Source organism: Rhipicephalus microplus, unplaced genomic scaffold (assembly GCF_043290135.1).
Source record: "Rhipicephalus microplus isolate Deutch F79 unplaced genomic scaffold, USDA_Rmic scaffold_251, whole genome shotgun sequence".
Taxonomy (NCBI): Eukaryota; Metazoa; Arthropoda; class Arachnida; order Ixodida; family Ixodidae; genus Rhipicephalus; species Rhipicephalus microplus.
Window position 1 is genome coordinate 150,929 of NW_027464822.1, and position 70,542 is coordinate 221,470.

Below are 70,542 nucleotides of genomic sequence, written 5' to 3' on the forward strand. Positions count from 1 at the left end.
GCGGCACACCAACGCTCCTGCTAGCGGTGTTCAACAGAGAGAAGAGGATGGATTCGGAGCCGAATCTCTCAGCACAACCCCTATGCCGACGCAGACAATTTGGGTGGCTCTGAGAAGAGCCGTTGATTTGTCGTTGCTCGCTGTGGCCCACGACGCACGCCTACTTGGAGCTGGTGTACTTGGTGACGGCTTTTGTACCCTCGGACACCGCGTGCTTGGCCAGCTCTCCGGGCAGCAGCAGGCGCACCGCGGTCTGGATCTCCCGGCTCGTGATGGTCGAGCGCTTGTTGTAGTGAGCAAGGCGTGACGACTCGGCGGCGATACGCTCGAAGATGTCGTTCACGAAGCTGTTCATGATGGACATGGCCTTGCTGGAGACACCAGTGTCGGGGTGCACCTGCTTCAGCACCTTATAGATGTAGATGGAGAAGCTCTCCTTCCTGCGGCGCTTCTTCTTCTTCTTGTCCGTGGCGCGCACATTCTTCTGCGCCTTGCCGGCCTTCTTGACGGCTTTGCCAGACGGTTGGGGAGGCATGATTTCACACAACACGCACGCGAGACCAGAGTCGAATGCGCGTGTCCCCCCGTCTCGCCGCGCTTAAATATGAGCGAGGGGTGTTGACGAGATCAGCACAACGCGCGCGCCCCATTGGTTCGCACGGCTTCTCTCTCTCACACTCTCATCCGTTCCCCGCGAGCGGCGGCGCGCGATGGTGGCAACGGAAACCATTCGAGCACGGCTCTCATCTCAGAAGGCAGCAGCTTTCTTGTTTTCGGCAACCGGCGTCGTACCAAGCGAAAAGCAACACCATGTCCGGACGTGGCAAGGGCGGCAAGGCGAAAGGCAAGAGCAAGACCCGTTCTAGCCGCGCGGGGCTTCAGTTCCCCGTGGGCCGTATTCACCGCCTCCTACGCAAGGGAAACTACGCCGAGCGCGTCGGAGCTGGCGCTCCGGTCTACCTGGCTGCCGTACTCGAGTACCTGGCCGCCGAGGTGCTCGAGCTGGCGGGCAACGCCGCTCGTGACAACAAGAAGACCCGGATCATCCCCCGTCACTTGCAGCTCGCCATCCGCAACGACGAGGAGCTGAACAAACTGCTTTCCGGCGTCACCATCGCGCAGGGCGGTGTGTTGCCCAACATTCAAGCCGTGCTTCTTCCAAAGAAGACGGAGAAGAAGGCGTAAGCGAGCACCCCTTCCGCGCGCTCGCCGCATTCCCCAAACGGTCCTTCTAAGGACCACCCAAACAGGTGACGCGGCCGTGTTTCGCTTCGCAGTCACGATGGCTCTGTTCGTACCCTCAAGCGTGTTTGTTTTTCTATACTTTATATATATTTCCTCGCGACATCAGTTAGCCACAAGTGCGCGACGCCAAATGCTGCAAAGAGACAACCAAATCACGCAGCTCGGCACCGAAAAAGACAGAAAAGAGCATGTAAGCGTTGTCATTTCTCATTAAAAAAAAAAAAAAAAAAAGCTCCACACGTAACCGTCTATCCTTACGATGACACCTGAACGGGTCAGCACAGGGACAGAGTAAATTTAATACCTTTGAATAGAAAAACAAACGTAAGGTAAAAAAAAAAAAGAGAGAGAGAGAGAGAGAACCCGCCGTTAGCGCATTCCATTTGGTGCTTCTAACACAATTTATTTCGTCTATCTTGCTAGGCAGCGCAGCCACTATTACACAGAACACACAACACAAGCGCTTAACTTCAACTAAACGTTTATTGCAAAAAAAAAAAAAAAAATTGTCCAGAATATGGCACAAAAACTTGTTCAGCTTCAAAAGAAATGAAAGGAAATGACACGCGATGATTTCGAGTGTGTTAGTGCACTCTCTATCGCGCTCACGCGGAAAGAACTGTTTTTTGGATGGGGTGATAGAGAATAACAGACAGTAATGTGCGGGACTGGCACGTGTGCTTTTTGTTGTCTACCTTTTACTATTCTTTTTCTCTGTTCACCCCCTTTATAAACTCTGACGTTTGCAATGAAAGTTCAGTTGAAGTTAAGCGCTTGTGTTGTGAGGTCTGTGTAATAGTGGCTGCGCTTCCTAGCGAGATGGATCCTTACCAACTGGCCCGATACAATTGTTTATTTCGTCTCTCGGTAAAACTTCATCACCTCCTACGAGTGCACCCAAAAGTTGCGCCGGGGTCCAGCAGCCCAAGTCACCATGGCGTTACGCAAACAGAAGCCCTCAAAAACACCTTACAAGCGGCGGGCAAAAAGGTAAACACATAAATGAAATTGACACACCACAGGGTCGCAGCACGGCTGCTGCACACACACCGACTGAAGCTAGCCTACCTTTTCTCTGTCTACTCATAATGATACACACTTTTACCTTGAATTTGTCAAAGCTGAGCCATTTCTTCGTAATAACGACGCGCCGACGTTCCGTTCTTCCGCGCGCTAGACAACGGCAGCCACGTACGTACAAAACATGACAGCAAAAGAGGGTGCGGCCGGAGTACGTGGCCTGGAGTGGTCTCGTAGCCAAAGCAGACACGTTGGTGGTCCTGAGAAGGACCGTTTGTTGTTGCTTGCCTGTCGACCGAAGCGCAGGGAGCAGCCCAACTTAGGCGCGCTCACCGCGAATGCGCCGAGCCAGCTGGATGTCCTTTGGCATGATGGTGACGCGCTTAGCGTGGATGGCGCACAGGTTGGTGTCTTCGAAAAGACCAACGAGGTAGGCCTCGCTAGCTTCCTGTAGGGCCATCACGGCAGAACTCTGGAAACGGAGGTCCGTCTTGAAGTCCTGAGCGATTTCCCGCACCAGGCGCTGAAAGGGAAGCTTGCGGATCAGCAGTTCGGTCGACTTCTGGTATCGGCGAATTTCACGCAGGGCCACGGTTCCAGGCCTGTAACGGTGAGGTTTCTTCACCCCGCCTGTGGCAGGGGCACTCTTGCGAGCAGCCTTGGTAGCAAGCTGCTTACGCGGAGCCTTGCCTCCAGTACTCTTGCGCGCGGTTTGTTTAGTTCGGGCCATGCTGCGTGCGTCCGATCACCTCGACTGACGGAGCGAAACTGCGCTCCTGCCGGAGATCGGCAAAAGCGGCTTCGCCGCACGACCCATCTCTCTCCCTCCCATTGGCCGAAGCGTGAGAACCCGTCCGCGTGCGAGCGCGGAAGCGTACGCCAGGATGCTGGCTGGCGCTCATTTTCGGGCAACCGTGCAGTTCGCGGCTGCAAAGAGGTACACCGAAACGAAACCACTACCGCTGTACAATACAGCCTGCTGCGCATTTCTTTCGCCTTCCAGGCAACACATCAATCGACGCTGTAGCTCGTCGCTTCCCGAAGCGGCGCGACGGAGTGCGAGACGCCACCATTCACGCCAACAGCGCGCATCGCACTAGAGCGCCTCGCATCACCGAGGGCAAATGCGCACTGCCACGCCAAAAAAACTTGCTCCTTGCGTTGTCGCTTATTTGCGACCATTACGTAGATGGGCGAAGACGACGAGAGACCACCGGCAGTGTTGGTATATGCATACACGTCCGCGCAACGACAAGGAGTAAAACGCAACAAAACATTCTAACACAAACACCCCGTACATCCAACTGCCACTGAGCGCGCCTACTTGCTCAATCGCAGACAGTAACGGGACTCAATTTTATCTTCCTTTCCCTCTTAAGAATCACTCATACATACTTGCCAAACTACTAGGTGCGCTCAATGGCGGTTGGATGTACGGGGTGTTTGCGTTCGAATGTTTTGTTTCATTTTTACTCCTATTCCCTCGATATGTCGTCTCACTCTGGCTTCCCTCATGTCTCTTTCTCTACACTTTTATTCCCACCCTTTTAATCCCCCCTCACCCCCCATCCCTTGTGAGCTACCGCTGAGGTGTCGCATCCTGATGCAGACAGTTTCGGGGCTCACTTTCCTCTTCTTTTCCATCTTACACATCAGCAATCCCCCCCCCCCCCCCCCAACCTCTAAGTGCTAAATATGTGGCACAAAAAGCAGGAAATGGACTCAATGAAAGGGTGAAAAATAATAATCATAATAGAAACGAAGATCAACACGCGCCTCAAAAAGCCCCATTCACTCCTCTTTCACATTTTCACGAGAAAATGAAGGTACACACATGGAGAACAATTTTTGTTATAGGTAGGCTTTGCCTGAGCAGAACCACTGTCGTGCGCCTTGGTTACACATTCGACACGCCTCGTCCTGTGCGGAGGTGGGTGGGAAACCAAGGGTGCACTTGAAAATGCAATGCTCGTGGGTTGGTGTCGCCATCTGACGGCAGGCTCACGCGAGCGCGCCTTGCTTTCGAATTTCCCGCGCTCGAACCTCTCGCGTTTACATCATGGGCTAGTCCCCCCCCCCCCCCTCTCGCGTGGGCGGCGAAGCCAGCCTCCCTAGAGTGACCACCTCTGCCGGCGAAATGGAAACACTTGTTGCGTAGCTGTCCGTCCAAGTAAAGCTTTCACAACTGCAGTGTTCGCAGCACCAGTACAGTACATGAGTGCCACTTCTATCAAGTGCAGCTTCCCTCAGCACGCTGCATGGGCAGCGCTTATTGTGTACTTGCTTCTGACTTGCGCAGAAATTCTGTTTAAACATCCCCTTCCACTTTTCTTTCTTTTTTTTTTGTATTTTGCAGCTCGGCAGCGCCAGGTGTGAAAAAAAAAACAAACAAAAATTATTAGGCGTGACAATGTACACAATGTGTTATTGAATGGGGCACTTCTGAGTGCACAGCGGGCGCGGTAAACACGACCAACCTGTCACAATCAATTTTTTCATTTGTAAGTACACATCCCTTCTTCGTCTGGGTGCCCCACGGTAGAACATAGTGCGTTTTTATTTATTTTGACACAACGTGACGCGATCGTGTAGTGGGCATTCCAAAGAAAAAAGCGAGTTCGTGCTTCCTGAGCATAGTCGTGTCTCCAAGAATGCAGTGACCAGGGTAGAACGCTGCGCTCGGCTTCTTCCTTCGCGCGATAAGGTAACTAGGCGACGTTCGCTTGACGGGCCCGTTTTAGCAGCTTGGCTTGCAGGAAGGAGAGGAAGAACTCGCAGATGCGGCGATTGATTCGTGCATGCAGACCCAGGAGAAAGACGACGACGCGAACGAAATGCGGTGAACGTGACAAGTACCCAGCGCGATCAAGCTACTACTACACGAGGTGCTGCTCACCTGAGCGATGACGCAATGATATTGCAAAGAGGGACGGACGGGTATGGCGAACCGCTGGGATCACACTGCCGAAGCATCAAGTGGGTAGCCCTGAAGAGGGCTGTTGTGTTCTCGTTGGCTGGCTGCAGGCGACGCCGCTGGCTTCTTAGCCTCCGAATCCGTACAGGGTGCGGCCCTGACGCTTGAGGGCGTACACGACGTCCATGGCTGTCACGGTCTTCCTTTTGGCGTGCTCGGTGTAAGTGACGGCATCGCGGATCACGTTCTCGAGGAACACCTTGAGAACGCCGCGAGTTTCCTCGTAGATGAGGCCAGAGATGCGCTTGACACCGCCACGGCGCGCCAGACGATGGATGGCCGGCTTGGTTATGCCCTGGATGTTGTCACGCAACACCTTTCGATGACGCTTGGCGCCACCCTTCCCCAGCCCTTTGCCACCTTTGCCACGGCCAGACATGACGGCTTCCGAAGTTTCTGCTTCTGCTTCGAAACGCGCCCGGAAAGCGAATGCTCGACACGATCGAGTCGCGGTGTCGGCGCCGGCCCGCGAGACTGAGGAGGAAGGCGAACGGCGCACGCCGGTTGGTCGGCGGCCAGCTCGTCTCTCTCTCCCTCTTTTCTTCGCGAGGAGCGCGTTGGCCGCGCAGGTTGCTGCACTGACTATTTTTCTGCACTACAAGATTGAATATACACGGCAAACATGCTTTCGTTTGTTTGTTTGTTTTTAATTCTTTTCTCGTTACTGTTGCTAAGTTTCTTGCCCATTCATTCACGCACCCTTCACTGCTGCAAAATGGCGTATCAGTCGTATCAGCTGCCCCAGCGGCAAGGAGACATCAAACCGAGTAAGCGACAATTCATGTACGCGTACGTACAAGCCCAGCGGATACAACGCGTTCGCTAAAAAACGTTTCATCGTGTCCACTGAACATGACACACGCAATATTTGTCAAAACTCACAGCTGCAACAGCTCACCTGTGTGCCGCACGTAAATAAACTGCACACTTAACACTTTGCGACTACTCGTCCCCGGCGTGTGCCCCCCCCCCCCTCTTTTTTTTTTTTCTTTTCTATGTTCTCGCTTTCTCTCTAATCACATCAATGCCTCATTTGCACGCACGAAACCCGTTTCACGGCGTCACTTTGACGCCATCCTTGTCGCCAAACCAAGGGACTAACACACGCGGTCCGGGCACGGCCTCATGGCCGGAAATTTCTAAACAAAGCGTGCTCGCGTTGTTGTGGACGCCGGCACGTGAAATTCGGCAAAGTAACAGCACCTTTGGCTGGCTACGCGTGTCTCAAATTTTACTGTGGCAGCTCCACTACATATCGCGATACGGCAGTTTCACCGAAGCCACGCAACGCGACCGCGCTCATTTCAGCATTCACGGGGACGGCAGAGAGTGAGAGCGCACCTCCTCTCGGGCGCGCCTCTCCTCCCGTAAACACGGACTGTCAAGCGGTCCGGTCGCAGCGAAGTTTCCCCATCTCCTTGCGGGGTGGTTCAACACCTGCCCGTTTCAAGTGCACGGTTGCACTGTGAGGAACCCTGCAAGGGTCACGCAATTACAGGCAAAACAGCCCTAACTCTAAAGCGCCTTACATAGGACGAGATTGGAGCGTAAAATGCACCACCCTTTATGCATTCTTTCTTCTTTACAGCGTTGGAAGAGTGTTCGTTCGCTGCATGTTTTACGCATGCGTACTTTCGCTTACATAATACCTTCGGAGGCTGACAACCTGTTAAGTAATCTATCAACGACTATCCGGACGGCATCAGCTGTGCAAAGAAGATTTGCAGTTGGCCTTCCAGAGCCGTCCAGAGCACACAAAGTAGGTCTACACATCGTGGCAACCAATATTTCGAAAAAAGTGAATTGCGTAGTATTATAAAGAATACAACTTTCAGAATGAGCAAAACTGCTTGGTTTGACCAAAGTACAAAGAGGTGCGATTTATACCACATCGATCCATTTATTGAATTAAAAATTACGCTGGCATTAGATAGAATATCGGAAACTCTAATTGACCGATTGAGGCTAGGCACGGCATACACAAAAACATTTGTTTTTTTTTTTTTCTTTGCACAGACACGGCAGAGCTGAAAGTCCCGAATGCGAATGCGGATTGATAGATGAAGACGTATGTCACCTTCTCGTAGACTGTCCACATCACGAGACGCCGTCTTAAGTCCGAACAGTTGGCATTAGACCGCAGACCGTTTAACATGAAGAAACTTCTGGGTCCGTGGCCTACTCGAGTTTTACAGTCGCACGCTTTAAAAGCATCAACACGTTCTTTACAAGACAGCGGGATTGCTGATAAGTATTAAGAAATAACGAACTTTCATTTGTAACAAATGTACTTATTATGTACAGTATCACGTGACTCTCATCATGTGTGTGTTGTGAAATGAATGACGTGTCGACAATTATGTACACACGAGCGAATGCATCTTTATACGGACCAGACGTGTGCTCTACTGTTTTGTGCTGGTGGACCGAATATTATCGAGGGACATTATATCAGAGACTTCATTCATTGACTTTCGAACATTTACTTACCATTGTGTTCTGATATGTGCGTATAAGTGTAAGTGTGTCTTTGCATATCTCTGCCCGAGTTTTCTACTTTCCATGCACTGCTTTGTACGTTTTGCTTCAAGATACGTGTTCAAGTTTAACTCAACGGCCAAGGAGTAGCCGGCGCCATAATGGTGCGCCGACATCTCCTTACATATCATATCAATAAGAAAAAAAGATGCGCGCCAATGCCCATCTATTGTATTCCCTTCTCACGTGCCCCAATACCAAACTGCGCGTGCCATTTCTGTGGTGCAAGTGTGTTTAAGTAGTCGCAGTTTCATCTTTCACAATCATGAGGGTTCCCATATTGAAAGTATTCCTTCCCCGAACTTGTGGCAGGGACGCACGATGCGAAATTACAAAATGATCGCGCTTGAAAGCTTCATACAAATGCACTGTCGACCCGCCGAACATAGTCAGTAATCTAAAACAAAGCGGAAATAAACGGTGCGTCCGCTCATTCATTTAAGGTAAGTTTCCCACCACATTCCGAATGGAACGTACCACTCATTTGTGCCTAGCACAGGCGCATTTGTTCTTTCGAAGAGAACACAGTGTTCCGCTACACCGTGTGATTATGTAAACGTCAAGCCGAGCAGTGTCGTTTGCTGGCCGGCCTGGCTATGTTTCTTTCGGCGACGCGCAAACGGAGCACTCGGTGCGAAAACGGGAAATGCCCATACCTCGTGTCGACCGCCTTTCTTTACTGGATTTCGTACTTCTTTGTGCACTATATAAATCACCTGCGTGGTACCCCTGTCATGCGTACGCACAGTTTTGTTTTTTCCTTCACTCGGGCTGTCGATACTTTGCTTTCGGACAATAATTAGCATGCAGTCCGCCGCCACGCTTTTCTGCTTCTACAGCTATTGTCACATGCGTCTATATATTTCTCCCCTATCTTTTCTTGCATCAATGCTTCCGCACATTTTTCACCGCGCCACGCACTTTAAGCTACATTCACTCCTCCTACAGTCTCGAAACGGGCCTGCCCTGCGCTCTCAAGAAATAAATGCCCCAATTTCGTAAACAAATGAATGGCGTGGCAGAGAAGGAACTCTGCGCTGTCTGATGAATGTGGCTGTACCCTTCACATCGGGCGGCAGCTATCACCACCTAGCCATAATGCTGACCTAACAAACAGCTACATTTATCTTGTTTTTTTTCTCTCTTTAAATAGTGAAGTATAGGACCGCGGTGCTTTGCAGTGAATGGTTTAGTTTTCACTCTTGCCTTGACTTTAGCCACCAATAAGATAACCACCTTCTAGTTAATTCTACCCGCCTAAAGTCTATTTTGCCCTCCCCCGTCTCTAAACCCCGGTGCTTTTGAAAAACTCTGCGCCATCATTCTAAACTATAAGGTGAAGCCCTTTACATAGCATTATCAAGTGTTCGGCAGTTTCCTTCTCTCCGCATGCACTGCATACCGTGTATACCCCTTCATATTTGGCCCGACATGTCGGAGTTGCTCGGGCAAGCGCTGACGCGAGTTTCCTATTCTATCATTTCCCAAGAGCTGAACACACTCGAGTTCATGTTACCTTTTTTTGAGAGAAGCGGCCACCTTCCCCCTGTTTTTTTTTTTTTTTTTAATTGCCACGCTCCTGGTTTTGTTTTCCCTCCATTACCGTACTTGTGGCACTTTTCTCCGCGCACTCGGTCTTCTCTAATTTACCTGTTCAACCTCCCCGAGCACACACGTCGAGCGCGGCACACCAACGCTCCTGCTAGCGGTGTTCAACAGAGAGAAGAGGATGGATTCGGAGCCGAATCTCTCAGCACAACCCCTATGCCGACGCAGACAATTTGGGTGGCTCTGAGAAGAGCCGTTGATTTGTCGTTGCTCGCTGTGGCCCACGACGCACGCCTACTTGGAGCTGGTGTACTTGGTGACGGCTTTTGTACCCTCGGACACCGCGTGCTTGGCCAGCTCTCCGGGCAGCAGCAGGCGCACCGCGGTCTGGATCTCCCGGCTCGTGATGGTCGAGCGCTTGTTGTAGTGAGCAAGGCGTGACGACTCGGCGGCGATACGCTCGAAGATGTCGTTCACGAAGCTGTTCATGATGGACATGGCCTTGCTGGAGACACCAGTGTCGGGGTGCACCTGCTTCAGCACCTTATAGATGTAGATGGAGAAGCTCTCCTTCCTGCGGCGCTTCTTCTTCTTCTTGTCCGTGGCGCGCACATTCTTCTGCGCCTTGCCGGCCTTCTTGACGGCTTTGCCAGACGGTTGGGGAGGCATGATTTCACACAACACGCACGCGAGACCAGAGTCGAATGCGCGTGTCCCCCCGTCTCGCCGCGCTTAAATATGAGCGAGGGGTGTTGACGAGATCAGCACAACGCGCGCGCCCCATTGGTTCGCACGGCTTCTCTCTCTCACACTCTCATCCGTTCCCCGCGAGCGGCGGCGCGCGATGGTGGCAACGGAAACCATTCGAGGAAGGAGATAGGAAAGTGGGGATCCGGTCGAAGCAGTCCAAGGGCGGGGTGCCACAATCTCCTTCCTTTTTCCTCTCGTTGGCTGTCTTCTTCTGCTTCTACTTTCCTTCTATTCTTTTTATCCCTCCTTCCCCCCACCCCTATAAGGCACTGCGCCGTGTCGCCTGAAGGCAGACAGAAATTAGGTGCCTTTTTCCTCTTCATTCTAATCACTACCACCACCACCATTCGAGCACGGCTCTCATCTCAGAAGGCAGCAGCTTTCTTGTTTTCGGCAACCGGCGTCGTACCAAGCGAAAAGCAACACCATGTCCGGACGTGGCAAGGGCGGCAAGGCGAAAGGCAAGAGCAAGACCCGTTCTAGCCGCGCGGGGCTTCAGTTCCCCGTGGGCCGTATTCACCGCCTCCTACGCAAGGGAAACTACGCCGAGCGCGTCGGAGCTGGCGCTCCGGTCTACCTGGCTGCCGTACTCGAGTACCTGGCCGCCGAGGTGCTCGAGCTGGCGGGCAACGCCGCTCGTGACAACAAGAAGACCCGGATCATCCCCCGTCACTTGCAGCTCGCCATCCGCAACGACGAGGAGCTGAACAAACTGCTTTCCGGCGTCACCATCGCGCAGGGCGGTGTGTTGCCCAACATTCAAGCCGTGCTTCTTCCAAAGAAGACGGAGAATAAGGCGTAAGCGAGCACCCCTTCCGCGCGCTCGCCGCATTCCCCAAACGGTCCTTCTAAGGACCACCCAAACAGGTGACGCGGCCGTGTTTCGCTTCGCAGTCACGATGGCTCTGTTCGTACCCTCAAGCGTGTTTGTTTTTCTATACTTTATATATATTTCCTCGCGACATCAGTTAGCCACAAGTGCGCGACGCCAAATGCTGCAAAGAGACAACCAAATCACGCAGCTCGGCACCGAAAAAGACAGAAAAGAGCATGTAAGCGTTGTCATTTCTCATTAAAAAAAAAAAAAAAAAAGCTCCACACGTAACCGTCTATCCTTACGATGACACCTGAACGGGTCAGCACAGGGACAGAGTAAATTTAATACCTTTGAATAGAAAAACAAACGTAAGGTAAAAAAAAAAAGAGAGAGAGAGAGAGAGAGAGAACCCGCCGTTAGCGCATTCCATTTGGTGCTTCTAACACAATTTATTTCGTCTATCTTGCTAGGCAGCGCAGCCACTATTACACAGAACACACAACACAAGCGCTTAACTTCAACTAAACGTTTATTGCAAAAAAAAAAAAAAAATTGTCCAGAATATGGCACAAAAACTTGTTCAGCTTCAAAAGAAATGAAAGGAAATGACACGCGATGATTTCGAGTGTGTTAGTGCACTCTCTATCGCGCTCACGCGGAAAGAACTGTTTTTTGGATGGGGTGATAGAGAATAACAGACAGTAATGTGCGGGACTGGCACGTGTGCTTTTTGTTGTCTACCTTTTACTATTCTTTTTCTCTGTTCACCCCCTTTATAAACTCTGACGTTTGCAATGAAAGTTCAGTTGAAGTTAAGCGCTTGTGTTGTGAGGTCTGTGTAATAGTGGCTGCGCTTCCTAGCGAGATGGATCCTTACCAACTGGCCCGATACAATTGTTTATTTCGTCTCTCGGTAAAACTTCATCACCTCCTACGAGTGCACCCAAAAGTTGCGCCGGGGTCCAGCAGCCCAAGTCACCATGGCGTTACGCAAACAGAAGCCCTCAAAAACACCTTACAAGCGGCGGGCAAAAAGGTAAACACATAAATGAAATTGACACACCACAGGGTCGCAGCACGGCTGCTGCACACACACCGACTGAAGCTAGCCTACCTTTTCTCTGTCTACTCATAATGATACACACTTTTACCTTGAATTTGTCAAAGCTGAGCCATTTCTTCGTAATAACGACGCGCCGACGTTCCGTTCTTCCGCGCGCTAGACAACGGCAGCCACGTACGTACAAAACATGACAGCAAAAGAGGGTGCGGCCGGAGTACGTGGCCTGGAGTGGTCTCGTAGCCAAAGCAGACACGTTGGTGGTCCTGAGAAGGACCGTTTGTTGTTGCTTGCCTGTCGACCGAAGCGCAGGGAGCAGCCCAACTTAGGCGCGCTCACCGCGAATGCGCCGAGCCAGCTGGATGTCCTTTGGCATGATGGTGACGCGCTTAGCGTGGATGGCGCACAGGTTGGTGTCTTCGAAAAGACCAACGAGGTAGGCCTCGCTAGCTTCCTGTAGGGCCATCACGGCAGAACTCTGGAAACGGAGGTCCGTCTTGAAGTCCTGAGCGATTTCCCGCACCAGGCGCTGAAAGGGAAGCTTGCGGATCAGCAGTTCGGTCGACTTCTGGTATCGGCGAATTTCACGCAGGGCCACGGTTCCAGGCCTGTAACGGTGAGGTTTCTTCACCCCGCCTGTGGCAGGGGCACTCTTGCGAGCAGCCTTGGTAGCAAGCTGCTTACGCGGAGCCTTGCCTCCAGTACTCTTGCGCGCGGTTTGTTTAGTTCGGGCCATGCTGCGTGCGTCCGATCACCTCGACTGACGGAGCGAAACTGCGCTCCTGCCGGAGATCGGCAAAAGCGGCTTCGCCGCACGACCCATCTCTCTCCCTCCCATTGGCCGAAGCGTGAGAACCCGTCCGCGTGCGAGCGCGGAAGCGTACGCCAGGATGCTGGCTGGCGCTCATTTTCGGGCAACCGTGCAGTTCGCGGCTGCAAAGAGGTACACCGAAACGAAACCACTACCGCTGTACAATACAGCCTGCTGCGCATTTCTTTCGCCTTCCAGGCAACACATCAATCGACGCTGTAGCTCGTCGCTTCCCGAAGCGGCGCGACGGAGTGCGAGACGCCACCATTCACGCCAACAGCGCGCATCGCACTAGAGCGCCTCGCATCACCGAGGGCAAATGCGCACTGCCACGCCAAAAAAACTTGCTCCTTGCGTTGTCGCTTATTTGCGACCATTACGTAGATGGGCGAAGACGACGAGAGACCACCGGCAGTGTTGGTATATGCATACACGTCCGCGCAACGACAAGGAGTAAAACGCAACAAAACATTCTAACACAAACACCCCGTACATCCAACTGCCACTGAGCGCGCCTACTTGCTCAATCGCAGACAGTAACGGGACTCAATTTTATCTTCCTTTCCCTCTTAAGAATCACTCATACATACTTGCCAAACTACTAGGTGCGCTCAATGGCGGTTGGATGTACGGGGTGTTTGCGTTCGAATGTTTTGTTTCATTTTTACTCCTATTCCCTCGATATGTCGTCTCACTCTGGCTTCCCTCATGTCTCTTTCTCTACACTTTTATTCCCACCCTTTTAATCCCCCCTCACCCCCCATCCCTTGTGAGCTACCGCTGAGGTGTCGCATCCTGATGCAGACAGTTTCGGGGCTCACTTTCCTCTTCTTTTCCATCTTACACATCAGCAATCCCCCCCCCCCCCAACCTCTAAGTGCTAAATATGTGGCACAAAAAGCAGGAAATGGACTCAATGAAAGGGTGAAAAATAATAATCATAATAGAAACGAAGATCAACACGCGCCTCAAAAAGCCCCATTCACTCCTCTTTCACATTTTCACGAGAAAATGAAGGTACACACATGGAGAACAATTTTTGTTATAGGTAGGCTTTGCCTGAGCAGAACCACTGTCGTGCGCCTTGGTTACACATTCGACACGCCTCGTCCTGTGCGGAGGTGGGTGGGAAACCAAGGGTGCACTTGAAAATGCAATGCTCGTGGGTTGGTGTCGCCATCTGACGGCAGGCTCACGCGAGCGCGCCTTGCTTTCGAATTTCCCGCGCTCGAACCTCTCGCGTTTACATCATGGGCTAGTCCCCCCCCCCCCCCCCCTCTCGCGTGGGCGGCGAAGCCAGCCTCCCTAGAGTGACCACCTCTGCCGGCGAAATGGAAACACTTGTTGCGTAGCTGTCCGTCCAAGTAAAGCTTTCACAACTGCAGTGTTCGCAGCACCAGTACAGTACATGAGTGCCACTTCTATCAAGTGCAGCTTCCCTCAGCACGCTGCATGGGCAGCGCTTATTGTGTACTTGCTTCTGACTTGCGCAGAAATTCTGTTTAAACATCCCCTTCCACTTTTCTTTCTTTTTTTTTGTATTTTGCAGCTCGGCAGCGCCAGGTGTGAAAAAAAAAACAAACAAAAATTATTAGGCGTGACAATGTACACAATGTGTTATTGAATGGGGCACTTCTGAGTGCACAGCGGGCGCGGTAAACACGACCAACCTGTCACAATCAATTTTTTCATTTGTAAGTACACATCCCTTCTTCGTCTGGGTGCCCCACGGTAGAACATAGTGCGTTTTTATTTATTTTGACACAACGTGACGCGATCGTGTAGTGGGCATTCCAAAGAAAAAAGCGAGTTCGTGCTTCCTGAGCATAGTCGTGTCTCCAAGAATGCAGTGACCAGGGTAGAACGCTGCGCTCGGCTTCTTCCTTCGCGCGATAAGGTAACTAGGCGACGTTCGCTTGACGGGCCCGTTTTAGCAGCTTGGCTTGCAGGAAGGAGAGGAAGAACTCGCAGATGCGGCGATCACTTGGCAGCTGGGGCAGCGTACCGAGCGTATCCGTAACGCTTCCACTTGTTTCTTCAGGGCCTTCCGGAGCAAGCGCGACAGTCTGCCTGAAAGTTCGTGGCCAAGCTACGTAACCGCTGCATCTTTCCTGCGTTGCTGCACCGCTCTGGAAAAAGGCCAGCCTGTACAGTACCACGTGGCGTTTACGTCACACCCTGGTATCGGATAAAAGGACGCCGGGCCACTGCGACGGACACTTGGCAGCTGGGGCAGCGTACCGAGCGTATCCGTAACGCTTCCACTTGTTTCTTCAGGGCCTTCCGGAGCAAGCGCGACAGTCTGCCTGAAAGTTCGTGGCCAAGCTACGTAACCGCTGCATCTTTCCTGCGTTGCTGCACCGCTCTGGAAAAAGGCCAGCCTGTACAGTACCACGTGGCGTTTACGTCACACCCTGGTATCGGATAAAAGGACGCCGGGCCACTGCGACGGACACTTGGCAGCTGGGGCAGCGTACCGAGCGTATCCGTAACGCTTCCACTTGTTTCTTCAGGTTGGAACTTTCTCGATTTTTAGTGCACTCCTTCAATTTGTATTTTGCTGTCCCTTGCTGCCACTACAACTGTTGTTGCGTGTTATTTACCAACATTGACGATGTCAGGAGAACTTGATGCCCTGAAGCGTGATTTTCGTAAAGAAATGAGGGAGATGAAAACTAGTATGGATTTCATCAACAAAGAGTTTGAGTCTCTGAAAAATGAATGCACTGAACTAAGAAAGGAAAATGCCACTCTCAGAGCAACGCAGGAAGCGCTCCTGCAAGAAGTTGAAGCATTGAAGAAGAAAGCCCATGAAAATGCATTGAGTATTACAGCGCAGGAACAATACTCTAGAAATAAGAATATCGAAGTCAAAGGGGTTCCGCAGGTAGCAAACGAGAGCCTTGAAGGCATACTCAGCAAAGTGGGCGATCTGATAGGTGAACCAATAAGGAAAGATGACATTGAAGTTTGCCACCGGTTGCCTACGCGGAGTGCCGATTCTGACCCTAACATTTTAGTCGTTTTCAACAACCGTGCTAAGCGAGATGCTATCGTCGAAAGGGCCAGAAAAAGTAGGTTCACTGCAGCAGACATCGGCTACACGAAAAAGCAGCCGGTCTATATTAATGAGCACCTCTGCCCGCGGCTGAAGAAGCTGCTTGGGATGACCATAGCAAAAAAACGGGAACTGAACTGGCGCTTTGCGTGGGCCAAAGGTGGCAAAGTTTTCGCGCGACAAACGGAAACATCACGCATTGTGCGGATTGCATGTGAAATTGACCTAGAAAAAATGGTCGACCAAACGCCTACTAGCTAATTGCACACTTGTGAGTGCCACTTTCTGCATTTTACTTCGTTGTTGTGATAAATTATGCTTTATAAACTGGATATTTCGAACCATGGCGACTATCTGAAATTTTTACACTTAAATGCGCAGTCCGCGAGGAATAAATACGACGAGTTGACTTTGTTTTTTGATGCATTTTCTTTTAACTTCGATGTAATAATGTTATCAGAAACTTGGTACAAATATGCTGACGACGTACTTAGCGTTCCCGGATATCAAACTTTCTTCTTAAACAGACCTACACGTCGTGGTGGAGGCGTGCTGCAGCTGGTATCGAATGAGCTGTCATGCACGATGCTACCAGAATTCTGCCTTATAGCGCCAGACTATGAAGTTTTAAGCGTGCAATGTAAAAAATATGTTTTCGTTGTTTTATACCGCCCGCCAAACGGAAATATCGACGCATGCCTTCTTTTTCTCGAAAGGCTGCTAAGTTTCATCTGCCTAAACGACCTGTACCTCGCGATAGGTGGTGACTTCAACGTTAACCTTTTGCAAAATACCAAATGCGCGCGTGATCTACAACTTATTTTTCAGTCATTTCATTGTAGAAATGTGATAACAACACCTACGCGCCTTAGCAGCACTTCCGATAGCCTCCTTGACCTTTTTATAACAAACTGCACTATCGAAGACACGAAAGCAGGTACTATCGTAGCTGACATGGGTGATCATTTGCCAATCTATATGTTCTGTCCATTCAGTGCATCTTCTGGGGGTGCTCGTCACTCCAAGACTTTTCTTGTCCAGGAAATAAACTATAAAACGCTAAGCATGTTCCGTAACGAAATTGGAAACGTAGATTGGACAACCGTGTTTCACTGTAATGACCCTGATAGAGCATATAGCACGTTCCTACACATTTTGAAAGGTATCTATGAGAAGTGTTTTAAGTTTAGAACCGTACAAAAATGTGCGAAAGGTCGCAAACCTTGGCTTAATAACGAGTGCGCAGTCATGATACGCAAAAAGAACTTACTATATAATAATTTTGTCAAAACAAGGGACCCATGTGAGTTTGCGGCATTTAAGAAATATCGCAACCAGGTAACAAAGTTCTTGAGACATACTAAAAAAGTTTATTTTGAAAACCTTTTCAGTCAAATAAGTAGTCGGAGCGACTTGCTTTGGCGCGAAATTAACCAGTTGTTAAACCGCAACAACCGCCAGATTGCTGAGCTTGAGCTAATACATAATCACAGGGTCATAAAAGGCGTAGAACTTGCAGATCAGTTTAACGATTATTTTACTAGTCTGGAAAAAAGCGATTTTAATATTGCCGCGACTGAATTTTTAGGTCCGCGCAATGCATACACAGCTTTTTTTGCGCCCACAACTTCCGATGAAGTCTTCCAAACTTTTATGTCCTTAAAAAATAGCAAAGCACGTGACATAAACGGGTTACAGATAAGACCGATAAAGTTTGTGGCTGACATCTTATCACCTGCACTTACTCACATTTTTAATCTTTCAATATGTGCCGGAATCTTTCCTCAGGAAATGCAATGCGCGAAAGTTAGCGTCATTTTCAAATCTGGTGACAGAAATGTATTCTCGAATTATCGGCCAGTGTCTGTTCTCCCTGTTATATCAAAAGGATTGGAAAAAATTATTTGCAAAAGAATAACGGCTTTCTGCGATAAACACTCGATTATAACAGCGCAACAGTACGGTTTCCGTGAAGGAATGTCAACAGAACTTGCCCTACTAACACAAAAAGAGTTAATCTTGAACAGTTTTGAAAATAAACAATTTATGTTGGGTATCTTTGTTGACTATTCTAAGGCGTTTGACCGCCTGAATCACCGCACTTTATTTACAAAACTAGAACATTACGGATTTCGTGGCACTCCTCTTGAGTTAATAATTTCGTATCTAAAGCACAGAAGGCAATGCGTTGCCATCATATCAGAACAATCTACACTACAAAAAATAACTCAAGGAGTACCGCAAGGTAGCATACTGGGGCCCATACTATTCAACATTTATATCAATGATATAACAAATATTTCTAATGACGCTGACTTCATAGTTTATGCAGATGACACCAGCATTTTCTTGAGATCAAGTGACATAAGTACTCTCTCGGTCATCTCTAACAGTGCACTGAAATGCTTAGCCGAATGGAGCTTCGTTAATTCATTAAAACTGAATACAGCAAAAACTAAGGCGGTCCTTTTCACCCCGCCGCAACGACATGATCTTAAAGATTTCAGATTGGAGCTTGGATCTGCTCGCATAGAACTTGCATCAAACGTCAAAACCTTGGGAGTTGTTTTTAACAATCATCTCATTTGGAATGATCATGTTGATCACATTGCCACCCGTTTAGCGAAAGCCTGTGGGGTGCTCTGTAGACTGCGCTATACTTTACCGAGGAGCGTTAAACGCATGATTTATAACGCCCTATTTTCCCCTCACTTAACGTATTGTCAGTTAGTATGGGGTGACACTACAAAAGTCAATTTACATAGGTTGAGTGTGCTTCAGAAAAGAGCAGTTCGTCACATAGCAAATGTTCAGTATGATGCCAATACTGGAGAACTATTTTCCACCCTTAAGATCTGCCCCCTCGAAAATTTCTATAACGTTAACCTCGCTTTAAAATGCCAAAAATACTTCCGATGCAACAACCATAGTTTTTTGTTATTATGCAAGCTGACTATACCTAAAGCTATCTCATATAACATAAGGGAGAGAGACAGATGGCTCATACCTTTTTCGCGAACGAAATATGGGATGAGCAGTCTGTCATACCTTGTGCCACGCTTGCTCAACGAATTTGAAAGAAATGGCATTTGCATACAAAGATCTTCAAGAAGTGCAATAAAACGGTATGTGGGTGAGCACTTATCTTCAAAGTAGTAGTGCGCGTTACGTTAAGTTATTTTTTATCAAAAAATTTGCCTGTTATACAAGCTTCTCAGTTTGTTAAGATGTTTACATACATGATGCATAATGGTCTTTATTGCGCATACAAATTTTGTACATCTCATTTGTGCGAAATAACCTGTGTATTCCATTATTCTACATTATTTCCGCTTGCGTTATGCACTGTTTCATGATTTTTCTGCTAGATGTGATAACCGAAAATGTTTAATAGAAATGTGAAATTAGAGATGTTTAAATGCATGGTAGGTTGTTTTTGGCTGTCGAGAATTGGGGCAAGGACCTTTGTCAAGCTGCTGTATAGCAGCTTTTTGTTCTTGTCCTCGTGTTCATTATCTTGCTGTAATGAATGCCAAATAAAATTGATTGATTGATTGATTGATTGATTGATTCGTGCATGCAGACCCAGGAGAAAGACGACGACGCGAACGAAATGCGGTGAACGTGACAAGTACCCAGCGCGATCAAGCTACTACTACACGAGGTGCTGCTCACCTGAGCGATGACGCAATGATATTGCAAAGAGGGACGGACGGGTATGGCGAACCGCTGGGATCACACTGCCGAAGCATCAAGTGGGTAGCCCTGAAGAGGGCTGTTGTGTTCTCGTTGGCTGGCTGCAGGCGACGCCGCTGGCTTCTTAGCCTCCGAATCCGTACAGGGTGCGGCCCTGACGCTTGAGGGCGTACACGACGTCCATGGCTGTCACGGTCTTCCTTTTGGCGTGCTCGGTGTAAGTGACGGCATCGCGGATCACGTTCTCGAGGAACACCTTGAGAACGCCGCGAGTTTCCTCGTAGATGAGGCCAGAGATGCGCTTGACACCGCCACGGCGCGCCAGACGACGGATGGCCGGCTTGGTTATGCCCTGGATGTTGTCACGCAACACCTTTCGATGACGCTTGGCGCCACCCTTCCCCAGCCCTTTGCCACCTTTGCCACGGCCAGACATGACGGCTTCCGAAGTTTCTGCTTCTGCTTCGAAACGCGCCCGGAAAGCGAATGCTCGACACGATCGAGTCGCGGTGTCGGCGCCGGCCCGCGAGACTGAGGAGGAAGGCGAACGGCGCACGCCGGTTGGTCGGCGGCCAGCTCGTCTCTCTCTCCCTCTTTTCTTCGCGAGGAGCGCGTTGGCCGCGCAGGTTGCTGCACTGACTATTTTTCTGCACTACAAGATTGAATATACACGGCAAACATGCTTTCGTTTGTTTGTTTGTTTTTAATTCTTTTCTCGTTACTGTTGCTAAGTTTCTTGCCCATTCATTCACGCACCCTTCACTGCTGCAAAATGGCGTATCAGTCGTATCAGCTGCCCCAGCGGCAAGGAGACATCAAACCGAGTAAGCGACAATTCATGTACGCGTACGTACAAGCCCAGCGGATACAACGCGTTCGCTAAAAAACGTTTCATCGTGTCCACTGAACATGACACACGCAATATTTGTCAAAACTCACAGCTGCAACAGCTCACCTGTGTGCCGCACGTAAATAAACTGCACACTTAACACTTTGCGACTACTCGTCCCCGGCGTGTGCCCCCCCCCCCCTCTTTTTTTTTTTTCTTTTCTATGTTCTCGCTTTCTCTCTAATCACATCAATGCCTCATTTGCACGCACGAAACCCGTTTCACGGCGTCACTTTGACGCCATCCTTGTCGCCAAACCAAGGGACTAACACACGCGGTCCGGGCACGGCCTCATGGCCGGAAATTTCTAAACAAAGCGTGCTCGCGTTGTTGTGGACGCCGGCACGTGAAATTCGGCAAAGTAACAGCACCTTTGGCTGGCTACGCGTGTCTCAAATTTTACTGTGGCAGCTCCACTACATATCGCGATACGGCAGTTTCACCGAAGCCACGCAACGCGACCGCGCTCATTTCAGCATTCACGGGGACGGCAGAGAGAGAGAGCGCACCTCCTCTCGGGCGCGCCTCTCCTCCCGTAAACACGGACTGTCAAGCGGTCCGGTCGCAGCGAAGTTTCCCCATCTCCTTGCGGGGTGGTTCAACACCTGCCCGTTTCAAGTGCACGGTTGCACTGTGAGGAACCCTGCAAGGGTCACGCAATTACAGGCAAAACAGCCCTAACTCTAAAGCGCCTTACATAGGACGAGATTGGAGCGTAAAATGCACCACCCTTTATGCATTCTTTCTTCTTTACAGCGTTGGAAGAGTGTTCGTTCGCTGCATGTTTTACGCATGCGTACTTTCGCTTACATAATACCTTCGGAGGCTGACAACCTGTTAAGTAATCTATCAACGACTATCCGGACGGCATCAGCTGTGCAAAGAAGATTTGCAGTTGGCCTTCCAGAGCCGTCCAGAGCACACAAAGTAGGTCTACACATCGTGGCAACCAATATTTCGAAAAAAGTGAATTGCGTAGTATTATAAAGAATACAACTTTCAGAATGAGCAAAACTGCTTGGTTTGACCAAAGTACAAAGAGGTGCGATTTATACCACATCGATCCATTTATTGAATTAAAAATTACGCTGGCATTAGATAGAATATCGGAAACTCTAATTGACCGATTGAGGCTAGGCACGGCATACACAAAAACATTTGTTTTTTTTTTTCTTTGCACAGACACGGCAGAGCTGAAAGTCCCGAATGCGAATGCGGATTGATAGATGAAGACGTATGTCACCTTCTCGTAGACTGTCCACATCACGAGACGCCGTCTTAAGTCCGAACAGTTGGCATTAGACCGCAGACCGTTTAACATGAAGAAACTTCTGGGTCCGTGGCCTACTCGAGTTTTACAGTCGCACGCTTTAAAAGCATCAACACGTTCTTTACAAGACAGCGGGATTGCTGATAAGTATTAAGAAATAACGAACTTTCATTTGTAACAAATGTACTTATTATGTACAGTATCACGTGACTCTCATCATGTGTGTGTTGTGAAATGAATGACGTGTCGACAATTATGTACACACGAGCGAATGCATCTTTATACGGACCAGACGTGTGCTCTACTGTTTTGTGCTGGTGGACCGAATATTATCGAGGGACATTATATCAGAGACTTCATTCATTGACTTTCGAACATTTACTTACCATTGTGTTCTGATATGTGCGTATAAGTGTAAGTGTGTCTTTGCATATCTCTGCCCGAGTTTTCTACTTTCCATGCACTGCTTTGTACGTTTTGCTTCAAGATACGTGTTCAAGTTTAACTCAACGGCCAAGGAGTAGCCGGCGCCATAATGGTGCGCCGACATCTCCTTACATATCATATCAATAAGAAAAAAAGATGCGCGCCAATGCCCATCTATTGTATTCCCTTCTCACGTGCCCCAATACCAAACTGCGCGTGCCATTTCTGTGGTGCAAGTGTGTTTAAGTAGTCGCAGTTTCATCTTTCACAATCATGAGGGTTCCCATATTGAAAGTATTCCTTCCCCGAACTTGTGGCAGGGACGCACGATGCGAAATTACAAAATGATCGCGCTTGAAAGCTTCATACAAATGCACTGTCGACCCGCCGAACATAGTCAGTAATCTAAAACAAAGCGGAAATAAACGGTGCGTCCGCTCATTCATTTAAGGTAAGTTTCCCACCACATTCCGAATGGAACGTACCACTCATTTGTGCCTAGCACAGGCGCATTTGTTCTTTCGAAGAGAACACAGTGTTCCGCTACACCGTGTGATTATGTAAACGTCAAGCCGAGCAGTGTCGTTTGCTGGCCGGCCTGGCTATGTTTCTTTCGGCGACGCGCAAACGGAGCACTCGGTGCGAAAACGGGAAATGCCCATACCTCGTGTCGACCGCCTTTCTTTACTGGATTTCGTACTTCTTTGTGCACTATATAAATCACCTGCGTGGTACCCCTGTCATGCGTACGCACAGTTTTGTTTTTTCCTTCACTCGGGCTGTCGATACTTTGCTTTCGGACAATAATTAGCATGCAGTCCGCCGCCACGCTTTTCTGCTTCTACAGCTATTGTCACATGCGTCTATATATTTCTCCCCTATCTTTTCTTGCATCAATGCTTCCGCACATTTTTCACCGCGCCACGCACTTTAAGCTACATTCACTCCTCCTACAGTCTCGAAACGGGCCTGCCCTGCGCTCTCAAGAAATAAATGCCCCAATTTCGTAAACAAATGAATGGCGTGGCAGAGAAGGAACTCTGCGCTGTCTGATGAATGTGGCTGTACCCTTCACATCGGGCGGCAGCTATCACCACCTAGCCATAATGCTGACCTAACAAACAGCTACATTTATCTTGTTTTTTTTCTCTCTTTAAATAGTGAAGTATAGGACCGCGGTGCTTTGCAGTGAATGGTTTAGTTTTCACTCTTGCCTTGACTTTAGCCACCAATAAGATAACCACCTTCTAGTTAATTCTACCCGCCTAAAGTCTATTTTGCCCTCCCCCGTCTCTAAACCCCGGTGCTTTTGAAAAACTCTGCGCCATCATTCTAAACTATAAGGTGAAGCCCTTTACATAGCATTATCAAGTGTTCGGCAGTTTCCTTCTCTCCGCATGCACTGCATACCGTGTATACCCCTTCATATTTGGCCCGACATGTCGGAGTTGCTCGGGCAAGCGCTGACGCGAGTTTCCTATTCTATCATTTCCCAAGAGCTGAACACACTCGAGTTCATGTTACCTTTTTTTGAGAGAAGCGGCCACCTTCCCCCTGTTTTTTTTTTTTTTTAATTACCACGCTCCTGGTTTTGTTTTCCCTCCATTACCGTACTTGTGGCACTTTTCTCCGCGCACTCGGTCTTCTCTAATTTACCTGTTCAACCTCCCCGAGCACACACGTCGAGCGCGGCACACCAACGCTCCTGCTAGCGGTGTTCAACAGAGAGAAGAGGATGGATTCGGAGCCGAATCTCTCAGCACAACCCCTATGCCGACGCAGACAATTTGGGTGGCTCTGAGAAGAGCCGTTGATTTGTCGTTGCTCGCTGTGGCCCACGACGCACGCCTACTTGGAGCTGGTGTACTTGGTGACGGCTTTTGTACCCTCGGACACCGCGTGCTTGGCCAGCTCTCCGGGCAGCAGCAGGCGCACCGCGGTCTGGATCTCCCGGCTCGTGATGGTCGAGCGCTTGTTGTAGTGAGCAAGGCGTGACGACTCGGCGGCGATACGCTCGAAGATGTCGTTCACGAAGCTGTTCATGATGGACATGGCCTTGCTGGAGACACCAGTGTCGGGGTGCACCTGCTTCAGCACCTTATAGATGTAGATGGAGAAGCTCTCCTTCCTGCGGCGCTTCTTCTTCTTCTTGTCCGTGGCGCGCACATTCTTCTGCGCCTTGCCGGCCTTCTTGACGGCTTTGCCAGACGGTTGGGGAGGCATGATTTCACACAACACGCACGCGAGACCAGAGTCGAATGCGCGTGTCCCCCCGTCTCGCCGCGCTTAAATATGAGCGAGGGGTGTTGACGAGATCAGCACAACGCGCGCGCCCCATTGGTTCGCACGGCTTCTCTCTCTCACACTCTCATCCGTTCCCCGCGAGCGGCGGCGCGCGATGGTGGCAACGGAAACCATTCGAGCACGGCTCTCATCTCAGAAGGCAGCAGCTTTCTTGTTTTCGGCAACCGGCGTCGTACCAAGCGAAAAGCAACACCATGTCCGGACGTGGCAAGGGCGGCAAGGCGAAAGGCAAGAGCAAGACCCGTTCTAGCCGCGCGGGGCTTCAGTTCCCCGTGGGCCGTATTCACCGCCTCCTACGCAAGGGAAACTACGCCGAGCGCGTCGGAGCTGGCGCTCCGGTCTACCTGGCTGCCGTACTCGAGTACCTGGCCGCCGAGGTGCTCGAGCTGGCGGGCAACGCCGCTCGTGACAACAAGAAGACCCGGATCATCCCCCGTCACTTGCAGCTCGCCATCCGCAACGACGAGGAGCTGAACAAACTGCTTTCCGGCGTCACCATCGCGCAGGGCGGTGTGTTGCCCAACATTCAAGCCGTGCTTCTTCCAAAGAAGACGGAGAAGAAGGCGTAAGCGAGCACCCCTTCCGCGCGCTCGCCGCATTCCCCAAACGGTCCTTCTAAGGACCACCCAAACAGGTGACGCGGCCGTGTTTCGCTTCGCAGTCACGATGGCTCTGTTCGTACCCTCAAGCGTGTTTGTTTTTCTATACTTTATATATATTTCCTCGCGACATCAGTTAGCCACAAGTGCGCGACGCCAAATGCTGCAAAGAGACAACCAAATCACGCAGCTCGGCACCGAAAAAGACAGAAAAGAGCATGTAAGCGTTGTCATTTCTCATTAAAAAAAAAAAAAAAAAAAGCTCCACACGTAACCGTCTATCCTTACGATGACACCTGAACGGGTCAGCACAGGGACAGAGTAAATTTAATACCTTTGAATAGAAAAACAAACGTAAGGTAAAAAAAAAAAGAGAGAGAGAGAGAGAGAACCCGCCGTTAGCGCATTCCATTTGGTGCTTCTAACACAATTTATTTCGTCTATCTTGCTAGGCAGCGCAGCCACTATTACACAGAACACACAACACAAGCGCTTAACTTCAACTAAACGTTTATTGCAAAAAAAAAAAAAAAATTGTCCAGAATATGGCACAAAAACTTGTTCAGCTTCAAAAGAAATGAAAGGAAATGACACGCGATGATTTCGAGTGTGTTAGTGCACTCTCTATCGCGCTCACGCGGAAAGAACTGTTTTTTGGATGGGGTGATAGAGAATAACAGACAGTAATGTGCGGGACTGGCACGTGTGCTTTTTGTTGTCTACCTTTTACTATTCTTTTTCTCTGTTCACCCCCTTTATAAACTCTGACGTTTGCAATGAAAGTTCAGTTGAAGTTAAGCGCTTGTGTTGTGAGGTCTGTGTAATAGTGGCTGCGCTTCCTAGCGAGATGGATCCTTACCAACTGGCCCGATACAATTGTTTATTTCGTCTCTCGGTAAAACTTCATCACCTCCTACGAGTGCACCCAAAAGTTGCGCCGGGGTCCAGCAGCCCAAGTCACCATGGCGTTACGCAAACAGAAGCCCTCAAAAACACCTTACAAGCGGCGGGCAAAAAGGTAAACACATAAATGAAATTGACACACCACAGGGTCGCAGCACGGCTGCTGCACACACACCGACTGAAGCTAGCCTACCTTTTCTCTGTCTACTCATAATGATACACACTTTTACCTTGAATTTGTCAAAGCTGAGCCATTTCTTCGTAATAACGACGCGCCGACGTTCCGTTCTTCCGCGCGCTAGACAACGGCAGCCACGTACGTACAAAACATGACAGCAAAAGAGGGTGCGGCCGGAGTACGTGGCCTGGAGTGGTCTCGTAGCCAAAGCAGACACGTTGGTGGTCCTGAGAAGGACCGTTTGTTGTTGCTTGCCTGTCGACCGAAGCGCAGGGAGCAGCCCAACTTAGGCGCGCTCACCGCGAATGCGCCGAGCCAGCTGGATGTCCTTTGGCATGATGGTGACGCGCTTAGCGTGGATGGCGCACAGGTTGGTGTCTTCGAAAAGACCAACGAGGTAGGCCTCGCTAGCTTCCTGTAGGGCCATCACGGCAGAACTCTGGAAACGGAGGTCCGTCTTGAAGTCCTGAGCGATTTCCCGCACCAGGCGCTGAAAGGGAAGCTTGCGGATCAGCAGTTCGGTCGACTTCTGGTATCGGCGAATTTCACGCAGGGCCACGGTTCCAGGCCTGTAACGGTGAGGTTTCTTCACCCCGCCTGTGGCAGGGGCACTCTTGCGAGCAGCCTTGGTAGCAAGCTGCTTACGCGGAGCCTTGCCTCCAGTACTCTTGCGCGCGGTTTGTTTAGTTCGGGCCATGCTGCGTGCGTCCGATCACCTCGACTGACGGAGCGAAACTGCGCTCCTGCCGGAGATCGGCAAAAGCGGCTTCGCCGCACGACCCATCTCTCTCCCTCCCATTGGCCGAAGCGTGAGAACCCGTCCGCGTGCGAGCGCGGAAGCGTACGCCAGGATGCTGGCTGGCGCTCATTTTCGGGCAACCGTGCAGTTCGCGGCTGCAAAGAGGTACACCGAAACGAAACCACTACCGCTGTACAATACAGCCTGCTGCGCATTTCTTTCGCCTTCCAGGCAACACATCAATCGACGCTGTAGCTCGTCGCTTCCCGAAGCGGCGCGACGGAGTGCGAGACGCCACCATTCACGCCAACAGCGCGCATCGCACTAGAGCGCCTCGCATCACCGAGGGCAAATGCGCACTGCCACGCCAAAAAAACTTGCTCCTTGCGTTGTCGCTTATTTGCGACCATTACGTAGATGGGCGAAGACGACGAGAGACCACCGGCAGTGTTGGTATATGCATACACGTCCGCGCAACGACAAGGAGTAAAACGCAACAAAACATTCTAACACAAACACCCCGTACATCCAACTGCCACTGAGCGCGCCTACTTGCTCAATCGCAGACAGTAACGGGACTCAATTTTATCTTCCTTTCCCTCTTAAGAATCACTCATACATACTTGCCAAACTACTAGGTGCGCTCAATGGCGGTTGGATGTACGGGGTGTTTGCGTTCGAATGTTTTGTTTCATTTTTACTCCTATTCCCTCGATATGTCGTCTCACTCTGGCTTCCCTCATGTCTCTTTCTCTACACTTTTATTCCCACCCTTTTAATCCCCCCTCACCCCCCATCCCTTGTGAGCTACCGCTGAGGTGTCGCATCCTGATGCAGACAGTTTCGGGGCTCACTTTCCTCTTCTTTTCCATCTTACACATCAGCAATCCCCCCCCCCCCCCCCCAACCTCTAAGTGCTAAATATGTGGCACAAAAAGCAGGAAATGGACTCAATGAAAGGGTGAAAAATAATAATCATAATAGAAACGAAGATCAACACGCGCCTCAAAAAGCCCCATTCACTCCTCTTTCACATTTTCACGAGAAAATGAAGGTACACACATGGAGAACAATTTTTGTTATAGGTAGGCTTTGCCTGAGCAGAACCACTGTCGTGCGCCTTGGTTACACATTCGACACGCCTCGTCCTGTGCGGAGGTGGGTGGGAAACCAAGGGTGCACTTGAAAATGCAATGCTCGTGGGTTGGTGTCGCCATCTGACGGCAGGCTCACGCGAGCGCGCCTTGCTTTCGAATTTCCCGCGCTCGAACCTCTCGCGTTTACATCATGGGCTAGTCCCCCCCCCCCCCCCTCTCGCGTGGGCGGCGAAGCCAGCCTCCCTAGAGTGACCACCTCTGCCGGCGAAATGGAAACACTTGTTGCGTAGCTGTCCGTCCAAGTAAAGCTTTCACAACTGCAGTGTTCGCAGCACCAGTACAGTACATGAGTGCCACTTCTATCAAGTGCAGCTTCCCTCAGCACGCTGCATGGGCAGCGCTTATTGTGTACTTGCTTCTGACTTGCGCAGAAATTCTGTTTAAACATCCCCTTCCACTTTTCTTTCTTTTTTTTTTGTATTTTGCAGCTCGGCAGCGCCAGGTGTGAAAAAAAAAACAAACAAAAATTATTAGGCGTGACAATGTACACAATGTGTTATTGAATGGGGCACTTCTGAGTGCACAGCGGGCGCGGTAAACACGACCAACCTGTCACAATCAATTTTTTCATTTGTAAGTACACATCCCTTCTTCGTCTGGGTGCCCCACGGTAGAACATAGTGCGTTTTTATTTATTTTGACACAACGTGACGCGATCGTGTAGTGGGCATTCCAAAGAAAAAAGCGAGTTCGTGCTTCCTGAGCATAGTCGTGTCTCCAAGAATGCAGTGACCAGGGTAGAACGCTGCGCTCGGCTTCTTCCTTCGCGCGATAAGGTAACTAGGCGACGTTCGCTTGACGGGCCCGTTTTAGCAGCTTGGCTTGCAGGAAGGAGAGGAAGAACTCGCAGATGCGGCGATTGATTCGTGCATGCAGACCCAGGAGAAAGACGACGACGCGAACGAAATGCGGTGAACGTGACAAGTACCCAGCGCGATCAAGCTACTACTACACGAGGTGCTGCTCACCTGAGCGATGACGCAATGATATTGCAAAGAGGGACGGACGGGTATGGCGAACCGCTGGGATCACACTGCCGAAGCATCAAGTGGGTAGCCCTGAAGAGGGCTGTTGTGTTCTCGTTGGCTGGCTGCAGGCGACGCCGCTGGCTTCTTAGCCTCCGAATCCGTACAGGGTGCGGCCCTGACGCTTGAGGGCGTACACGACGTCCATGGCTGTCACGGTCTTCCTTTTGGCGTGCTCGGTGTAAGTGACGGCATCGCGGATCACGTTCTCGAGGAACACCTTGAGAACGCCGCGAGTTTCCTCGTAGATGAGGCCAGAGATGCGCTTGACACCGCCACGGCGCGCCAGACGACGGATGGCCGGCTTGGTTATGCCCTGGATGTTGTCACGCAACACCTTTCGATGACGCTTGGCGCCACCCTTCCCCAGCCCTTTGCCACCTTTGCCACGGCCAGACATGACGGCTTCCGAAGTTTCTGCTTCTGCTTCGAAACGCGCCCGGAAAGCGAATGCTCGACACGATCGAGTCGCGGTGTCGGCGCCGGCCCGCGAGACTGAGGAGGAAGGCGAACGGCGCACGCCGGTTGGTCGGCGGCCAGCTCGTCTCTCTCTCCCTCTTTTCTTCGCGAGGAGCGCGTTGGCCGCGCAGGTTGCTGCACTGACTATTTTTCTGCACTACAAGATTGAATATACACGGCAAACATGCTTTCGTTTGTTTGTTTGTTTTTAATTCTTTTCTCGTTACTGTTGCTAAGTTTCTTGCCCATTCATTCACGCACCCTTCACTGCTGCAAAATGGCGTATCAGTCGTATCAGCTGCCCCAGCGGCAAGGAGACATCAAACCGAGTAAGCGACAATTCATGTACGCGTACGTACAAGCCCAGCGGATACAACGCGTTCGCTAAAAAACGTTTCATCGTGTCCACTGAACATGACACACGCAATATTTGTCAAAACTCACAGCTGCAACAGCTCACCTGTGTGCCGCACGTAAATAAACTGCACACTTAACACTTTGCGACTACTCGTCCCCGGCGTGTGCCCCCCCCCCTCTTTTTTTTTTTTTCTTTTCTATGTTCTCGCTTTCTCTCTAATCACATCAATGCCTCATTTGCACGCACGAAACCCGTTTCACGGCGTCACTTTGACGCCATCCTTGTCGCCAAACCAAGGGACTAACACACGCGGTCCGGGCACGGCCTCATGGCCGGAAATTTCTAAACAAAGCGTGCTCGCGTTGTTGTGGACGCCGGCACGTGAAATTCGGCAAAGTAACAGCACCTTTGGCTGGCTACGCGTGTCTCAAATTTTACTGTGGCAGCTCCACTACATATCGCGATACGGCAGTTTCACCGAAGCCACGCAACGCGACCGCGCTCATTTCAGCATTCACGGGGACGGCAGAGAGTGAGAGCGCACCTCCTCTCGGGCGCGCCTCTCCTCCCGTAAACACGGACTGTCAAGCGGTCCGGTCGCAGCGAAGTTTCCCCATCTCCTTGCGGGGTGGTTCAACACCTGCCCGTTTCAAGTGCACGGTTGCACTGTGAGGAACCCTGCAAGGGTCACGCAATTACAGGCAAAACAGCCCTAACTCTAAAGCGCCTTACATAGGACGAGATTGGAGCGTAAAATGCACCACCCTTTATGCATTCTTTCTTCTTTACAGCGTTGGAAGAGTGTTCGTTCGCTGCATGTTTTACGCATGCGTACTTTCGCTTACATAATACCTTCGGAGGCTGACAACCTGTTAAGTAATCTATCAACGACTATCCGGACGGCATCAGCTGTGCAAAGAAGATTTGCAGTTGGCCTTCCAGAGCCGTCCAGAGCACACAAAGTAGGTCTACACATCGTGGCAACCAATATTTCGAAAAAAGTGAATTGCGTAGTATTATAAAGAATACAACTTTCAGAATGAGCAAAACTGCTTGGTTTGACCAAAGTACAAAGAGGTGCGATTTATACCACATCGATCCATTTATTGAATTAAAAATTACGCTGGCATTAGATAGAATATCGGAAACTCTAATTGACCGATTGAGGCTAGGCACGGCATACACAAAAACATTTGTTTTTTTTTTTTCTTTGCACAGACACGGCAGAGCTGAAAGTCCCGAATGCGAATGCGGATTGATAGATGAAGACGTATGTCACCTTCTCGTAGACTGTCCACATCACGAGACGCCGTCTTAAGTCCGAACAGTTGGCATTAGACCGCAGACCGTTTAACATGAAGAAACTTCTGGGTCCGTGGCCTACTCGAGTTTTACAGTCGCACGCTTTAAAAGCATCAACACGTTCTTTACAAGACAGCGGGATTGCTGATAAGTATTAAGAAATAACGAACTTTCATTTGTAACAAATGTACTTATTATGTACAGTATCACGTGACTCTCATCATGTGTGTGTTGTGAAATGAATGACGTGTCGACAATTATGTACACACGAGCGAATGCATCTTTATACGGACCAGACGTGTGCTCTACTGTTTTGTGCTGGTGGACCGAATATTATCGAGGGACATTATATCAGAGACTTCATTCATTGACTTTCGAACATTTACTTACCATTGTGTTCTGATATGTGCGTATAAGTGTAAGTGTGTCTTTGCATATCTCTGCCCGAGTTTTCTACTTTCCATGCACTGCTTTGTACGTTTTGCTTCAAGATACGTGTTCAAGTTTAACTCAACGGCCAAGGAGTAGCCGGCGCCATAATGGTGCGCCGACATCTCCTTACATATCATATCAATAAGAAAAAAAGATGCGCGCCAATGCCCATCTATTGTATTCCCTTCTCACGTGCCCCAATACCAAACTGCGCGTGCCATTTCTGTGGTGCAAGTGTGTTTAAGTAGTCGCAGTTTCATCTTTCACAATCATGAGGGTTCCCATATTGAAAGTATTCCTTCCCCGAACTTGTGGCAGGGACGCACGATGCGAAATTACAAAATGATCGCGCTTGAAAGCTTCATACAAATGCACTGTCGACCCGCCGAACATAGTCAGTAATCTAAAACAAAGCGGAAATAAACGGTGCGTCCGCTCATTCATTTAAGGTAAGTTTCCCACCACATTCCGAATGGAACGTACCACTCATTTGTGCCTAGCACAGGCGCATTTGTTCTTTCGAAGAGAACACAGTGTTCCGCTACACCGTGTGATTATGTAAACGTCAAGCCGAGCAGTGTCGTTTGCTGGCCGGCCTGGCTATGTTTCTTTCGGCGACGCGCAAACGGAGCACTCGGTGCGAAAACGGGAAATGCCCATACCTCGTGTCGACCGCCTTTCTTTACTGGATTTCGTACTTCTTTGTGCACTATATAAATCACCTGCGTGGTACCCCTGTCATGCGTACGCACAGTTTTGTTTTTTCCTTCACTCGGGCTGTCGATACTTTGCTTTCGGACAATAATTAGCATGCAGTCCGCCGCCACGCTTTTCTGCTTCTACAGCTATTGTCACATGCGTCTATATATTTCTCCCCTATCTTTTCTTGCATCAATGCTTCCGCACATTTTTCACCGCGCCACGCACTTTAAGCTACATTCACTCCTCCTACAGTCTCGAAACGGGCCTGCCCTGCGCTCTCAAGAAATAAATGCCCCAATTTCGTAAACAAATGAATGGCGTGGCAGAGAAGGAACTCTGCGCTGTCTGATGAATGTGGCTGTACCCTTCACATCGGGCGGCAGCTATCACCACCTAGCCATAATGCTGACCTAACAAACAGCTACATTTATCTTGTTTTTTTTCTCTCTTTAAATAGTGAAGTATAGGACCGCGGTGCTTTGCAGTGAATGGTTTAGTTTTCACTCTTGCCTTGACTTTAGCCACCAATAAGATAACCACCTTCTAGTTAATTCTACCCGCCTAAAGTCTATTTTGCCCTCCCCCGTCTCTAAACCCCGGTGCTTTTGAAAAACTCTGCGCCATCATTCTAAACTATAAGGTGAAGCCCTTTACATAGCATTATCAAGTGTTCGGCAGTTTCCTTCTCTCCGCATGCACTGCATACCGTGTATACCCCTTCATATTTGGCCCGACATGTCGGAGTTGCTCGGGCAAGCGCTGACGCGAGTTTCCTATTCTATCATTTCCCAAGAGCTGAACACACTCGAGTTCATGTTACCTTTTTTTGAGAGAAGCGGCCACCTTCCCCCTGTTTTTTTTTTTTTTTTTAATTACCACGCTCCTGGTTTTGTTTTCCCTCCATTACCGTACTTGTGGCACTTTTCTCCGCGCACTCGGTCTTCTCTAATTTACCTGTTCAACCTCCCCGAGCACACACGTCGAGCGCGGCACACCAACGCTCCTGCTAGCGGTGTTCAACAGAGAGAAGAGGATGGATTCGGAGCCGAATCTCTCAGCACAACCCCTATGCCGACGCAGACAATTTGGGTGGCTCTGAGAAGAGCCGTTGATTTGTCGTTGCTCGCTGTGGCCCACGACGCACGCCTACTTGGAGCTGGTGTACTTGGTGACGGCTTTTGTACCCTCGGACACCGCGTGCTTGGCCAGCTCTCCGGGCAGCAGCAGGCGCACCGCGGTCTGGATCTCCCGGCTCGTGATGGTCGAGCGCTTGTTGTAGTGAGCAAGGCGTGACGACTCGGCGGCGATACGCTCGAAGATGTCGTTCACGAAGCTGTTCATGATGGACATGGCCTTGCTGGAGACACCAGTGTCGGGGTGCACCTGCTTCAGCACCTTATAGATGTAGATGGAGAAGCTCTCCTTCCTGCGGCGCTTCTTCTTCTTCTTGTCCGTGGCGCGCACATTCTTCTGCGCCTTGCCGGCCTTCTTGACGGCTTTGCCAGACGGTTGGGGAGGCATGATTTCACACAACACGCACGCGAGACCAGAGTCGAATGCGCGTGTCCCCCCGTCTGATTGGCTTTGAAAGAGGAAAAGGAAGAGAAAAGCGCTGTCCCGTTACTGCCTCTCGTAATGAGGGCACCTCCACAGGAAAGCGCAGGGAAGGGGGAATGGGAATGAAAGAGTCAGAAGAGAAGAGGTAAGAATAGAGTGGTGAAATGCATTCGATCACTGGCCCCGCGCACGCGCGCAAGAAACGACGCAGACACCAACCGAGTGAAAGACCGCCGAGAAGCCGGAGACGATGAATGCGCCCAAGTAGTGAGAAAAAAAAAAAAAAGGCACTCACACGCACACACACACCACCGAACAGGCAGGGAGAAGTTTTGGGCGCTCCGCAGTCACGAGGGAAGGGGAGAGAGTGTCTGCTCCGACGGGAGTGGCCTCGTAGGAGAGAAGAAGGCCGTCAGGCAGGTGGGAGTGACTATGTAAACAGTCACGTGGGACTCCGAGGGGGCGTGGCGCGCGGCACAGAAAACAACAACACGTGGGATTGTAACGGGCCTCTTTAGAGGCGCGTGAAAAGGTTCGCGTCGCCAAAGAAATCCAGGAGCGCATAGAACGCCCGGCGAAGTGTTGCCACGTTCGCCGAGGGGAACAGCAAGTGTTCTGCACTCACGTGTGGCAGGCCGAGTTTCCCGTAGTTGTCCCAGAGCCGGCGACGAATGTCTGCGTATCCTGGGCACTGGCACAAAATGTGTTCAACGGTTTCCTCTGCCGGACACTGCACACACGAAGGGCTCCCACTGCCACGCCGTTTAGAGAGCAGTTGCGCTGTTCGGCCGCATCCAGCACGAAGGCGCAGCAGGAGAGCACGAGCACGCCGACCGATTCCCGTTGACGGCAGGCGGGGCACAGGCTTGCCGGCTGCTGTGCGGGGGTCTGGGTGTAGAGCTCGGACGTGGCGTGCGATTATGAGTCGCGCCACATCGTAGTCCCGAACGAAGTTCGTTGTGGGAGTGGAGGGGTCGTGGGCGTCCCTTGCGAGCTCGTCGGCTGCCTCGTTGCCGCGCACTCCGACGTGTGAGGGCACCCACTGAAACGACACATCGCACCCACTGCGCACGATCACGGTGAACTTGCGCGTGAGGCGCTGTGCGATCGAAGAGCCATTTTCGCCCCTCGCAAGGGTGAGGAGGGCCGCCCGAGAATCGCAGAAGATGACGGCCGAAGACGGGAGGAACTCGACCAGCTGATCGGCCGCAAGGTTCAGAGCCGCGAGCTCAGCGGTCGTCGAAGTCGCCGGGAGTGGAAGACGACACTTCCTCTCGTCTCGTAGCACCGGAATGACGCTGGCAGCAGCAGCGGATCCGTCCCCCTTCACCGAGCCGTCCGTGTAGAGATGAAGATGGCCGGAGTAGCGCTGTTCGATCAGTGCGCAGGTCTCCTGTAGAAGGGCAGCCCGTGGTGTGTGCCCCTTGCTGCGTACACCCGGAACCCTGATCGAGATGGGCAGCCGGGAGTCCCAGTGAGGAGGGATAGGCAGGAGACCTGCGAAAGGGGTTCCCGAGATGAGGCTGGCGTACTCCAGTGCGCTGCGGCCCATACCAGTGTCGGGCAGCGATAGCAGACGATGTACGAGTGCCTTTCCCCCTCGCGTCATGTGCAAGCGCTCGACGTGACGCAGAGCACAAGCCTTGGCTCTGAGCGAGAGGGGAAACTGATTCGTTTCTGCATAGGTCACTCCCACTGGAGACGCCCGAGGCATTCCAAAGAGGCGGCGGATGACGCCGCGATGTGCCCTCTCGAGAGTTTCCCACTGTGGCGGTCGCAGGGTGATGCAGGAGAATGCGTAGAGGGCCCTGGCTCCGGCGACGGCGTTGTACATCCTCAGGGCAATGTCTGGTGAACAGCCTTTGCCCCTCGCGAGGAGAGAGGATGCCGCTCCTGCGACTCTGCGACAGCTTGTCCGGTGGCTGGCTACGGCTGGCTTCCAGCTCAAGCGGTGATCGATCGTGATGCCGAGGTATTGGACCGATCGTCGCCACGGCAGAACACGTCCCCGGAACTTGAGGCGGCCGACCTCGTATCGTCCCTTGATGGTTGGGTGAACGAGAAGCGCTTCCGTCTTGGCCGTGGAGAGCTGAAGCCCAATGCTCGTGATGTAATCGTCCACGGCCTCGAGAGAGCGGTTGAGGCTCTGTCGCACCTGCAGCCCGCGCGGAGTGGGTCCACTCGCAAAGAGGGCGATGTCGTCCGCATAGATGGCAATGCGCACCTCGTACTCCAAGTCTCGTGGGATGTAGTCGACGATGCGCGCGAGGGCGAGGTTGAACAGCATGGGGCCCAAGATGCTGCCCTGCGGCACACCGGCAGTGGACGGGCGAGGCGCGCTGAGGTCGCCACCAACGCGGACACGGAACGTTCTGCCCCCCAGGAACTCCTCGACGTACCCGAGAAGCCTGCCACACACACCCATAGCACGAAGAGCGTCCAAAACGGCCGCATGAGGCAGGCGATCGAAGGCACTCTTTATGTCGAGGAGAACCAAATATCCGGCTTCACCGCGGAGCTTTGCATTCTCCAGCGTGGTGACAACGTCGGAGATGCAATCCGCAGTTGACCGGTGACAGCGGAAGCCGCTCTGGACGTCTGCCAGGGAGTTGAGGGCCGCAGCAATCCACTCGAGTCGCTTGAGGGCCATGGCTTCCATCACTTTCCCGGCAGCTGACGTAAGCGAAACCGGCCTGTATGAGGTCGGTTCCGACGCGGGCTTGCCCCTCTTGCACACCGGAACGACGATCGCCTCCTTCCACGTCGCCGGAAACGCACCCGAGCGCCAGACGCTGTTGTATCCCTCGAGCAGGCCAGGAAGTTGGCCCTCGTCGAGGTTTCGCAGCATCTGGTACGTAATGCCGTCGCTGCCAGGCGCAGAACGGCTCCTCCGCGTGGAAAGGACGTGGCGCAGCTCTCCGATGGTGAAATCCTGCGTGCAGAGGGCCTCTATATGTCGCACAATCTCTGCCGTGGGGAAAAACCGCTCGGGAGCGAACAGTTCCGGCCGGTGATGCGCTGGCAGAGGGGGAAGCTGCACTGTGTCAGGGGCGAGGACAGGGGCGTTGAAGGTGTCGGCGAGCAGTTCCGTCAGCTGAGCCGTGGTCAGCTGCAGGGCGATCGCGATGGAGAGGGCCGGATCTTGCGGGACCCGTTGTCGCAACATCGCTCCGAACACCCGCCAGGCGCGCCGGTTGTTGCGCTGCTGTTCGAAGGAGCGGCAGAGGCTGGACCAGCTTTCGGCGTAGCGATGGTGGGCGTGGCGCCTGCACACCGCGTCAATGCGGTTGTAGACGGTCCAGTCCTCCGCCCTCTCAGAGCGCTCAGCCCGGCGCTGAGCACGACGCCGAGCAGCCCGTAAGTTGAGCTGCTTGATGTCCGGCACCGGCGTGTTGGCGGGAACACGGCACTTCACCGTAGCCTCGCGCGCGCACTCGGCTATGTGCGTAAACACGTCACCCGCGACTGGCACTGCAGCACACAGTTCGCGAAAGCGTGAGAAGTTCACCACCGAGTAGGCGCGCGTCTGATCAGGCCGGGCGCAGAGGGGCTCGAGGCAGATGGGGTAGTGATCCGACCCCTCCGTGTCAGGGCTTCGGGACCACCGGTAGCGGCAGTCTTCCGTCACGAAGGAGAGGTCGATCGCACTGGGAGCCGAGCCGCGCCTCAGGAAGGTGTTCCTGCCATCGTTGAGGAGATGGAGACCGGCGGCGAGGGACGCATCCAACACCTTGCGGCCCGGGTTGTTTACTCCCGCACTTCCCCACGCCGTGTGGTGAGAGTTGAAGTCACCGCACACAACTGCCGAAGCGCCGAGACGGTCCACCAGTCGGACGATAAACTGGGGGTCCCAGAGTCGAGGGTAGCGCACATAAACACTCGCTATTGCAGTGTCTACAGCACCAACGCGCACTCTCACAGCAACGCACTCGACACCGGGACACAGAATATCGGCGATGTCAACCGCCGACTGGGGAAGTCGCGCACGCACATAAATGGACGCGCGAGAGCATCCCGGCCGATGCAACAGTTGCGTGCAGTGGGGGCTGACACAGCCGGTGCGTTCACACTCGGTCGAACTGTGATAGGCCACATGTCCGGGGATATTGAGCTCCCCAGCACGAACGTGCGTTTCCTGAAGAGCCAGGACATCAAGTTCGCGCTGGGGAAGTGAGCGCACAAGCTCACGGTGACGGCGGCGGAGAGAACGGACGTTCCACTGGAGTATCCGCGGCCGCGGCTTCTTTGTCGCACTAGCCATGGTGGGCTATGTCTTGATGGGCGCTCAGAGCGGCGAGGCAAAAGTCCCGCGTCGTCGCGCTGCACACCGTGGTTTCGAGGAGTGCGCGAAGAGCCGCGGCCAGTGCCGTCATGACCGCATCCTTTGCGTCTTTTTTTGGGGGGGGAGGGGGGGGACATGTGGGCTGTGTGGCGGCAGAAGCCGGTGCTGCGGTGGGGTTGCTCTTCAGGGCGTCGCGGAATGAGCAGCCCGAGCGCGTGGAAGCTGTTGCCGTCCCTGAGGCCTCCCGTTGTGTTGCAGCTTTGGCTTGTTGGATAGCCTCGCGGCGCGTAAGTTTGCCGCCTGAGGAGGCGAGTAGAAAGGCTGCCTTTCGCTGCAGCTGCCATGACTCGCACCGGGGTTCGTTCGCGGGGTGGCAGCCCTTGCAGTTGATGCAGCGGGGTTTTTCTGACGCGCAGGGACCCTCGGCATGGTTCCTGGCGCATCGGAGGCAGCGCCTGTCGCGCGAGCACGTTGCAGTGGCGTGTCCAAACACACCGCAACGCGCACACTGCAGTGGACGCGGAAGGCGCGCCCGCACCGGCCTCCGTTGTTTGAAGAGCGAGAGCTCCGCTGGCACCACAGTTCCCTCAAACGTAATGACCAGCGTGGCGCCGCGCCGCGCATACGAAAGGGTCTTTACCGCAGTGGTAATGTTCGCGGCAATGATATCCAGGGGAATGTTTTCATCAACCCCGAACACCTCCCCCACACATGAGTTGAGGTCGAGCACCTTTGCCTTTACTCTGACGTCAACGATGGTGGTGATCTCGATGAGAGCACTGACATCAGAGTTGGGGGCGGTGTCGACAGCGACGAGGTTGCGGCGATGGTTAACCCGCACGCGTTGTGTGGCCGGGAACCCGGCGAGATAAGCAGCGATGGCGTCCCTCGACGCAGCCAAAAAGTGCGACTTGCGGCCGAGCGGTCTAAAAATGATAGTCCGGCCGTTGGGGTCAGCGGTGCGCGCCGGTGGTGTCTGCCGAAGAGGGGCGTTGACCTCCGCGACCACCTGAGAGGAGACCGGGCGTGGTGCCCTTTCCTGCTTTCTCTTTGGTTTTCCCTTCTTTCCCCTTGGCTTTGGCAGGGAGGGTTGGAGAGTGGCGCAGAGTGTTTCCTTGCCGGGCGCCTCTGTGGTGGGGTGAGGAGGAAGGCCTGTAGAGCCCGCCTGTGGGGAGGAGGAGACTCCAGCTGTTTGCACAGACCCCGCTCCGCCATTCCCCTCCGAGCGAGAGAGGAGGGGGCCTCCTTGCCCAGCTTGTTGCTCCTCCGCTACGTCACCCGGAGTGGCAGACAGGAGGACAGCAGGAAAACTGGTTCCGCTGAGAGAGGGGGCTTGCTCGTGGGCAAGGGAAACACTGGGAGCAGCCGGGGCGCGGCCTGCCTCTGTCGTTTGACTGCTGGCTGCCTGGCTTTCCCCCCTGACGTCATCCTGGCCAGCCGAGAGTACCACAGTGGGGGTTTCCCTGTTCTCCCGAGAGGCTGAGTCAGCGGAGGGCTGCTTGGGCCTCCGTCCCCTCCTGAGCGAATCGAAGTACTCCCAGTCTATTTGGAAGCCCTGGGTGACGTCATCCTCAATGTCTGCTGTTGGCAAGGAGAGGGCGCTAGGTGGGGAGGCAAGGAGGCGGTGATTCCGCGGTATTGAGGCCGCACGCTTACGGCGGGCTCCTGTTGCTGCCAGCTTTTTCGGCTTAGGCGACCGAGTTTCCTCTGTCTCGCTCTCTGTTCCTGTGGTGGGGGAGGAGGGTGGGGTTTCGTGCTCCCACGAAGACGAGGGAGAGGAGGTGGAGGACGAGGTGGTGCTGCCTTCCTCGCTATCATGGACGTCCCGCTGGGGAGACGACAACATGGCGGCTTTGGAGCACGTGGTCGTGAGGACTACTGGCTTGAGGCCGCTTGGTGTTGGTCCACTCTTCGCAGTACGGCCGGAAGACACTGGGGCGGCTCGGCTGAGGGGCCGTGAAGTGGGAGAAGGGATCCCAGTCTTGCCGGTGGTGTGGGAGCCCTTGGCTGCCTGTAGTTTCCGAGCCCTGGTGAGAGCCGGGCTGGGGCCAGTCTGTCGGGGGGGTTTCTTTACTCCAGCTTCCTTGGATGAGGTGCCATGCATGTTGTTGATGGCCGATCTCGATCACGAGGTCGTGGAGAAGAGAAAAAAGAGGAAAAAAAAGAGAATGACAAAATAAAAAGGGGGACTACATTTTCCTTTATTCTTGAAGCCCTGAAAAGGGCTGCACACTAGGTGCTAGTCAAGAGCGCCAGAAATATAAATGAATTGGCGCACTGGTGTGCGCAAAGCTACAGATTAAAAAAAAACTGTGGAGGCGAAAAAAAACGCGACCTTCCTGCGTGGTGTCCCGCTGCTTTTTTTTGTGTCCCCCCGTCTCGCCGCGCTTAAATATGAGCGAGGGGTGTTGACGAGATCAGCACAACGCGCGCGCCCCATTGGTTCGCACGGCTTCTCTCTCTCACACTCTCATCCGTTCCCCGCGAGCGGCGGCGCGCGATGGTGGCAACGGAAACCATTCGAGCACGGCTCTCATCTCAGAAGGCAGCAGCTTTCTTGCGCGTTGCGACTGAAGTTGCTCCGCCGGAGGGTAGTCCCTTTGTCGGGCCTCCCTGGCTTGTATGCCGGGAGGCAGGCCGCGTCTGTTGGGCGCCTGGCGCCGAACGGTGGCCCCCTTGCCAGGGCATGGCCGTCTGCCCGAAACAAATCTTCCCCCCACACAGCCCTGGGGGGAGGGAGAGCCGGGACAGACGTAGGATGATGATGGGTTGATGAGTTAAGTGTGACTCTGGGACAAAGCGTTTCGGCGCCGCGTCTCCTTCCTATCTGACAACGGCTCTCTTGTTTTCGGCAACCGGCGTCGTACCAAGCGAAAAGCAACACCATGTCCGGACGTGGCAAGGGCGGCAAGGCGAAAGGCAAGAGCAAGACCCGTTCTAGCCGCGCGGGGCTTCAGTTCCCCGTGGGCCGTATTCACCGCCTCCTACGCAAGGGAAACTACGCCGAGCGCGTCGGAGCTGGCGCTCCGGTCTACCTGGCTGCCGTACTCGAGTACCTGGCCGCCGAGGTGCTCGAGCTGGCGGGCAACGCCGCTCGTGACAACAAGAAGACCCGGATCATCCCCCGTCACTTGCAGCTCGCCATCCGCAACGACGAGGAGCTGAACAAACTGCTTTCCGGCGTCACCATCGCGCAGGGCGGTGTGTTGCCCAACATTCAAGCCGTGCTTCTTCCAAAGAAGACGGAGAAGAAGGCGTAAGCGAGCACCCCTTCCGCGCGCTCGCCGCATTCCCCAAACGGTCCTTCTAAGGACCACCCAAACAGGTGACGCGGCCGTGTTTCGCTTCGCAGTCACGATGGCTCTGTTCGTACCCTCAAGCGTGTTTGTTTTTCTATACTTTATATATATTTCCTCGCGACATCAGTTAGCCACAAGTGCGCGACGCCAAATGCTGCAAAGAGACAACCAAATCACGCAGCTCGGCACCGAAAAAGACAGAAAAGAGCATGTAAGCGTTGTCATTTCTCATTAAAAAAAAAAAAAAAAAAAGCTCCACACGTAACCGTCTATCCTTACGATGACACCTGAACGGGTCAGCACAGGGACAGAGTAAATTTAATACCTTTGAATAGAAAAACAAACGTAAGGTAAAAAAAAAAAAGAGAGAGAGAGAGAGAGAACCCGCCGTTAGCGCATTCCATTTGGTGCTTCTAACACAATTTATTTCGTCTATCTTGCTAGGCAGCGCAGCCACTATTACACAGAACACACAACACAAGCGCTTAACTTCAACTAAACGTTTATTGCAAAAAAAAAAAAAAAAATTGTCCAGAATATGGCACAAAAACTTGTTCAGCTTCAAAAGAAATGAAAGGAAATGACACGCGATGATTTCGAGTGTGTTAGTGCACTCTCTATCGCGCTCACGCGGAAAGAACTGTTTTTTGGATGGGGTGATAGAGAATAACAGACAGTAATGTGCGGGACTGGCACGTGTGCTTTTTGTTGTCTACCTTTTACTATTCTTTTTCTCTGTTCACCCCCTTTATAAACTCTGACGTTTGCAATGAAAGTTCAGTTGAAGTTAAGCGCTTGTGTTGTGAGGTCTGTGTAATAGTGGCTGCGCTTCCTAGCGAGATGGATCCTTACCAACTGGCCCGATACAATTGTTTATTTCGTCTCTCGGTAAAACTTCATCACCTCCTACGAGTGCACCCAAAAGTTGCGCCGGGGTCCAGCAGCCCAAGTCACCATGGCGTTACGCAAACAGAAGCCCTCAAAAACACCTTACAAGCGGCGGGCAAAAAGGTAAACACATAAATGAAATTGACACACCACAGGGTCGCAGCACGGCTGCTGCACACACACCGACTGAAGCTAGCCTACCTTTTCTCTGTCTACTCATAATGATACACACTTTTACCTTGAATTTGTCAAAGCTGAGCCATTTCTTCGTAATAACGACGCGCCGACGTTCCGTTCTTCCGCGCGCTAGACAACGGCAGCCACGTACGTACAAAACATGACAGCAAAAGAGGGTGCGGCCGGAGTACGTGGCCTGGAGTGGTCTCGTAGCCAAAGCAGACACGTTGGTGGTCCTGAGAAGGACCGTTTGTTGTTGCTTGCCTGTCGACCGAAGCGCAGGGAGCAGCCCAACTTAGGCGCGCTCACCGCGAATGCGCCGAGCCAGCTGGATGTCCTTTGGCATGATGGTGACGCGCTTAGCGTGGATGGCGCACAGGTTGGTGTCTTCGAAAAGACCAACGAGGTAGGCCTCGCTAGCTTCCTGTAGGGCCATCACGGCAGAACTCTGGAAACGGAGGTCCGTCTTGAAGTCCTGAGCGATTTCCCGCACCAGGCGCTGAAAGGGAAGCTTGCGGATCAGCAGTTCGGTCGACTTCTGGTATCGGCGAATTTCACGCAGGGCCACGGTTCCAGGCCTGTAACGGTGAGGTTTCTTCACCCCGCCTGTGGCAGGGGCACTCTTGCGAGCAGCCTTGGTAGCAAGCTGCTTACGCGGAGCCTTGCCTCCAGTACTCTTGCGCGCGGTTTGTTTAGTTCGGGCCATGCTGCGTGCGTCCGATCACCTCGACTGACGGAGCGAAACTGCGCTCCTGCCGGAGATCGGCAAAAGCGGCTTCGCCGCACGACCCATCTCTCTCCCTCCCATTGGCCGAAGCGTGAGAACCCGTCCGCGTGCGAGCGCGGAAGCGTACGCCAGGATGCTGGCTGGCGCTCATTTTCGGGCAACCGTGCAGTTCGCGGCTGCAAAGAGGTACACCGAAACGAAACCACTACCGCTGTACAATACAGCCTGCTGCGCATTTCTTTCGCCTTCCAGGCAACACATCAATCGACGCTGTAGCTCGTCGCTTCCCGAAGCGGCGCGACGGAGTGCGAGACGCCACCATTCACGCCAACAGCGCGCATCGCACTAGAGCGCCTCGCATCACCGAGGGCAAATGCGCACTGCCACGCCAAAAAAACTTGCTCCTTGCGTTGTCGCTTATTTGCGACCATTACGTAGATGGGCGAAGACGACGAGAGACCACCGGCAGTGTTGGTATATGCATACACGTCCGCGCAACGACAAGGAGTAAAACGCAACAAAACATTCTAACACAAACACCCCGTACATCCAACTGCCACTGAGCGCGCCTACTTGCTCAATCGCAGACAGTAACGGGACTCAATTTTATCTTCCTTTCCCTCTTAAGAATCACTCATACATACTTGCCAAACTACTAGGTGCGCTCAATGGCGGTTGGATGTACGGGGTGTTTGCGTTCGAATGTTTTGTTTCATTTTTACTCCTATTCCCTCGATATGTCGTCTCACTCTGGCTTCCCTCATGTCTCTTTCTCTACACTTTTATTCCCACCCTTTTAATCCCCCCTCACCCCCCATCCCTTGTGAGCTACCGCTGAGGTGTCGCATCCTGATGCAGACAGTTTCGGGGCTCACTTTCCTCTTCTTTTCCATCTTACACATCAGCAATCCCCCCCCCCCCCCAACCTCTAAGTGCTAAATATGTGGCACAAAAAGCAGGAAATGGACTCAATGAAAGGGTGAAAAATAATAATCATAATAGAAACGAAGATCAACACGCGCCTCAAAAAGCCCCATTCACTCCTCTTTCACATTTTCACGAGAAAATGAAGGTACACACATGGAGAACAATTTTTGTTATAGGTAGGCTTTGCCTGAGCAGAACCACTGTCGTGCGCCTTGGTTACACATTCGACACGCCTCGTCCTGTGCGGAGGTGGGTGGGAAACCAAGGGTGCACTTGAAAATGCAATGCTCGTGGGTTGGTGTCGCCATCTGACGGCAGGCTCACGCGAGCGCGCCTTGCTTTCGAATTTCCCGCGCTCGAACCTCTCGCGTTTACATCATGGGCTAGTCCCCCCCCCCCCCCTCTCGCGTGGGCGGCGAAGCCAGCCTCCCTAGAGTGACCACCTCTGCCGGCGAAATGGAAACACTTGTTGCGTAGCTGTCCGTCCAAGTAAAGCTTTCACAACTGCAGTGTTCGCAGCACCAGTACAGTACATGAGTGCCACTTCTATCAAGTGCAGCTTCCCTCAGCACGCTGCATGGGCAGCGCTTATTGTGTACTTGCTTCTGACTTGCGCAGAAATTCTGTTTAAACATCCCCTTCCACTTTTCTTTCTTTTTTTTTTGTATTTTGCAGCTCGGCAGCGCCAGGTGTGAAAAAAAAAACAAACAAAAATTATTAGGCGTGACAATGTACACAATGTGTTATTGAATGGGGCACTTCTGAGTGCACAGCGGGCGCGGTAAACACGACCAACCTGTCACAATCAATTTTTTCATTTGTAAGTACACATCCCTTCTTCGTCTGGGTGCCCCACGGTAGAACATAGTGCGTTTTTATTTATTTTGACACAACGTGACGCGATCGTGTAGTGGGCATTCCAAAGAAAAAAGCGAGTTCGTGCTTCCTGAGCATAGTCGTGTCTCCAAGAATGCAGTGACCAGGGTAGAACGCTGCGCTCGGCTTCTTCCTTCGCGCGATAAGGTAACTAGGCGACGTTCGCTTGACGGGCCCGTTTTAGCAGCTTGGCTTGCAGGAAGGAGAGGAAGAACTCGCAGATGCGGCGATTGATTCGTGCATGCAGACCCAGGAGAAAGACGACGACGCGAACGAAATGCGGTGAACGTGACAAGTACCCAGCGCGATCAAGCTACTACTACACGAGGTGCTGCTCACCTGAGCGATGACGCAATGATATTGCAAAGAGGGACGGACGGGTATGGCGAACCGCTGGGATCACACTGCTGAAGCATCAAGTGGGTAGCCCTGAAGAGGGCTGTTGTGTTCTCGTTGGCTGGCTGCAGGCGACGCCGCTGGCTTCTTAGCCTCCGAATCCGTACAGGGTGCGGCCCTGACGCTTGAGGGCGTACACGACGTCCATGGCTGTCACGGTCTTCCTTTTGGCGTGCTCGGTGTAAGTGACGGCATCGCGGATCACGTTCTCGAGGAACACCTTGAGAACGCCGCGAGTTTCCTCGTAGATGAGGCCAGAGATGCGCTTGACACCGCCACGGCGCGCCAGACGACGGATGGCCGGCTTGGTTATGCCCTGGATGTTGTCACGCAACACCTTTCGATGACGCTTGGCGCCACCCTTCCCCAGCCCTTTGCCACCTTTGCCACGGCCAGACATGACGGCTTCCGAAGTTTCTGCTTCTGCTTCGAAACGCGCCCGGAAAGCGAATGGTGGTGGTGGTGGTAGTGATTAGAATGAAGAGGAAAAAGGCACCTAATTTCTGTCTGCCTTCAGGCGACACGGCGCAGTGCCTTATAGGGGTGGGGGGAAGGAGGGATAGAAGAATAGAAGGAAAGTAGAAGCAGAAGAAGACAGCCAACGAGAGGAAAAAAGAAGGAGATAGGAAAGTGGGGATCCGGTCGAAGCAGTCCAAGGGCGGGGTGCCACAATGCGAGAGCTACACGGCGTCAGGAGACCGCGGAGGGCGAACCAGTCGGCGGGAGCTACGCTGAAGTCGGAGATCGCGAGGGCACAACCGTCCAGCTTGAAATCCTGCGAGCGAATCCAAGCGAATGCTCGACACGATCGAGTCGCGGTGTCGGCGCCGGCCCGCGAGACTGAGGAGGAAGGCGAACGGCGCACGCCGGTTGGTCGGCGGCCAGCTCGTCTCTCTCTCCCTCTTTTCTTCGCGAGGAGCGCGTTGGCCGCGCAGGTTGCTGCACTGACTATTTTTCTGCACTACAAGATTGAATATACACGGCAAACATGCTTTCGTTTGTTTGTTTGTTTTTAATTCTTTTCTCGTTACTGTTGCTAAGTTTCTTGCCCATTCATTCACGCACCCTTCACTGCTGCAAAATGGCGTATCAGTCGTATCAGCTGCCCCAGCGGCAAGGAGACATCAAACCGAGTAAGCGACAATTCATGTACGCGTACGTACAAGCCCAGCGGATACAACGCGTTCGCTAAAAAACGTTTCATCGTGTCCACTGAACATGACACACGCAATATTTGTCAAAACTCACAGCTGCAACAGCTCACCTGTGTGCCGCACGTAAATAAACTGCACACTTAACACTTTGCGACTACTCGTCCCCGGCGTGTGCCCCCCCCCCCCTCTTTTTTTTTTTTCTTTTCTATGTTCTCGCTTTCTCTCTAATCACATCAATGCCTCATTTGCACGCACGAAACCCGTTTCACGGCGTCACTTTGACGCCATCCTTGTCGCCAAACCAAGGGACTAACACACGCGGTCCGGGCACGGCCTCATGGCCGGAAATTTCTAAACAAAGCGTGCTCGCGTTGTTGTGGACGCCGGCACGTGAAATTCGGCAAAGTAACAGCACCTTTGGCTGGCTACGCGTGTCTCAAATTTTACTGTGGCAGCTCCACTACATATCGCGATACGGCAGTTTCACCGAAGCCACGCAACGCGACCGCGCTCATTTCAGCATTCACGGGGACGGCAGAGAGTGAGAGCGCACCTCCTCTCGGGCGCGCCTCTCCTCCCGTAAACACGGACTGTCAAGCGGTCCGGTCGCAGCGAAGTTTCCCCATCTCCTTGCGGGGTGGTTCAACACCTGCCCGTTTCAAGTGCACGGTTGCACTGTGAGGAACCCTGCAAGGGTCACGCAATTACAGGCAAAACAGCCCTAACTCTAAAGCGCCTTACATAGGACGAGATTGGAGCGTAAAATGCACCACCCTTTATGCATTCTTTCTTCTTTACAGCGTTGGAAGAGTGTTCGTTCGCTGCATGTTTTACGCATGCGTACTTTCGCTTACATAATACCTTCGGAGGCTGACAACCTGTTAAGTAATCTATCAACGACTATCCGGACGGCATCAGCTGTGCAAAGAAGATTTGCAGTTGGCCTTCCAGAGCCGTCCAGAGCACACAAAGTAGGTCTACACATCGTGGCAACCAATATTTCGAAAAAAGTGAATTGCGTAGTATTATAAAGAATACAACTTTCAGAATGAGCAAAACTGCTTGGTTTGACCAAAGTACAAAGAGGTGCGATTTATACCACATCGATCCATTTATTGAATTAAAAATTACGCTGGCATTAGATAGAATATCGGAAACTCTAATTGACCGATTGAGGCTAGGCACGGCATACACAAAAACATTTGTTTTTTTTTTTTCTTTGCACAGACACGGCAGAGCTGAAAGTCCCGAATGCGAATGCGGATTGATAGATGAAGACGTATGTCACCTTCTCGTAGACTGTCCACATCACGAGACGCCGTCTTAAGTCCGAACAGTTGGCATTAGACCGCAGACCGTTTAACATGAAGAAACTTCTGGGTCCGTGGCCTACTCGAGTTTTACAGTCGCACGCTTTAAAAGCATCAACACGTTCTTTACAAGACAGCGGGATTGCTGATAAGTATTAAGAAATAACGAACTTTCATTTGTAACAAATGTACTTATTATGTACAGTATCACGTGACTCTCATCATGTGTGTGTTGTGAAATGAATGACGTGTCGACAATTATGTACACACGAGCGAATGCATCTTTATACGGACCAGACGTGTGCTCTACTGTTTTGTGCTGGTGGACCGAATATTATCGAGGGACATTATATCAGAGACTTCATTCATTGACTTTCGAACATTTACTTACCATTGTGTTCTGATATGTGCGTATAAGTGTAAGTGTGTCTTTGCATATCTCTGCCCGAGTTTTCTACTTTCCATGCACTGCTTTGTACGTTTTGCTTCAAGATACGTGTTCAAGTTTAACTCAACGGCCAAGGAGTAGCCGGCGCCATAATGGTGCGCCGACATCTCCTTACATATCATATCAATAAGAAAAAAAGATGCGCGCCAATGCCCATCTATTGTATTCCCTTCTCACGTGCCCCAATACCAAACTGCGCGTGCCATTTCTGTGGTGCAAGTGTGTTTAAGTAGTCGCAGTTTCATCTTTCACAATCATGAGGGTTCCCATATTGAAAGTATTCCTTCCCCGAACTTGTGGCAGGGACGCACGATGCGAAATTACAAAATGATCGCGCTTGAAAGCTTCATACAAATGCACTGTCGACCCGCCGAACATAGTCAGTAATCTAAAACAAAGCGGAAATAAACGGTGCGTCCGCTCATTCATTTAAGGTAAGTTTCCCACCACATTCCGAATGGAACGTACCACTCATTTGTGCCTAGCACAGGCGCATTTGTTCTTTCGAAGAGAACACAGTGTTCCGCTACACCGTGTGATTATGTAAACGTCAAGCCGAGCAGTGTCGTTTGCTGGCCGGCCTGGCTATGTTTCTTTCGGCGACGCGCAAACGGAGCACTCGGTGCGAAAACGGGAAATGCCCATACCTCGTGTCGACCGCCTTTCTTTACTGGATTTCGTACTTCTTTGTGCACTATATAAATCACCTGCGTGGTACCCCTGTCATGCGTACGCACAGTTTTGTTTTTTCCTTCACTCGGGCTGTCGATACTTTGCTTTCGGACAATAATTAGCATGCAGTCCGCCGCCACGCTTTTCTGCTTCTACAGCTATTGTCACATGCGTCTATATATTTCTCCCCTATCTTTTCTTGCATCAATGCTTCCGCACATTTTTCACCGCGCCACGCACTTTAAGCTACATTCACTCCTCCTACAGTCTCGAAACGGGCCTGCCCTGCGCTCTCAAGAAATAAATGCCCCAATTTCGTAAACAAATGAATGGCGTGGCAGAGAAGGAACTCTGCGCTGTCTGATGAATGTGGCTGTACCCTTCACATCGGGCGGCAGCTATCACCACCTAGCCATAATGCTGACCTAACAAACAGCTACATTTATCTTGTTTTTTTTCTCTCTTTAAATAGTGAAGTATAGGACCGCGGTGCTTTGCAGTGAATGGTTTAGTTTTCACTCTTGCCTTGACTTTAGCCACCAATAAGATAACCACCTTCTAGTTAATTCTACCCGCCTAAAGTCTATTTTGCCCTCCCCCGTCTCTAAACCCCGGTGCTTTTGAAAAACTCTGCGCCATCATTCTAAACTATAAGGTGAAGCCCTTTACATAGCATTATCAAGTGTTCGGCAGTTTCCTTCTCTCCGCATGCACTGCATACCGTGTATACCCCTTCATATTTGGCCCGACATGTCGGAGTTGCTCGGGCAAGCGCTGACGCGAGTTTCCTATTCTATCATTTCCCAAGAGCTGAACACACTCGAGTTCATGTTACCTTTTTTTGAGAGAAGCGGCCACCTTCCCCCTGTTTTTTTTTTTTTTTTAATTACCACGCTCCTGGTTTTGTTTTCCCTCCATTACCGTACTTGTGGCACTTTTCTCCGCGCACTCGGTCTTCTCTAATTTACCTGTTCAACCTCCCCGAGCACACACGTCGAGCGCGGCACACCAACGCTCCTGCTAGCGGTGTTCAACAGAGAGAAGAGGATGGATTCGGAGCCGAATCTCTCAGCACAACCCCTATGCCGACGCAGACAATTTGGGTGGCTCTGAGAAGAGCCGTTGATTTGTCGTTGCTCGCTGTGGCCCACGACGCACGCCTACTTGGAGCTGGTGTACTTGGTGACGGCTTTTGTACCCTCGGACACCGCGTGCTTGGCCAGCTCTCCGGGCAGCAGCAGGCGCACCGCGGTCTGGATCTCCCGGCTCGTGATGGTCGAGCGCTTGTTGTAGTGAGCAAGGCGTGACGACTCGGCGGCGATACGCTCGAAGATGTCGTTCACGAAGCTGTTCATGATGGACATGGCCTTGCTGGAGACACCAGTGTCGGGGTGCACCTGCTTCAGCACCTTATAGATGTAGATGGAGAAGCTCTCCTTCCTGCGGCGCTTCTTCTTCTTCTTGTCCGTGGCGCGCACATTCTTCTGCGCCTTGCCGGCCTTCTTGACGGCTTTGCCAGACGGTTGGGGAGGCATGATTTCACACAACACGCACGCGAGACCAGAGTCGAATGCGCGTGTCCCCCCGTCTCGCCGCGCTTAAATATGAGCGAGGGGTGTTGACGAGATCAGCACAACGCGCGCGCCCCATTGGTTCGCACGGCTTCTCTCTCTCACACTCTCATCCGTTCCCCGCGAGCGGCGGCGCGCGATGGTGGCAACGGAAACCATTCGAGCACGGCTCTCATCTCAGAAGGCAGCAGCTTTCTTGCGCGTTGCGACTGAAGTTGCTCCGCCGGAGGGTAGTCCCTTTGTCGGGCCTCCCTGGCTTGTATGCCGGGAGGCAGGCCGCGTCTGTTGGGCGCCTGGCGCCGAACGGTGGCCCCCTTGCCAGGGCATGGCCGTCTGCCCGAAACAAATCTTCCCCCCACACAGCCCTGGGGGGAGGGAGAGCCGGGACAGACGTAGGATGATGATGGGTTGATGAGTTAAGTGTGACTCTGGGACAAAGCGTTTCGGCGCCGCGTCTCCTTCCTATCTGACAACGGCTCTCTTGTTTTCGGCAACCGGCGTCGTACCAAGCGAAAAGCAACACCATGTCCGGACGTGGCAAGGGCGGCAAGGCGAAAGGCAAGAGCAAGACCCGTTCTAGCCGCGCGGGGCTTCAGTTCCCCGTGGGCCGTATTCACCGCCTCCTACGCAAGGGAAACTACGCCGAGCGCGTCGGAGCTGGCGCTCCGGTCTACCTGGCTGCCGTACTCGAGTACCTGGCCGCCGAGGTGCTCGAGCTGGCGGGCAACGCCGCTCGTGACAACAAGAAGACCCGGATCATCCCCCGTCACTTGCAGCTCGCCATCCGCAACGACGAGGAGCTGAACAAACTGCTTTCCGGCGTCACCATCGCGCAGGGCGGTGTGTTGCCCAACATTCAAGCCGTGCTTCTTCCAAAGAAGACGGAGAAGAAGGCGTAAGCGAGCACCCCTTCCGCGCGCTCGCCGCATTCCCCAAACGGTCCTTCTAAGGACCACCCAAACAGGTGACGCGGCCGTGTTTCGCTTCGCAGTCACGATGGCTCTGTTCGTACCCTCAAGCGTGTTTGTTTTTCTATACTTTATATATATTTCCTCGCGACATCAGTTAGCCACAAGTGCGCGACGCCAAATGCTGCAAAGAGACAACCAAATCACGCAGCTCGGCACCGAAAAAGACAGAAAAGAGCATGTAAGCGTTGTCATTTCTCATTAAAAAAAAAAAAAAAAAAGCTCCACACGTAACCGTCTATCCTTACGATGACACCTGAACGGGTCAGCACAGGGACAGAGTAAATTTAATACCTTTGAATAGAAAAACAAACGTAAGGTAAAAAAAAAAAGAGAGAGAGAGAGAGAGAACCCGCCGTTAGCGCATTCCATTTGGTGCTTCTAACACAATTTATTTCGTCTATCTTGCTAGGCAGCGCAGCCACTATTACACAGAACACACAACACAAGCGCTTAACTTCAACTAAACGTTTATTGCAAAAAAAAAAAAAAATTGTCCAGAATATGGCACAAAAACTTGTTCAGCTTCAAAAGAAATGAAAGGAAATGACACGCGATGATTTCGAGTGTGTTAGTGCACTCTCTATCGCGCTCACGCGGAAAGAACTGTTTTTTGGATGGGGTGATAGAGAATAACAGACAGTAATGTGCGGGACTGGCACGTGTGCTTTTTGTTGTCTACCTTTTACTATTCTTTTTCTCTGTTCACCCCCTTTATAAACTCTGACGTTTGCAATGAAAGTTCAGTTGAAGTTAAGCGCTTGTGTTGTGAGGTCTGTGTAATAGTGGCTGCGCTTCCTAGCGAGATGGATCCTTACCAACTGGCCCGATACAATTGTTTATTTCGTCTCTCGGTAAAACTTCATCACCTCCTACGAGTGCACCCAAAAGTTGCGCCGGGGTCCAGCAGCCCAAGTCACCATGGCGTTACGCAAACAGAAGCCCTCAAAAACACCTTACAAGCGGCGGGCAAAAAGGTAAACACATAAATGAAATTGACACACCACAGGGTCGCAGCACGGCTGCTGCACACACACCGACTGAAGCTAGCCTACCTTTTCTCTGTCTACTCATAATGATACACACTTTTACCTTGAATTTGTCAAAGCTGAGCCATTTCTTCGTAATAACGACGCGCCGACGTTCCGTTCTTCCGCGCGCTAGACAACGGCAGCCACGTACGTACAAAACATGACAGCAAAAGAGGGTGCGGCCGGAGTACGTGGCCTGGAGTGGTCTCGTAGCCAAAGCAGACACGTTGGTGGTCCTGAGAAGGACCGTTTGTTGTTGCTTGCCTGTCGACCGAAGCGCAGGGAGCAGCCCAACTTAGGCGCGCTCACCGCGAATGCGCCGAGCCAGCTGGATGTCCTTTGGCATGATGGTGACGCGCTTAGCGTGGATGGCGCACAGGTTGGTGTCTTCGAAAAGACCAACGAGGTAGGCCTCGCTAGCTTCCTGTAGGGCCATCACGGCAGAACTCTGGAAACGGAGGTCCGTCTTGAAGTCCTGAGCGATTTCCCGCACCAGGCGCTGAAAGGGAAGCTTGCGGATCAGCAGTTCGGTCGACTTCTGGTATCGGCGAATTTCACGCAGGGCCACGGTTCCAGGCCTGTAACGGTGAGGTTTCTTCACCCCGCCTGTGGCAGGGGCACTCTTGCGAGCAGCCTTGGTAGCAAGCTGCTTACGCGGAGCCTTGCCTCCAGTACTCTTGCGCGCGGTTTGTTTAGTTCGGGCCATGCTGCGTGCGTCCGATCACCTCGACTGACGGAGCGAAACTGCGCTCCTGCCGGAGATCGGCAAAAGCGGCTTCGCCGCACGACCCATCTCTCTCCCTCCCATTGGCCGAAGCGTGAGAACCCGTCCGCGTGCGAGCGCGGAAGCGTACGCCAGGATGCTGGCTGGCGCTCATTTTCGGGCAACCGTGCAGTTCGCGGCTGCAAAGAGGTACACCGAAACGAAACCACTACCGCTGTACAATACAGCCTGCTGCGCATTTCTTTCGCCTTCCAGGCAACACATCAATCGACGCTGTAGCTCGTCGCTTCCCGAAGCGGCGCGACGGAGTGCGAGACGCCACCATTCACGCCAACAGCGCGCATCGCACTAGAGCGCCTCGCATCACCGAGGGCAAATGCGCACTGCCACGCCAAAAAAACTTGCTCCTTGCGTTGTCGCTTATTTGCGACCATTACGTAGATGGGCGAAGACGACGAGAGACCACCGGCAGTGTTGGTATATGCATACACGTCCGCGCAACGACAAGGAGTAAAACGCAACAAAACATTCTAACACAAACACCCCGTACATCCAACTGCCACTGAGCGCGCCTACTTGCTCAATCGCAGACAGTAACGGGACTCAATTTTATCTTCCTTTCCCTCTTAAGAATCACTCATACATACTTGCCAAACTACTAGGTGCGCTCAATGGCGGTTGGATGTACGGGGTGTTTGCGTTCGAATGTTTTGTTTCATTTTTACTCCTATTCCCTCGATATGTCGTCTCACTCTGGCTTCCCTCATGTCTCTTTCTCTACACTTTTATTCCCACCCTTTTAATCCCCCCTCACCCCCCATCCCTTGTGAGCTACCGCTGAGGTGTCGCATCCTGATGCAGACAGTTTCGGGGCTCACTTTCCTCTTCTTTTCCATCTTACACATCAGCAATCCCCCCCCCCCCCCCCAACCTCTAAGTGCTAAATATGTGGCACAAAAAGCAGGAAATGGACTCAATGAAAGGGTGAAAAATAATAATCATAATAGAAACGAAGATCAACACGCGCCTCAAAAAGCCCCATTCACTCCTCTTTCACATTTTCACGAGAAAATGAAGGTACACACATGGAGAACAATTTTTGTTATAGGTAGGCTTTGCCTGAGCAGAACCACTGTCGTGCGCCTTGGTTACACATTCGACACGCCTCGTCCTGTGCGGAGGTGGGTGGGAAACCAAGGGTGCACTTGAAAATGCAATGCTCGTGGGTTGGTGTCGCCATCTGACGGCAGGCTCACGCGAGCGCGCCTTGCTTTCGAATTTCCCGCGCTCGAACCTCTCGCGTTTACATCATGGGCTAGTCCCCCCCCCCCCCCCTCTCGCGTGGGCGGCGAAGCCAGCCTCCCTAGAGTGACCACCTCTGCCGGCGAAATGGAAACACTTGTTGCGTAGCTGTCCGTCCAAGTAAAGCTTTCACAACTGCAGTGTTCGCAGCACCAGTACAGTACATGAGTGCCACTTCTATCAAGTGCAGCTTCCCTCAGCACGCTGCATGGGCAGCGCTTATTGTGTACTTGCTTCTGACTTGCGCAGAAATTCTGTTTAAACATCCCCTTCCACTTTTCTTTCTTTTTTTTTTGTATTTTGCAGCTCGGCAGCGCCAGGTGTGAAAAAAAAAAACAAACAAAAATTATTAGGCGTGACAATGTACACAATGTGTTATTGAATGGGGCACTTCTGAGTGCACAGCGGGCGCGGTAAACACGACCAACCTGTCACAATCAATTTTTTCATTTGTAAGTACACATCCCTTCTTCGTCTGGGTGCCCCACGGTAGAACATAGTGCGTTTTTATTTATTTTGACACAACGTGACGCGATCGTGTAGTGGGCATTCCAAAGAAAAAAGCGAGTTCGTGCTTCCTGAGCATAGTCGTGTCTCCAAGAATGCAGTGACCAGGGTAGAACGCTGCGCTCGGCTTCTTCCTTCGCGCGATAAGGTAACTAGGCGACGTTCGCTTGACGGGCCCGTTTTAGCAGCTTGGCTTGCAGGAAGGAGAGGAAGAACTCGCAGATGCGGCGATTGATTCGTGCATGCAGACCCAGGAGAAAGACGACGACGCGAACGAAATGCGGTGAACGTGACAAGTACCCAGCGCGATCAAGCTACTACTACACGAGGTGCTGCTCACCTGAGCGATGACGCAATGATATTGCAAAGAGGGACGGACGGGTATGGCGAACCGCTGGGATCACACTGCCGAAGCATCAAGTGGGTAGCCCTGAAGAGGGCTGTTGTGTTCTCGTTGGCTGGCTGCAGGCGACGCCGCTGGCTTCTTAGCCTCCGAATCCGTACAGGGTGCGGCCCTGACGCTTGAGGGCGTACACGACGTCCATGGCTGTCACGGTCTTCCTTTTGGCGTGCTCGGTGTAAGTGACGGCATCGCGGATCACGTTCTCGAGGAACACCTTGAGAACGCCGCGAGTTTCCTCGTAGATGAGGCCAGAGATGCGCTTGACACCGCCACGGCGCGCCAGACGACGGATGGCCGGCTTGGTTATGCCCTGGATGTTGTCACGCAACACCTTTCGATGACGCTTGGCGCCACCCTTCCCCAGCCCTTTGCCACCTTTGCCACGGCCAGACATGACGGCTTCCGAAGTTTCTGCTTCTGCTTCGAAACGCGCCCGGAAAGCGAATGCTCGACACGATCGAGTCGCGGTGTCGGCGCCGGCCCGCGAGACTGAGGAGGAAGGCGAACGGCGCACGCCGGTTGGTCGGCGGCCAGCTCGTCTCTCTCTCCCTCTTTTCTTCGCGAGGAGCGCGTTGGCCGCGCAGGTTGCTGCACTGACTATTTTTCTGCACTACAAGATTGAATATACACGGCAAACATGCTTTCGTTTGTTTGTTTGTTTTTAATTCTTTTCTCGTTACTGTTGCTAAGTTTCTTGCCCATTCATTCACGCACCCTTCACTGCTGCAAAATGGCGTATCAGTCGTATCAGCTGCCCCAGCGGCAAGGAGACATCAAACCGAGTAAGCGACAATTCATGTACGCGTACGTACAAGCCCAGCGGATACAACGCGTTCGCTAAAAAACGTTTCATCGTGTCCACTGAACATGACACACGCAATATTTGTCAAAACTCACAGCTGCAACAGCTCACCTGTGTGCCGCACGTAAATAAACTGCACACTTAACACTTTGCGACTACTCGTCCCCGGCGTGTGCCCCCCCCCCCCTCTTTTTTTTTTCTTTTCTATGTTCTCGCTTTCTCTCTAATCACATCAATGCCTCATTTGCACGCACGAAACCCGTTTCACGGCGTCACTTTGACGCCATCCTTGTCGCCAAACCAAGGGACTAACACACGCGGTCCGGGCACGGCCTCATGGCCGGAAATTTCTAAACAAAGCGTGCTCGCGTTGTTGTGGACGCCGGCACGTGAAATTCGGCAAAGTAACAGCACCTTTGGCTGGCTACGCGTGTCTCAAATTTTACTGTGGCAGCTCCACTACATATCGCGATACGGCAGTTTCACCGAAGCCACGCAACGCGACCGCGCTCATTTCAGCATTCACGGGGACGGCAGAGAGTGAGAGCGCACCTCCTCTCGGGCGCGCCTCTCCTCCCGTAAACACGGACTGTCAAGCGGTCCGGTCGCAGCGAAGTTTCCCCATCTCCTTGCGGGGTGGTTCAACACCTGCCCGTTTCAAGTGCACGGTTGCACTGTGAGGAACCCTGCAAGGGTCACGCAATTACAGGCAAAACAGCCCTAACTCTAAAGCGCCTTACATAGGACGAGATTGGAGCGTAAAATGCACCACCCTTTATGCATTCTTTCTTCTTTACAGCGTTGGAAGAGTGTTCGTTCGCTGCATGTTTTACGCATGCGTACTTTCGCTTACATAATACCTTCGGAGGCTGACAACCTGTTAAGTAATCTATCAACGACTATCCGGACGGCATCAGCTGTGCAAAGAAGATTTGCAGTTGGCCTTCCAGAGCCGTCCAGAGCACACAAAGTAGGTCTACACATCGTGGCAACCAATATTTCGAAAAAAGTGAATTGCGTAGTATTATAAAGAATACAACTTTCAGAATGAGCAAAACTGCTTGGTTTGACCAAAGTACAAAGAGGTGCGATTTATACCACATCGATCCATTTATTGAATTAAAAATTACGCTGGCATTAGATAGAATATCGGAAACTCTAATTGACCGATTGAGGCTAGGCACGGCATACACAAAAACATTTGTTTTTTTTTTTTTCTTTGCACAGACACGGCAGAGCTGAAAGTCCCGAATGCGAATGCGGATTGATAGATGAAGACGTATGTCACCTTCTCGTAGACTGTCCACATCACGAGACGCCGTCTTAAGTCCGAACAGTTGGCATTAGACCGCAGACCGTTTAACATGAAGAAACTTCTGGGTCCGTGGCCTACTCGAGTTTTACAGTCGCACGCTTTAAAAGCATCAACACGTTCTTTACAAGACAGCGGGATTGCTGATAAGTATTAAGAAATAACGAACTTTCATTTGTAACAAATGTACTTATTATGTACAGTATCACGTGACTCTCATCATGTGTGTGTTGTGAAATGAATGACGTGTCGACAATTATGTACACACGAGCGAATGCATCTTTATACGGACCAGACGTGTGCTCTACTGTTTTGTGCTGGTGGACCGAATATTATCGAGGGACATTATATCAGAGACTTCATTCATTGACTTTCGAACATTTACTTACCATTGTGTTCTGATATGTGCGTATAAGTGTAAGTGTGTCTTTGCATATCTCTGCCCGAGTTTTCTACTTTCCATGCACTGCTTTGTACGTTTTGCTTCAAGATACGTGTTCAAGTTTAACTCAACGGCCAAGGAGTAGCCGGCGCCATAATGGTGCGCCGACATCTCCTTACATATCATATCAATAAGAAAAAAAGATGCGCGCCAATGCCCATCTATTGTATTCCCTTCTCACGTGCCCCAATACCAAACTGCGCGTGCCATTTCTGTGGTGCAAGTGTGTTTAAGTAGTCGCAGTTTCATCTTTCACAATCATGAGGGTTCCCATATTGAAAGTATTCCTTCCCCGAACTTGTGGCAGGGACGCACGATGCGAAATTACAAAATGATCGCGCTTGAAAGCTTCATACAAATGCACTGTCGACCCGCCGAACATAGTCAGTAATCTAAAACAAAGCGGAAATAAACGGTGCGTCCGCTCATTCATTTAAGGTAAGTTTCCCACCACATTCCGAATGGAACGTACCACTCATTTGTGCCTAGCACAGGCGCATTTGTTCTTTCGAAGAGAACACAGTGTTCCGCTACACCGTGTGATTATGTAAACGTCAAGCCGAGCAGTGTCGTTTGCTGGCCGGCCTGGCTATGTTTCTTTCGGCGACGCGCAAACGGAGCACTCGGTGCGAAAACGGGAAATGCCCATACCTCGTGTCGACCGCCTTTCTTTACTGGATTTCGTACTTCTTTGTGCACTATATAAATCACCTGCGTGGTACCCCTGTCATGCGTACGCACAGTTTTGTTTTTTCCTTCACTCGGGCTGTCGATACTTTGCTTTCGGACAATAATTAGCATGCAGTCCGCCGCCACGCTTTTCTGCTTCTACAGCTATTGTCACATGCGTCTATATATTTCTCCCCTATCTTTTCTTGCATCAATGCTTCCGCACATTTTTCACCGCGCCACGCACTTTAAGCTACATTCACTCCTCCTACAGTCTCGAAACGGGCCTGCCCTGCGCTCTCAAGAAATAAATGCCCCAATTTCGTAAACAAATGAATGGCGTGGCAGAGAAGGAACTCTGCGCTGTCTGATGAATGTGGCTGTACCCTTCACATCGGGCGGCAGCTATCACCACCTAGCCATAATGCTGACCTAACAAACAGCTACATTTATCTTGTTTTTTTTCTCTCTTTAAATAGTGAAGTATAGGACCGCGGTGCTTTGCAGTGAATGGTTTAGTTTTCACTCTTGCCTTGACTTTAGCCACCAATAAGATAACCACCTTCTAGTTAATTCTACCCGCCTAAAGTCTATTTTGCCCTCCCCCGTCTCTAAACCCCGGTGCTTTTGAAAAACTCTGCGCCATCATTCTAAACTATAAGGTGAAGCCCTTTACATAGCATTATCAAGTGTTCGGCAGTTTCCTTCTCTCCGCATGCACTGCATACCGTGTATACCCCTTCATATTTGGCCCGACATGTCGGAGTTGCTCGGGCAAGCGCTGACGCGAGTTTCCTATTCTATCATTTCCCAAGAGCTGAACACACTCGAGTTCATGTTACCTTTTTTTGAGAGAAGCGGCCACCTTCCCCCTGTTTTTTTTTTTTTTTTAATTACCACGCTCCTGGTTTTGTTTTCCCTCCATTACCGTACTTGTGGCACTTTTCTCCGCGCACTCGGTCTTCTCTAATTTACCTGTTCAACCTCCCCGAGCACACACGTCGAGCGCGGCACACCAACGCTCCTGCTAGCGGTGTTCAACAGAGAGAAGAGGATGGATTCGGAGCCGAATCTCTCAGCACAACCCCTATGCCGACGCAGACAATTTGGGTGGCTCTGAGAAGAGCCGTTGATTTGTCGTTGCTCGCTGTGGCCCACGACGCACGCCTACTTGGAGCTGGTGTACTTGGTGACGGCTTTTGTACCCTCGGACACCGCGTGCTTGGCCAGCTCTCCGGGCAGCAGCAGGCGCACCGCGGTCTGGATCTCCCGGCTCGTGATGGTCGAGCGCTTGTTGTAGTGAGCAAGGCGTGACGACTCGGCGGCGATACGCTCGAAGATGTCGTTCACGAAGCTGTTCATGATGGACATGGCCTTGCTGGAGACACCAGTGTCGGGGTGCACCTGCTTCAGCACCTTATAGATGTAGATGGAGAAGCTCTCCTTCCTGCGGCGCTTCTTCTTCTTCTTGTCCGTGGCGCGCACATTCTTCTGCGCCTTGCCGGCCTTCTTGACGGCTTTGCCAGACGGTTGGGGAGGCATGATTTCACACAACACGCACGCGAGACCAGAGTCGAATGCGCGTGTCCCCCCGTCTCGCCGCGCTTAAATATGAGCGAGGGGTGTTGACGAGATCAGCACAACGCGCGCGCCCCATTGGTTCGCACGGCTTCTCTCTCTCACACTCTCATCCGTTCCCCGCGAGCGGCGGCGCGCGATGGTGGCAACGGAAACCATTCGAGCACGGCTCTCATCTCAGAAGGCAGCAGCTTTGATTCGCTCGCAGGATTTCAAGCTGGACGGTTGTGCCCTCGCGATCTCCGACTTCAGCGTAGCTCCCGCCGACTGGTTCGCCCTCCGCGGTCTCCTGATGCCGTGTAGCTCTCGCATTGTGGCACCCCGCCCTTGGACTGCTTCGACCGGATCCCCACTTTCCTATCTCCTTCTTTTTCCTCTCGTTGGCTGTCTTCTTCTGCTTCTACTTTCCTTCTATCCTTTTTATCCCTCCTTAACCCCACCCCTATAAGGCACTGCGCCGTGTCGCCTGAAGGCAGACAGAAATTAGGTGCCTTTTTCCTCTTCATTGTAACCACTACCACCAGCAGCTTTCTTGTTTTCGGCAACCGGCGTCGTACCAAGCGAAAAGCAACACCATGTCCGGACGTGGCAAGGGCGGCAAGGCGAAAGGCAAGAGCAAGACCCGTTCTAGCCGCGCGGGGCTTCAGTTCCCCGTGGGCCGTATTCACCGCCTCCTACGCAAGGGAAACTACGCCGAGCGCGTCGGAGCTGGCGCTCCGGTCTACCTGGCTGCCGTACTCGAGTACCTGGCCGCCGAGGTGCTCGAGCTGGCGGGCAACGCCGCTCGTGACAACAAGAAGACCCGGATCATCCCCCGTCACTTGCAGCTCGCCATCCGCAACGACGAGGAGCTGAACAAACTGCTTTCCGGCGTCACCATCGCGCAGGGCGGTGTGTTGCCCAACATTCAAGCCGTGCTTCTTCCAAAGAAGACGGAGAAGAAGGCGTAAGCGAGCACCCCTTCCGCGCGCTCGCCGCATTCCCCAAACGGTCCTTCTAAGGACCACCCAAACAGGTGACGCGGCCGTGTTTCGCTTCGCAGTCACGATGGCTCTGTTCGTACCCTCAAGCGTGTTTGTTTTTCTATACTTTATATATATTTCCTCGCGACATCAGTTAGCCACAAGTGCGCGACGCCAAATGCTGCAAAGAGACAACCAAATCACGCAGCTCGGCACCGAAAAAGACAGAAAAGAGCATGTAAGCGTTGTCATTTCTCATTAAAAAAAAAAAAAAAAAAAGCTCCACACGTAACCGTCTATCCTTACGATGACACCTGAACGGGTCAGCACAGGGACAGAGTAAATTTAATACCTTTGAATAGAAAAACAAACGTAAGGTAAAAAAAAAAAAAGAGAGAGAGAGAGAGAGAACCCGCCGTTAGCGCATTCCATTTGGTGCTTCTAACACAATTTATTTCGTCTATCTTGCTAGGCAGCGCAGCCACTATTACACAGAACACACAACACAAGCGCTTAACTTCAACTAAACGTTTATTGCAAAAAAAAAAAAAAAAATTGTCCAGAATATGGCACAAAAACTTGTTCAGCTTCAAAAGAAATGAAAGGAAATGACACGCGATGATTTCGAGTGTGTTAGTGCACTCTCTATCGCGCTCACGCGGAAAGAACTGTTTTTTGGATGGGGTGATAGAGAATAACAGACAGTAATGTGCGGGACTGGCACGTGTGCTTTTTGTTGTCTACCTTTTACTATTCTTTTTCTCTGTTCACCCCCTTTATAAACTCTGACGTTTGCAATGAAAGTTCAGTTGAAGTTAAGCGCTTGTGTTGTGAGGTCTGTGTAATAGTGGCTGCGCTTCCTAGCGAGATGGATCCTTACCAACTGGCCCGATACAATTGTTTATTTCGTCTCTCGGTAAAACTTCATCACCTCCTACGAGTGCACCCAAAAGTTGCGCCGGGGTCCAGCAGCCCAAGTCACCATGGCGTTACGCAAACAGAAGCCCTCAAAAACACCTTACAAGCGGCGGGCAAAAAGGTAAACACATAAATGAAATTGACACACCACAGGGTCGCAGCACGGCTGCTGCACACACACCGACTGAAGCTAGCCTACCTTTTCTCTGTCTACTCATAATGATACACACTTTTACCTTGAATTTGTCAAAGCTGAGCCATTTCTTCGTAATAACGACGCGCCGACGTTCCGTTCTTCCGCGCGCTAGACAACGGCAGCCACGTACGTACAAAACATGACAGCAAAAGAGGGTGCGGCCGGAGTACGTGGCCTGGAGTGGTCTCGTAGCCAAAGCAGACACGTTGGTGGTCCTGAGAAGGACCGTTTGTTGTTGCTTGCCTGTCGACCGAAGCGCAGGGAGCAGCCCAACTTAGGCGCGCTCACCGCGAATGCGCCGAGCCAGCTGGATGTCCTTTGGCATGATGGTGACGCGCTTAGCGTGGATGGCGCACAGGTTGGTGTCTTCGAAAAGACCAACGAGGTAGGCCTCGCTAGCTTCCTGTAGGGCCATCACGGCAGAACTCTGGAAACGGAGGTCCGTCTTGAAGTCCTGAGCGATTTCCCGCACCAGGCGCTGAAAGGGAAGCTTGCGGATCAGCAGTTCGGTCGACTTCTGGTATCGGCGAATTTCACGCAGGGCCACGGTTCCAGGCCTGTAACGGTGAGGTTTCTTCACCCCGCCTGTGGCAGGGGCACTCTTGCGAGCAGCCTTGGTAGCAAGCTGCTTACGCGGAGCCTTGCCTCCAGTACTCTTGCGCGCGGTTTGTTTAGTTCGGGCCATGCTGCGTGCGTCCGATCACCTCGACTGACGGAGCGAAACTGCGCTCCTGCCGGAGATCGGCAAAAGCGGCTTCGCCGCACGACCCATCTCTCTCCCTCCCATTGGCCGAAGCGTGAGAACCCGTCCGCGTGCGAGCGCGGAAGCGTACGCCAGGATGCTGGCTGGCGCTCATTTTCGGGCAACCGTGCAGTTCGCGGCTGCAAAGAGGTACACCGAAACGAAACCACTACCGCTGTACAATACAGCCTGCTGCGCATTTCTTTCGCCTTCCAGGCAACACATCAATCGACGCTGTAGCTCGTCGCTTCCCGAAGCGGCGCGACGGAGTGCGAGACGCCACCATTCACGCCAACAGCGCGCATCGCACTAGAGCGCCTCGCATCACCGAGGGCAAATGCGCACTGCCACGCCAAAAAAACTTGCTCCTTGCGTTGTCGCTTATTTGCGACCATTACGTAGATGGGCGAAGACGACGAGAGACCACCGGCAGTGTTGGTATATGCATACACGTCCGCGCAACGACAAGGAGTAAAACGCAACAAAACATTCTAACACAAACACCCCGTACATCCAACTGCCACTGAGCGCGCCTACTTGCTCAATCGCAGACAGTAACGGGACTCAATTTTATCTTCCTTTCCCTCTTAAGAATCACTCATACATACTTGCCAAACTACTAGGTGCGCTCAATGGCGGTTGGATGTACGGGGTGTTTGCGTTCGAATGTTTTGTTTCATTTTTACTCCTATTCCCTCGATATGTCGTCTCACTCTGGCTTCCCTCATGTCTCTTTCTCTACACTTTTATTCCCACCCTTTTAATCCCCCCTCACCCCCCATCCCTTGTGAGCTACCGCTGAGGTGTCGCATCCTGATGCAGACAGTTTCGGGGCTCACTTTCCTCTTCTTTTCCATCTTACACATCAGCAATCCCCCCCCCCCCCCCAACCTCTAAGTGCTAAATATGTGGCACAAAAAGCAGGAAATGGACTCAATGAAAGGGTGAAAAATAATAATCATAATAGAAACGAAGATCAACACGCGCCTCAAAAAGCCCCATTCACTCCTCTTTCACATTTTCACGAGAAAATGAAGGTACACACATGGAGAACAATTTTTGTTATAGGTAGGCTTTGCCTGAGCAGAACCACTGTCGTGCGCCTTGGTTACACATTCGACACGCCTCGTCCTGTGCGGAGGTGGGTGGGAAACCAAGGGTGCACTTGAAAATGCAATGCTCGTGGGTTGGTGTCGCCATCTGACGGCAGGCTCACGCGAGCGCGCCTTGCTTTCGAATTTCCCGCGCTCGAACCTCTCGCGTTTACATCATGGGCTAGTCCCCCCCCCCCCCCTCTCGCGTGGGCGGCGAAGCCAGCCTCCCTAGAGTGACCACCTCTGCCGGCGAAATGGAAACACTTGTTGCGTAGCTGTCCGTCCAAGTAAAGCTTTCACAACTGCAGTGTTCGCAGCACCAGTACAGTACATGAGTGCCACTTCTATCAAGTGCAGCTTCCCTCAGCACGCTGCATGGGCAGCGCTTATTGTGTACTTGCTTCTGACTTGCGCAGAAATTCTGTTTAAACATCCCCTTCCACTTTTCTTTCTTTTTTTTTGTATTTTGCAGCTCGGCAGCGCCAGGTGTGAAAAAAAAAAAACAAACAAAAATTATTAGGCGTGACAATGTACACAATGTGTTATTGAATGGGGCACTTCTGAGTGCACAGCGGGCGCGGTAAACACGACCAACCTGTCACAATCAATTTTTTCATTTGTAAGTACACATCCCTTCTTCGTCTGGGTGCCCCACGGTAGAACATAGTGCGTTTTTATTTATTTTGACACAACGTGACGCGATCGTGTAGTGGGCATTCCAAAGAAAAAAGCGAGTTCGTGCTTCCTGAGCATAGTCGTGTCTCCAAGAATGCAGTGACCAGGGTAGAACGCTGCGCTCGGCTTCTTCCTTCGCGCGATAAGGTAACTAGGCGACGTTCGCTTGACGGGCCCGTTTTAGCAGCTTGGCTTGCAGGAAGGAGAGGAAGAACTCGCAGATGCGGCGATTGATTCGTGCATGCAGACCCAGGAGAAAGACGACGACGCGAACGAAATGCGGTGAACGTGACAAGTACCCAGCGCGATCAAGCTACTACTACACGAGGTGCTGCTCACCTGAGCGATGACGCAATGATATTGCAAAGAGGGACGGACGGGTATGGCGAACCGCTGGGATCACACTGCCGAAGCATCAAGTGGGTAGCCCTGAAGAGGGCTGTTGTGTTCTCGTTGGCTGGCTGCAGGCGACGCCGCTGGCTTCTTAGCCTCCGAATCCGTACAGGGTGCGGCCCTGACGCTTGAGGGCGTACACGACGTCCATGGCTGTCACGGTCTTCCTTTTGGCGTGCTCGGTGTAAGTGACGGCATCGCGGATCACGTTCTCGAGGAACACCTTGAGAACGCCGCGAGTTTCCTCGTAGATGAGGCCAGAGATGCGCTTGACACCGCCACGGCGCGCCAGACGACGGATGGCCGGCTTGGTTATGCCCTGGATGTTGTCACGCAACACCTTTCGATGACGCTTGGCGCCACCCTTCCCCAGCCCTTTGCCACCTTTGCCACGGCCAGACATGACGGCTTCCGAAGTTTCTGCTTCTGCTTCGAAACGCGCCCGGAAAGCGAATGCTCGACACGATCGAGTCGCGGTGTCGGCGCCGGCCCGCGAGACTGAGGAGGAAGGCGAACGGCGCACGCCGGTTGGTCGGCGGCCAGCTCGTCTCTCTCTCCCTCTTTTCTTCGCGAGGAGCGCGTTGGCCGCGCAGGTTGCTGCACTGACTATTTTTCTGCACTACAAGATTGAATATACACGGCAAACATGCTTTCGTTTGTTTGTTTGTTTTTAATTCTTTTCTCGTTACTGTTGCTAAGTTTCTTGCCCATTCATTCACGCACCCTTCACTGCTGCAAAATGGCGTATCAGTCGTATCAGCTGCCCCAGCGGCAAGGAGACATCAAACCGGGTAAGCGACAATTCATGTACGCGTACGTACAAGCCCAGCGGATACAACGCGTTCGCTAAAAAACGTTTCATCGTGTCCACTGAACATGACACACGCAATATTTGTCAAAACTCACAGCTGCAACAGCTCACCTGTGTGCCGCACGTAAATAAACTGCACACTTAACACTTTGCGACTACTCGTCCCCGGCGTGTGCCCCCCCCCCTCTTTTTTTTTTTTCTTTTCTATGTTCTCGCTTTCTCTCTAATCACATCAATGCCTCATTTGCACGCACGAAACCCGTTTCACGGCGTCACTTTGACGCCATCCTTGTCGCCAAACCAAGGGACTAACACACGCGGTCCGGGCACGGCCTCATGGCCGGAAATTTCTAAACAAAGCGTGCTCGCGTTGTTGTGGACGCCGGCACGTGAAATTCGGCAAAGTAACAGCACCTTTGGCTGGCTACGCGTGTCTCAAATTTTACTGTGGCAGCTCCACTACATATCGCGATACGGCAGTTTCACCGAAGCCACGCAACGCGACCGCGCTCATTTCAGCATTCACGGGGACGGCAGAGAGTGAGAGCGCACCTCCTCTCGGGCGCGCCTCTCCTCCCGTAAACACGGACTGTCAAGCGGTCCGGTCGCAGCGAAGTTTCCCCATCTCCTTGCGGGGTGGTTCAACACCTGCCCGTTTCAAGTGCACGGTTGCACTGTGAGGAACCCTGCAAGGGTCACGCAATTACAGGCAAAACAGCCCTAACTCTAAAGCGCCTTACATAGGACGAGATTGGAGCGTAAAATGCACCACCCTTTATGCATTCTTTCTTCTTTACAGCGTTGGAAGAGTGTTCGTTCGCTGCATGTTTTACGCATGCGTACTTTCGCTTACATAATACCTTCGGAGGCTGACAACCTGTTAAGTAATCTATCAACGACTATCCGGACGGCATCAGCTGTGCAAAGAAGATTTGCAGTTGGCCTTCCAGAGCCGTCCAGAGCACACAAAGTAGGTCTACACATCGTGGCAACCAATATTTCGAAAAAAGTGAATTGCGTAGTATTATAAAGAATACAACTTTCAGAATGAGCAAAACTGCTTGGTTTGACCAAAGTACAAAGAGGTGCGATTTATACCACATCGATCCATTTATTGAATTAAAAATTACGCTGGCATTAGATAGAATATCGGAAACTCTAATTGACCGATTGAGGCTAGGCACGGCATACACAAAAACATTTGTTTTTTTTTTTTCTTTGCACAGACACGGCAGAGCTGAAAGTCCCGAATGCGAATGCGGATTGATAGATGAAGACGTATGTCACCTTCTCGTAGACTGTCCACATCACGAGACGCCGTCTTAAGTCCGAACAGTTGGCATTAGACCGCAGACCGTTTAACATGAAGAAACTTCTGGGTCCGTGGCCTACTCGAGTTTTACAGTCGCACGCTTTAAAAGCATCAACACGTTCTTTACAAGACAGCGGGATTGCTGATAAGTATTAAGAAATAACGAACTTTCATTTGTAACAAATGTACTTATTATGTACAGTATCACGTGACTCTCATCATGTGTGTGTTGTGAAATGAATGACGTGTCGACAATTATGTACACACGAGCGAATGCATCTTTATACGGACCAGACGTGTGCTCTACTGTTTTGTGCTGGTGGACCGAATATTATCGAGGGACATTATATCAGAGACTTCATTCATTGACTTTCGAACATTTACTTACCATTGTGTTCTGATATGTGCGTATAAGTGTAAGTGTGTCTTTGCATATCTCTGCCCGAGTTTTCTACTTTCCATGCACTGCTTTGTACGTTTTGCTTCAAGATACGTGTTCAAGTTTAACTCAACGGCCAAGGAGTAGCCGGCGCCATAATGGTGCGCCGACATCTCCTTACATATCATATCAATAAGAAAAAAAGATGCGCGCCAATGCCCATCTATTGTATTCCCTTCTCACGTGCCCCAATACCAAACTGCGCGTGCCATTTCTGTGGTGCAAGTGTGTTTAAGTAGTCGCAGTTTCATCTTTCACAATCATGAGGGTTCCCATATTGAAAGTATTCCTTCCCCGAACTTGTGGCAGGGACGCACGATGCGAAATTACAAAATGATCGCGCTTGAAAGCTTCATACAAATGCACTGTCGACCCGCCGAACATAGTCAGTAATCTAAAACAAAGCGGAAATAAACGGTGCGTCCGCTCATTCATTTAAGGTAAGTTTCCCACCACATTCCGAATGGAACGTACCACTCATTTGTGCCTAGCACAGGCGCATTTGTTCTTTCGAAGAGAACACAGTGTTCCGCTACACCGTGTGATTATGTAAACGTCAAGCCGAGCAGTGTCGTTTGCTGGCCGGCCTGGCTATGTTTCTTTCGGCGACGCGCAAACGGAGCACTCGGTGCGAAAACGGGAAATGCCCATACCTCGTGTCGACCGCCTTTCTTTACTGGATTTCGTACTTCTTTGTGCACTATATAAATCACCTGCGTGGTACCCCTGTCATGCGTACGCACAGTTTTGTTTTTTCCTTCACTCGGGCTGTCGATACTTTGCTTTCGGACAATAATTAGCATGCAGTCCGCCGCCACGCTTTTCTGCTTCTACAGCTATTGTCACATGCGTCTATATATTTCTCCCCTATCTTTTCTTGCATCAATGCTTCCGCACATTTTTCACCGCGCCACGCACTTTAAGCTACATTCACTCCTCCTACAGTCTCGAAACGGGCCTGCCCTGCGCTCTCAAGAAATAAATGCCCCAATTTCGTAAACAAATGAATGGCGTGGCAGAGAAGGAACTCTGCGCTGTCTGATGAATGTGGCTGTACCCTTCACATCGGGCGGCAGCTATCACCACCTAGCCATAATGCTGACCTAACAAACAGCTACATTTATCTTGTTTTTTTTCTCTCTTTAAATAGTGAAGTATAGGACCGCGGTGCTTTGCAGTGAATGGTTTAGTTTTCACTCTTGCCTTGACTTTAGCCACCAATAAGATAACCACCTTCTAGTTAATTCTACCCGCCTAAAGTCTATTTTGCCCTCCCCCGTCTCTAAACCCCGGTGCTTTTGAAAAACTCTGCGCCATCATTCTAAACTATAAGGTGAAGCCCTTTACATAGCATTATCAAGTGTTCGGCAGTTTCCTTCTCTCCGCATGCACTGCATACCGTGTATACCCCTTCATATTTGGCCCGACATGTCGGAGTTGCTCGGGCAAGCGCTGACGCGAGTTTCCTATTCTATCATTTCCCAAGAGCTGAACACACTCGAGTTCATGTTACCTTTTTTTGAGAGAAGCGGCCACCTTCCCCCTGTTTTTTTTTTTTTTTTTAATTACCACGCTCCTGGTTTTGTTTTCCCTCCATTACCGTACTTGTGGCACTTTTCTCCGCGCACTCGGTCTTCTCTAATTTACCTGTTCAACCTCCCCGAGCACACACGTCGAGCGCGGCACACCAACGCTCCTGCTAGCGGTGTTCAACAGAGAGAAGAGGATGGATTCGGAGCCGAATCTCTCAGCACAACCCCTATGCCGACGCAGACAATTTGGGTGGCTCTGAGAAGAGCCGTTGATTTGTCGTTGCTCGCTGTGGCCCACGACGCACGCCTACTTGGAGCTGGTGTACTTGGTGACGGCTTTTGTACCCTCGGACACCGCGTGCTTGGCCAGCTCTCCGGGCAGCAGCAGGCGCACCGCGGTCTGGATCTCCCGGCTCGTGATGGTCGAGCGCTTGTTGTAGTGAGCAAGGCGTGACGACTCGGCGGCGATACGCTCGAAGATGTCGTTCACGAAGCTGTTCATGATGGACATGGCCTTGCTGGAGACACCAGTGTCGGGGTGCACCTGCTTCAGCACCTTATAGATGTAGATGGAGAAGCTCTCCTTCCTGCGGCGCTTCTTCTTCTTCTTGTCCGTGGCGCGCACATTCTTCTGCGCCTTGCCGGCCTTCTTGACGGCTTTGCCAGACGGTTGGGGAGGCATGATTTCACACAACACGCACGCGAGACCAGAGTCGAATGCGCGCGTGTCCCCCCGTCTCGCCGCGCTTAAATATGAGCGAGGGGTGTTGACGAGATCAGCACAACGCGCGCGCCCCATTGGTTCGCACGGCTTCTCTCTCTCACACTCTCATCCGTTCCCCGCGAGCGGCGGCGCGCGATGGTGGCAACGGAAACCATTCGAGGATTCGCTCGCAGGATTTCAAGCTGGACGGTTGTGCCCTCGCGATCTCCGACTTCAGCGTAGCTCCCGCCGACTGGTTCGCCCTCCGCGGTCTCCTGATGCCGTGTAGCTCTCGCATTGTGGCACCCCGCCCTTGGACTGCTTCGACCGGATCCCCACTTTCCTATCTCCTTCTTTTTCCTCTCGTTGGCTGTCTTCTTCTGCTTCTACTTTCCTTCTATTCTTTTTATCCCTCCTTCCCCCCACCCCTATAAGGCACTGCGCCGTGTCGCCTGAAGGCAGACAGAAATTAGGTGCCTTTTT

General features: G+C 51.8%; 6 protein-coding genes across 6 annotated transcripts; all 6 read left to right on the forward strand.

The window, feature by feature from the left end:
* Positions 1-735: 735 nt before the first annotated feature.
* Positions 736-1,247, forward strand: LOC142792869 (histone H2A-like). The gene has a single exon (XM_075885696.1). It carries the CDS (start codon positions 811-813, stop codon positions 1,183-1,185), a length of 375 nt encoding a protein of 124 aa, XP_075741811.1. The 5' UTR covers positions 736-810; the 3' UTR covers positions 1,186-1,247.
* A 9,092-nt stretch (positions 1,248-10,339) lies between these two features.
* On the forward strand, positions 10,340-41,421 carry LOC142792865 (histone H2A-like). Its single transcript, XM_075885692.1, has 2 exons — positions 10,340-10,461; positions 40,909-41,421. The coding sequence occupies exon 2, from the start codon at positions 40,985-40,987 to the stop codon at positions 41,357-41,359; it is 375 nt and encodes a 124-aa protein (XP_075741807.1). The 5' UTR covers positions 10,340-10,461; positions 40,909-40,984; the 3' UTR covers positions 41,360-41,421.
* LOC142792864 (histone H2A-like) lies at positions 10,460-11,037 on the forward strand. Its single transcript, XM_075885691.1, has one exon. It carries the CDS (start codon positions 10,503-10,505, stop codon positions 10,875-10,877), a length of 375 nt encoding a protein of 124 aa, XP_075741806.1. The 5' UTR covers positions 10,460-10,502; the 3' UTR covers positions 10,878-11,037.
* On the forward strand, positions 24,526-25,037 carry LOC142792868 (histone H2A-like). Its single transcript, XM_075885695.1, has one exon. The coding sequence runs from the start codon at positions 24,601-24,603 to the stop codon at positions 24,973-24,975; it is 375 nt and encodes a 124-aa protein (XP_075741810.1). The 5' UTR covers positions 24,526-24,600; the 3' UTR covers positions 24,976-25,037.
* A 9,256-nt stretch (positions 41,422-50,677) lies between the features above and the next one.
* Positions 50,678-51,505, forward strand: LOC142792867 (histone H2A-like). Its single transcript, XM_075885694.1, has one exon. The coding sequence runs from the start codon at positions 51,069-51,071 to the stop codon at positions 51,441-51,443; it is 375 nt and encodes a 124-aa protein (XP_075741809.1). The 5' UTR covers positions 50,678-51,068; the 3' UTR covers positions 51,444-51,505.
* An 8,949-nt stretch (positions 51,506-60,454) lies between these two features.
* LOC142792863 (histone H2A-like) lies at positions 60,455-61,294 on the forward strand. The gene has a single exon (XM_075885690.1). The coding sequence runs from the start codon at positions 60,858-60,860 to the stop codon at positions 61,230-61,232; it is 375 nt and encodes a 124-aa protein (XP_075741805.1). The 5' UTR covers positions 60,455-60,857; the 3' UTR covers positions 61,233-61,294.
* The last annotated feature ends 9,248 nt before the right edge of the window (positions 61,295-70,542 follow it).

Coding starts and splice junctions, on each gene's coding strand:
- LOC142792869 (XM_075885696.1), top strand. CDS start 811: ATGTCCGGACGTGGCAAGGGCGGCAAGGCGAAAGGCAAGAGCAAGACC.
- LOC142792864 (XM_075885691.1), top strand. CDS start 10,503: ATGTCCGGACGTGGCAAGGGCGGCAAGGCGAAAGGCAAGAGCAAGACC.
- LOC142792868 (XM_075885695.1), top strand. CDS start 24,601: ATGTCCGGACGTGGCAAGGGCGGCAAGGCGAAAGGCAAGAGCAAGACC.
- LOC142792865 (XM_075885692.1), top strand. CDS start 40,985: ATGTCCGGACGTGGCAAGGGCGGCAAGGCGAAAGGCAAGAGCAAGACC.
- LOC142792867 (XM_075885694.1), top strand. CDS start 51,069: ATGTCCGGACGTGGCAAGGGCGGCAAGGCGAAAGGCAAGAGCAAGACC.
- LOC142792863 (XM_075885690.1), top strand. CDS start 60,858: ATGTCCGGACGTGGCAAGGGCGGCAAGGCGAAAGGCAAGAGCAAGACC.